General features: G+C 45.8%; 3 protein-coding genes, 1 non-coding gene and 2 pseudogenes across 12 annotated transcripts; 4 read left to right on the plus strand and 2 right to left on the minus strand.

Moving 5' to 3' along the window:
* The first annotated feature begins 3,183 nt into the window (after positions 1 to 3,183).
* Positions 3,184 to 9,769, plus strand: Serpina3f (serine (or cysteine) peptidase inhibitor, clade A, member 3F). Of its 3 annotated transcripts, none has more exons than NM_001168294.1 (6): positions 3,184 to 3,260; positions 3,775 to 3,986; positions 5,509 to 6,127; positions 6,846 to 7,119; positions 8,059 to 8,209; positions 8,849 to 9,769. In NM_001168294.1, the coding sequence occupies exons 3-6, from the start codon at positions 5,521 to 5,523 to the stop codon at positions 9,152 to 9,154; spliced, it is 1,338 nt and encodes a 445-aa protein (NP_001161766.1). In that variant the 5' UTR covers positions 3,184 to 3,260; positions 3,775 to 3,986; positions 5,509 to 5,520; the 3' UTR covers positions 9,155 to 9,769. The 3 variants fall into 3 exon arrangements, with proteins under 3 accessions (NP_001161766.1, NP_001161767.1, NP_001028507.2); NM_001033335.3 differs by lacking the exon at positions 3,184 to 3,260 and adding an exon at positions 3,273 to 3,308; NM_001168295.1 differs by lacking the exon at positions 3,775 to 3,986.
* Positions 9,770 to 17,354: 7,585 nt separating this feature from the next.
* On the minus strand, positions 17,355 to 18,723 carry Gm8918 (predicted gene 8918; annotated as a pseudogene).
* Serpina3g (serine (or cysteine) peptidase inhibitor, clade A, member 3G) lies at positions 24,787 to 30,579 on the plus strand. 2 transcript variants are annotated; one of them, NM_001353612.1, is made up of 5 exons: positions 24,787 to 24,958; positions 26,578 to 26,984; positions 27,675 to 27,948; positions 28,887 to 29,037; positions 29,676 to 30,579. In NM_001353612.1, exons 2-5 carry the CDS (start codon positions 26,954 to 26,956, stop codon positions 29,964 to 29,966), a joined length of 747 nt encoding a protein of 248 aa, NP_001340541.1. In that variant the 5' UTR covers positions 24,787 to 24,958; positions 26,578 to 26,953; the 3' UTR covers positions 29,967 to 30,579. The 2 variants fall into 2 exon arrangements, with proteins under 2 accessions (NP_001340541.1, NP_001340542.1); NM_001353613.1 differs by lacking the exon at positions 26,578 to 26,984.
* Positions 30,580 to 36,535: 5,956 nt separating this feature from the next.
* Serpina3h (serine (or cysteine) peptidase inhibitor, clade A, member 3H) lies at positions 36,536 to 43,045 on the plus strand (annotated as a pseudogene). The gene is made up of 5 exons (NR_033450.1): positions 36,536 to 36,612; positions 38,780 to 39,397; positions 40,112 to 40,385; positions 41,325 to 41,475; positions 42,115 to 43,045. The product of NR_033450.1 is annotated as a serine (or cysteine) peptidase inhibitor, clade A, member 3H (transcript).
* An 8,639-nt stretch (positions 43,046 to 51,684) lies between these two features.
* On the plus strand, positions 51,685 to 58,149 carry Serpina3i (serine (or cysteine) peptidase inhibitor, clade A, member 3I). Of its 5 annotated transcripts, NM_001199940.1 has the most exons (6): positions 51,762 to 51,854; positions 52,942 to 53,075; positions 53,734 to 54,352; positions 55,085 to 55,358; positions 56,296 to 56,446; positions 57,084 to 58,005. In NM_001199940.1, exons 3-6 carry the CDS (start codon positions 53,746 to 53,748, stop codon positions 57,276 to 57,278), a joined length of 1,227 nt encoding a protein of 408 aa, NP_001186869.1. In that variant the 5' UTR covers positions 51,762 to 51,854; positions 52,942 to 53,075; positions 53,734 to 53,745; the 3' UTR covers positions 57,279 to 58,005. The 5 variants fall into 5 exon arrangements, with proteins under 5 accessions (XP_017170641.1, XP_006516195.1, XP_017170642.1 ...); XM_017315152.1 differs by lacking the exon at positions 52,942 to 53,075 and having other exon boundaries at positions 51,685 to 51,854; positions 53,734 to 54,394; positions 57,084 to 58,149; XM_006516132.3 differs by lacking the exon at positions 52,942 to 53,075 and having other exon boundaries at positions 51,685 to 51,854; positions 53,734 to 54,394; positions 56,299 to 56,446; positions 57,084 to 58,149.
* Gm51267 (predicted gene, 51267) lies at positions 57,846 to 57,893 on the minus strand. The gene has a single exon (NR_162781.1). It is a non-coding gene; the product is annotated as a predicted gene, 51267 (primary transcript).
* Positions 58,150 to 70,323: the final 12,174 nt, after the last annotated feature.

The raw sequence follows: 70,323 nt of genomic DNA on the forward strand, positions 1-70,323 counted from the left end.
GGGCTCCTGGGAGCTGAAAGCAAGAGTCAAGGTCCTGAGGGAGGATATACTTGGGAAGTTACAGCAATGGGAAAGAAGAAACAGATGGTTCCAGAAGGTTGAGAGTAAGCAGATCATGCAATACAGAGTGAAGGATTCCTTCTGCATGATAGGGTTATGGCATGTGTGGAGAGCTTTTTGGGGCCCATTGGCAGGAATCTGACTTTGGGCCAGGACAAGAAAGTAAGCTCACACAGGAATCTAATTTTCGGCTAGAACAAAGAAGTAGGCTACAGGCAAGAATATGAGTTTGAGCTAGGATAGGGAAATAGGCTCAGATATCTTGGTCATCCTGATAAGCCCTTAGAAACAGTGATCACAGACAGACTTGATGTACTGCCTTGCTTGTTCCTTGACTATTTCTGTTTATTGTACTGCTTGACCTTATTGCTTACATGTAATTAATATGGAATAAGAGCAGATTGGGAAAAATAAACCCACCTGAGAGCCTCAGAAGTGGCTGGGGACATGCTAAAATGTTGTCTAATTTTCTTTTTTTCTTTTTAAACCTCACTCCTGCCCTGGAGTACCTATATACTGACTGAGCTGGCTTGGTCAGAACTGTCTCCGTGAGAGTGGAGGAATCACATGGATCTTTTTAAATGAGTACAGACTCAGGGAGTGGAGCCAAAGACAAGTTCAGGCTCCACTGTAGATTTTCTTGGGATGATTCAGAGGGAAAATAAAAGACTTGGTTAGTGCCCAGGGATGGGATGTGTCCTGTATATCAAAGCTGAGGAACCCACCAGACTTTGGTCCAATAGGCTCCAGGAGTCCAGAAAGACAGAGAAAGCAGGCTAAAGTGATCCAATGAGGAGACAGACACAGAGTATACAGCTACTAAATTAAATAGTAGGAGTGGACAGACATACAGACAGGGTATGAAGAGACATTAATTCATTTTTCTATCGCTATGATGAAACACCATGACCAATAAGCAAGTTGAGAAGGAAAGGGTTCTGACGCTTATACTTCTACAACAACATTCATCACTGAAGGAAATCGGGGAGGAAGCCAAGCAAGGCAGAATCCTGGAGGCAGGAGCCCGTGCAGGACCATGCAGAGCTGCTGCTTACTGCCTTGCTTCACATGGCTTCCTCTGCCTCCTTCCTTACAGACCCAGACTCATGAGTCCAGGGATGGCACCATGCACAATTGGCTGAGCACACTCCATCAATCAGTATGAAAATGCTCTGCAAACTGAGACACAGGTTCAAATGACAACTGAGATTCCTTCCTGTCAGATGACCACACTTTGTTTCAAGTTGACATGAATCTAGCCTGCACAGTGGAAAGGAAAGAGCTGGAATGACCAACTCTAAAATTTGATGTTGAATGTGGTGGATAACTGGAGCCAGCAGAATTCAGCAGAAACACCCAGGAGTCTCAAAAGTGACACTTAAGTTAGGGTGGATAGGACCGTGTGAAAAGTGCCCAGTGTTCTTTCCCTGGTTTCACAACCAAATGTAAGCAAAGAGGCAGTGAAGACATTAAACTAAAGTCTGTAGATAGGAAGAAGATCTTATTGGGAATAAAATTGGCAGGCCCTCTTACTCCCCCTCCCCCACCTTCCCCCCCTCCCCCTCTCCCTCCCCTCTCTCCCTCTACCTTCTCCCCTCTCCCTCTACCTTCTCCTCTCTCCCTCTACACTCTCCCCTCACCCCTTTCCCCTCTCCTCCACTCTCCCTTCTCCCTTCTGCTCTCCCTTTCTCCCTCCTCCTCTCCTCCCAGTCCCACCTCTCCCCCCACTCCTCCCTCCTCCCCCCACCCCCCCATTTCATGCCTGCAGGCACAGAGAAGAAGCAACATCTGAAAGAAGAAAAAAGATTTGATATGACAGCAGTATAGGGTGCTTTGAGATGATTCAGGCTGTCTGCATGGAATAGAAACTAGGTCCCTTGCCTGAAGTCGCTGATATTTATGGGAATATTAAGGTTCTTCCTGGCGAACAGGAATAAACCATAGACCATCTTCTTTCCTGGTGTGTGTAGAGCCAACTTGAGGCTTTCCTTAGGCATCAAGAATCCTCCCTGTTAGGACCTGCACTTCCATTTGGGGGACTGCAGCTATGAACCGAACACATGCTGCTGAGAACTCACCCTACTGTTGACACAAAATCCACAGCTATGATCCTAAAGAGAGTAAGGGATACTTCATTCTAAAGCCAGTTTGCATGACAATTGTCAGAGAACACAGATTTTCATCACTCAAATTCCTTGTTCCAATGAGGAATCATCTCTACAAAATCATTATAGCTTTACAAAAGAAAGAAAGTCACAAACCTGGGCAAGTTTAGGAGACATGGGCGGATACCTGAGAGAGGCAGCTGCATCAGCATCAGCATGGGGAAAGCTGCTCTCTAGACTCAAGGCATCATCTGCTGCCATGCTTAGCTCTTGGGGTGCAGCTAGCTGGTTGCTAAGTTAATAGATCCTATTGTCACAGATGGCAGTTCTGACACACAGGCAGGCAATGCATGGGTGTTCCATAGAGGTAGAACTTAGCACAAGATAAGGTGATAATGAGCCTCTGTCAGGACCTGCCATGCTCCAATCTCTCTAGAGAACTCAAATTCCCATTAGCCAGTCAGTCTCTGCAGACAAAGACTCTTTTCAGATTTCTTCCACTGTCAGACACAGGCAGCTGCCCTTCAGAAGTCAGTTAGCCAAGCAGTGCAAAGCACATCTCTGTTTATTATGTACCCATTCTAGCATGACAGGACACTTATATAGAAGCAGGCTAAAGCCTGTCAGCATTGCAGAATGTGTGCCTCCAGCATGGACATAGAATTGTTTTCTCTTACAAAGCCCAGGATAAGTGTTAGCTTTAACTCTCCTGGGGACTTGTGGTCTGTGCTTGTGCCCGGTCTTTTTGCCTTCATTACACATCCCTCTCCCACAGTCTCCTTTCAACATTAAAAAAGCAGAAACCACACCAGGACACCCTCTACCATGTTTATTTATAACAGTTAGGGGATTGCCCAGCAGGAAATGATTTTGCAAGCTAAAACCTATCAGTTCTATTTCCTAGAAATCACCCATTTCCCATCAGAACCCAGAGCACAGCTTGTATACATCACCATTTCCTAAGATGTGGGACCAGTCCTTGGTGGAAATAAATAGTTCAGCAAACAGTGGAGAGAACAGCAGACCAGGAAGGCAGCAGCCCTGCCCACCAGGAGCCAGCTACCACAGACACTGGCCTTTGCTCCAGCTCTGCAGGTAAGGCGTGATACTTTCTCTCTGGTGAACAGAAGGAGTCTTCACTGGGTTTGTGGTATTGTCTATGACCTAAGGTTTTGTTTTGGGGGGGGTGAGGATTTTTATCTGGGGCAGTAGATTGGACTCCAGGAACATTTCTGCAGTGCATGAAAATCTTCACTCTTATCTGGGTCTTTATGGCTATGGAAGCTGCAGGTGCCATGAGCGATGCTCCTGGAAAGCAAATGGAGCCTGCACCTTCTGACCCTCCACAGGTCCATACTGAGACCTTGCTAATTCAGGTGCTGATGTAGAAGCCAGGAGGGGACAGTATTGTTACAGAGTCCCTCAGCAGATTGAGAACCACTGCTATGCTCATATCAGACTGCAGAGGCCTTATGTTCAGGGACACCACTTCCCTTGGAAATTCCATGGAAAGGAAACCAGGGCCACACTCTCTCCTAGACAGGTATAATATAGTAAGAACCCGGAAATCCCACCTACTTGCCCAGTGATTGGTGTCTTTATTCATTAGAAGGTTTACAGCAGTCACCTGAGTCCTTCCAGAAGACCCCTCTTGGAAGAGAAGAATTAGCACTAAAATACAAACAGCACCAGGACCATCCACAACAGAACTGAGCTGTCAAAGCCATTGGCAAGATCTTAAAAACTAAAGAAGAGAAGGGAAGAACAAGCTCTAGGAAAATGAGAGTGGAGGAAAAGACAGCAGCTTCCAAACAATGAGCAGTAAGTGTCTGATATTTTCATTTTTCATTCTCAGCACTATAAACAGAGATGAACTAAAGGCCCTGGTTAGTTGATAATTCAGTGGTTTTTGTGGTTTCTTGATAAGACAGGTATAATATAGATAAGACAACTACTCAGCTGCTGACTCAATTCTACTGCTCCACCAACAGACTAGCCTGTGTTCTGTGGAGATAATCTTGAAATAAAGTACTATCCGATGCTTTTCCAAAGAAATGGTTGCCTCAGTTTGACAAACAGTAAAGGTGGCTGAAGACCCTGGCTCCTCTGCAGACATGTCAGTGCCCTGGGGACATGAGGCAAAGCTCCAACACCTTCCTCCCCTGCTCTCCTTTCTCCAACATCTCCCAGTCTCTTATCCCCTCCATCTTCTCTTAGCTCCTTCATCCTGTCCCCTCATCCTCCCATCATACAGCCCATCTACCTTCCACTTCCACATTCCTTCTTCTCCTGTCCCATTGTCCTCTCCGTTCCCCACTCCTCCCCCTCCCCATCCCACTCCTAAGGTATCTGCATTTCCTCTGATCTCTCCTACAGTCTGCAGAGGCTGAAAAGGGGCAGCTGTCTTCAGAAAGATCACAAACCATCACTTGTAGGGTTTCATGGTACCTGTGACTCCCAGGACAGGTGTGTATAGAGGAGATGGCCCTTTGGACATTTGTCACATCTACTCCCATGTTGAAGATATTATATATTACAGATATTATTGATAATTATGTAACATGGTCCTCTTGACAGATTGCCCACAGAAGTTTACCCATCTGCTTGCTACCACACAGACATCCAGAAAGCCAGAATAAAATATTGTCCAGGTTTGAGAGATTCAGGCTCCACTCACTTTTCTTCCCACCGTTTTTCAATGAGATATAAACTACCAGGTGGTACCTTGGCTTGAGTTAAAGAACCTTCCACTATTGGTCCTTTTAATAGGTACCTGTTCTCAGAGGTCCCAAGGCTCTGACACTGAGCCAGATAATTATAGTGTTTTTTCCAAATTGACATCCCCACTCCAAGAAACATGCTCTAGATCCACCTCACTGCCATGAGATTTCTTAAACAGGTCACCTGGAGGTTGGGCTGGGTCCTGTCCTGCCTAACTGGTCTAAGATTCTTTCCCTGAGTCCAGACTAAGGGGAGGTGATGAGGTGTTGGCACACAATTGCAAAGGAAGATGGTTCCTGCCTCCCAGTAAGTCCTTATGCCAATGTCAGAAAAGGAGAGGAGACAGAGGCTGGTGCACAATCCCGCATTCTTCACTTCCTTTCGTGGCAGTCACTTCATTTCTCTGGATAATGGTTCTCTATTAGGAAAGTGGCTACATTAACAACAGGTCCTCCATAGGTAAAGGAAGCAGGGCACAGGCTGATGTCATTACAGAGGCAAGAGCATCTCCTATGAAGGTTACAGAGGTAACCAAACATAAAACAGGCCAGATAAGAGAACTAGGAGATGGTCAGCACAACACTAACTAACATAAACTGAATGGATCTTTTCCTTCACACAGGAGAAGAGAGTAATGGCTGGTGTCTCCCCTGCTGTCTTTGGCTGCCCAGATGTCACCCTGGGAAGGAACACTGCAGTCCGTGAAGTCCAAGAAAATATCACATCAGTGGACAGTTTAACACTGGCCTCCAGCAACACTGACTTTGCCTTCAGCCTCTACAAGGAGCTGGTTTTGAAGAATCCAGATGAAAATGTTGTCTTCTCCCCATTCAGCATCTGCACTGCCTTGGCCCTGCTGTCCCTGGGAGCAAAGAGCAACACCCTGAAGGAAATCCTAGAAGGTCTCAAGTTCAACCTCACAGAGACCCCTGAACCAGACATCCACCAGGGCTTTAGGTACTTGCTAGACCTTCTCAGTCAGCCAGGGAACCAGGTACAGATCAGCACAGGCAGTGCCCTGTTTATTGAAAAGCACCTGCAGATCCTGGCAGAGTTCAAGGAGAAAGCAAGGGCTCTGTACCAGGCTGAGGCCTTCACAGCAGATTTCCAGCAGCCTCTCGAGGCCACAAAGCTCATCAATGACTATGTGAGCAATCACACCCAGGGGAAGATCAAGGAACTCATTTCAGACCTGGATAAAAGGACATTGATGGTGCTGGTGAATTACATCTACTTTAAAGGTGGGCATGGTCACTGCCTGGGAGTGGAGGGAGATGATCTTGTCAGGAACTTGTGTCCTTTATGCTGCCCATTTTAAAGTAGGTTTTAAAGCCTTGCAGGAATGGTTGTGTAATTTTTATTACACACAGGACTTACATCGCTAAGATTTCTAGATATAGTTATAATTCCTGGAACACACACATTACCCATGCCTTACTGACTGCAGTATCAATGGATTCCTGGTAAATCGAGTCTGTGTTACAGGACCCAGGGGCTTCACACTAAGCCCACGCTTGGCTTTCAGTCCGGCCTTCCAATAATGTGGTTCCCACCCAGGAGCACAGTTAACAGACCTCAGAGAGGGAGGACTCAACTCTTCACTTTTCTCCCAATACCTTCTAGACATGCTTCCCCTAAGGACAACAGGATCCCAGTCTCCCTCCAGGCTCCAGGCTCACCATTTGCACTCTCATCCCTTGCTTACACACCTGTTACTCAGAACCTCAATTCTCAAGGCTGAGGGTTAGAGGTTGTTCTTTGCAAACTAAGCCTGTGGATCCCTTCTCATTCAGATTTCTGTTTCTCTCAAGGATTTTCTAATTATTATAAAACTACTAAGGGACACTGTGCTGTTGAAGGTATATTGACAGCTGTCATGACTCAGCAGTTGGTACAATATGGGGTGGAGATGCAGTCTTTGTGCTACTGTTACTATCTGATGATTTACTTCACATTTAGGCAAATGGGAGATGCCCTTTGATCCGGATGATACATGTAAGTCTGAGTTCTACTTGGATGAGAATAGGTCTGTGAAGGTGCCCATGATGAAAATTAATAACCTGACGACACCCTACTTCCGGGATGAGGAGCTGTCCTGCACTGTGGTGGAGCTGAAGTACACAGGAAATGCCAGTGCCATGTTCATCCTCCCGGACCAGGGCAAGATGCAGCAGGTGGAAGCCAGCTTGCAACCAGAGACCCTGAGGAATTGGAAGGACTCTCTGAAGCCCAGGTACATAGACAAAGGACCCAGAACTGACAAGGATCCCCGTAGTGCTGTTGTTCTGATGTCTAGTAGCCCATTAACTCAAGAGTCTCACTTACAGCCTGTGTAAAGGTTAAAGTGTCAGCAGGGGACAGGTGGAGTTGAATTGAGTCCCCTCCACTACCTCAGGTGTTTCAGGCCTGATTTTACTGTGTTTTTTTCCTTCACAATATGAGACCAGCTCACAGAGGGAGCTGAGGTTTCTCTCTAACAGCCTTTGTAGACATGGTGTCTTGAGTGAGTGGAGAGCTGTGAGCCAGGGGGGATTGTGATTGACAGGAGATGAGCTCTGAGACACAGCTGTGCCCCATGGAGTCCTCTCATCCCCTCGTCCATCGTTCACTCAACATTCATGGTATGGTGACTTGAAGACCCACTACATGCCAAGCTGGACATAGACCCTCAGAGTCTATCAGAGATTAAAGTCCAAAAAATTTTCTTAACCTCTGGGCTTTGTTGCAATTGAGGAAGGGAAAGTGTGGGAATGCTAATACAGTGAATCTTTATTTCATTCCTCACTGGTGAGAAGTAGAGAGGTGATAGGGGGAGTGTCAGAGGATAAGGACAGCTGGAGTCTGATGCAGGATCCTATGTTAAACAGAAGGCTCCTTAGGTGATGTCAGAGGGCCTCATGACAGGGAAGGGCTGCATTTGTGGATCTAGGAGGAAAGCAATCTCAGTCAAAGAACACCCAGCATCAAGTCAGGATGCCTGTTTACTGTTCACACTTTCATGCACTGACGGGTAATTAATGTATTAGGGAGAACAAAGTCAAGTTGTGTTGGCATGGCTGGGAAGAGGACTTCCCTGTAATTAGAGGACTCTCTGTGTAGAGGAGCCCCAGTGGCACAGTGGACTGAAGGAGCCACAGAGTACAGGAACTCTTCCTCTCTCTTTCATTCTCAGGTTGATAAATGAGCTCTGCCTGCCCAAGTTCTCCATCTCCACCGACTACAGCCTGGAGCACATCCTTCCTGAGCTGGGCATCAGGGAGCTCTTCTCCACCCAGGCTGACCTGTCTGCAATCACAGGAACCAAGGATCTGAGAACTTCTCAGGTAAAGCAAGAAATGTGGGGTAGGTCAGCTTGGTAGTGAATGTGGATGGTTAAGGGTATGTCGGTATGTGGCATTGGCAAATGTGTGAGAACACCTGTACTTCTGTTTGCCTCATGCCGGGGAGAGCTTAATCCCACCCTAGATAATCTTGCTGAGGGCATGCAGCCAGTCCCTACATTGCCCTTTGGACTAGACCTCACCAAGGACCCCATGGTGATGAAGTGCCTATGCTTGGTGTTAGATCACATGGTTACCAACCTGTGCTACACTGCAGGTGCCACTCACAATCCACTGCAGGCACAAAGCATGCCCAGCCTCAACTTCACTGCAGCAGCCTGGACTTCTTCTCTAGCACATAGAATAGCAGCACTAAACATAAGAGACATAATAAAAAATGCTGGCATTGCCTACTCCTGTCCTCCTGTTGTAGTGGTTTCAGGGCATCCCTGTTTCAGACACTGAGCTGACCAGGGCCTGCCTCATCTCACAGCTTGAACAGAGACTTGGGAATCCAGGGTTAGAGCTCAGGGAAGGAACAAAACTCTTCATGAGCAGGTGAAGCCAGCACTCACTGCTTGCTCAATACCCTTCTCCTGCCCTCCCTGGTCTTCAGTTTGTGATGTGTTTCTCTCCCCACAGGTGGTCCACAAGGCTGTGCTGGATGTGGCTGAGACAGGCACAGAAGCAGCTGCTGGCACAGGATATCAAAATCTCCAATGTTGTCAAGGTGTAATCTACTCTATGAAAATATATTTCGACAGGCCATTCCTGATGATTATCTCTGACACAAACACTCATATTGCCCTCTTTATGGCAAAAGTTTCAAATCCAGAGAGTGATGAGAACTTCCTAAATGTGGAGTATGCTTTTCCCCAAGTGCTGGAAATTATGCCTGAATATAGGTCTGTCTGCACATGTTGCCTTCCATGTCTGACTAGACAGTGACACTGACCAATTCTGTCACGTCCTCATGCAGAGAAACAAGCCTATGACTGGTTATTGTCAGACTCCCTGTCATAATGGTAGCACTAAATCAAGTTCCTGACCTGAAATTTTTGTTATTCCCCGTCCCTGCTGTCTCCACTGTATCTGCTTCAACTCAAAAGACTGGGACCGTCAGTGAGGCTCTCTCCTAACTTAGGCTCTGCTTATGTCTGCCTTCAGCTTTTCAGTAATGATGGGACTATACAAGTTTACAGGCCAACCCATAAGGTTTAAGAAGGGAACCTGCAACTGTGGTCCTATCTGCAGCATCTGAAATGTTTGGTGCCCAGTTCTACCTTACTCTTGCCTTCCTCTGGGCAGAGCTATTCTCAGTCCCTGCATAGTCTCCTGGCCCCACCCAGATCTGATACAGGTGGAGCCCTCACCCCTGCAGCTGCATGGGGCTGTGGGTCAGGGTAGTTCTTCTACCCCTAGCACTCCTAATCAGGACAGAGAAGTCGCCTAACCCTAAGTGTCTAGTTGACCAACCACACAAGACAGATGGACACCTCCACCTTCATCACACAAATTGAAAGGGCAGGAGCTAAGGATCAATAAACATGTAACTGCATTGAATGTGACAGTGTTCACAGAGTTTCTGTTTAGCGATTATACCCTCTGGTGACAACAGGAACATAGAGATTGTCACTCACACTCTGTGACTCCTGTGATGGCCCTCTGTCCTACATGCTATTGTGAGTCCGGTTATGGATAAAATAACTGAGGCACAGAGAAGCTTAGCCATTTTCCCATGACACACAGCTAGGTATTATAGTATTTCAAGTTTACTGGTAACAAGGCACAACCTGCATCCAACAGTGAGTCTGCGCCTGAGACTTCACAGTGGTGGTGGGCGGGTGAATGATAAAGTCAAGACTCTGGATGCTTCACACAGAGCACCCAAAAAGACCTGGGTAGAGGAGGTGAGCTCTGTGATGAGGACGGAGGATGGGGATGATGGTGATGATGGTGGTGGTGGTGGTGGTGGTGGTGGTTATGATGGTGGTGAGGAGGAGGAAGAAGAGAAGGAGGAGGAGGAAGAGGAGGCAGTGTTAGTAGTCAGATGACCAAAAAAAGAATTTAGTCCAGTGCAAAGAACAATGGAGCCATTTCCTGGAACCTAAGAAGTAGCAAACTTTGGAAAAGTGCAGAACATACACTAGATGGTCAATACCGTAGCCCCATGTGATCCTCTCATGTGTCAGAGCCACAGGGGGCTGTGCAGGGTCAACCACTGCTCCTGTTACACCACTGCAACTTGTGTGGCCACAATGCAGGGAACTTGGTGGAGCAGGGTCATGGGGATCATCATTGATGGAATCTTCAGGGAACAGCAGGTCAAACCTAGAGAGAGGAGTGGGTGATAGAGAACAAGGACTGAGCCAGGTTAGTAACTAGTTAGAGGAGGAGAGGAGGCCAAGGTGCATCTGGGTCAGGTGCTGGGTGACCATGGAGAATCCTGTGAGACTGCAAACACAGCCAGAGGCCTGCAGACAGAAGGAAAGCTGTCCATCCAGGTGGAGACACACCTGTGCCTCAAGGCTCCTGAGAAGACACAGTGGCAGGTGGACCTGTGGTCAGCAGAGCATCACACACACAGGATTCCCTTCCCAGTGAGCACCAAGATACCACACATAGAAACCATGGTGTGAGAGAAGAAGGGACCATCTATTGACAGCAGCCAAGGGTCCCCACAATGACAATAAGCCTAACTGTCAGTCAAGTACATGAGATGGACACCAAATGCACTCTATGAGTAGTGATATGAACCAGATCTGTCCCTCCATCCACTTGGCTTCTACCAGGTGTCTAAGGAGCCTAGGGTTTAATAAATCTCATGCTGCCCTTTTGGAGGCCAAAATATGAGTCTGTCTCTTAAAGGAGTCTAGAACCTAGGTATCAGCAATTTCTTCTCATCATTCCTTCAGGGCTGACCTTTTCCATGCCTCTTGAAACCAAAATTTTGTCATGGTGAAGAAGCCTCTAAAGGTAGAGGCCCAATGTGCAATAGAGGTGACAGAGTGTGGAGGGGAAAAGATAGGACACATTATAGTTCCCTAAGGCTGACACCTGGGATCTTCCTGTGAGACTCAGTTCCTTCTACATGCTAAGCATCCATTTCTTAAAATGTAACAAGGGGGAGTAAATGAAAGGTCGAACCTCAAAACACAATGTGTCCTTCCCACTGGATCTAATGAAACTCTGACATATCACCTTGAGGTTTGAACTCAACTACCTAACAGAGATCATGGACAAGGTCTCATGTCTACACAGGAAAGATTAGCATGCAGGACTATGGGATAGGGAGTAATAGCGCTGGCAATAGTTATAATGACCATCAACATCCTGGATGCCACCTCTGCCCTCACACTAGTCCAACGCCTGCAGCTACATCTCAGAAACTGATTCAAAATGCAGGCAAAGGCCAAGAACTTGTTTCTCTCCATGATATATGGTTGCAGGGCTAGAATTCCAAGCCTTCCTGTGCAGCTGTAGGAGTGGAGAATGGTGCAGCATCTTTGGAGAGGTTGATACTGCAATCACACTGTAGGCAGGTACTCAGAGGAACAGGAAGCAAGGACATGACAGGTACTGCAGCCATCGTCCACCACGCTTTTCATAGTTGGCAAAGGGAATGTGACTCAGGTCCCAACAGATGCATGGAAGAGAAGAGCTTGCTCAGGCCATAAGTTATTACTACATTAGACAAATGATGGAGGTGACATTTCCTGTTTCCTTGTGTGTGAGACTGCCAATATGCTCACAGGTAAAGAAGTCAGACCCAGTAGGGCCGGTGTCATGTGACCCATAGATGTGTGATTGTTCAGAACAGGGGAATTCATTAATTGAAAGGGTGTTGTAATGGTTATATGGATCTTTGGGGAGCAGAGAGTGGGGGGTGACTCATCAATGGGTATGAAATCTGTACAGCAATGACTAACATGGCTTGAAATGAGACACTGGAAATCCATCCAGACAGGAATGAAATGTGGGTCCTAAAGGGAGGTTCTCTGAAATTTAAGTGTGTTAAAGGGCTGGGCAGCAGAGGAAAGCCCAGCTGCTGGTTGTGAAGTTTGTGTGTGGTGCTGGGACATGGGGACAATAATACAACATGATATGGGGACCAAACACCAAGCTTCACCAGATCCTCTATGTCACCATCAGTCCAGCTGCACTCCCTCCTTTCCACTTCATTGGTTTTCTCTTTCACTGTGAGCACAAGTAGAAGTTGCTTTACTAACATGTCATCCACTCCTCCTTTTGAGTCAAGGAGGAAATGAAATATCTGAGAGTGAGTTTAAGGTCAGTAGGGCAAGATAGTGAGGCACTGAGTCAAAAGGAAATGTAAGAAGAGGGCTGTGCACATGGATGCACACTTACACGTTCACAAACACACAGACACACATTATACACCTGCTCAGGAATGACTCAGTGGTAGGCTGTTTTCTGAGTATATGTCAGGCCCTGAGTACAAGCATATATATATTTGTGTGTGTGTGAGTGTGTGTAGGTATGGATTTTTATATAGACACACATATACATATGTTTGGGTAAATATGTATACATGAGTTTGTATATACATAGACACACATATATGTATGATATACATGTGTATATACATATGTTGAAAATGGACAAGTATGTTGATGTGTAAGGATGTTCAGGATCTTCTAGCTTTGCACAGATGTAATTTGCACATGGGGCACTTGGCCTTGAACTTGGGCTATTCGATTTGCTACAACCAGAACATAAAAGAAGAAACAAATATAGGATTGTCAAAGCAAACCCATCTGTTTCTCAGTTAAACAAATGAGGCTGCTGGGACTCAGGTAGACTGCGTAGGGCTGCTGGCAAGAATAGCAGGAAGAACAGGACACCTGACTCACACACTTCTCTCTGCCCTTAGTCAGCCAGGTCACTTTTATTGCATACCTAACCTGAACAGGCTGAGGAAGGACCAGGGATGAAATTGCTAAGGTTTATTCTCTTCTTTAAAGTACAAACTCATTTTTCTGCATCCAAGTGTCAGGTCCTACTGACTGGTATTCTTCATCATTACATTGATCTGTAACCCGCCATCATAGTGCTAAAAACACCAGAGCCCACGGGATGAGCCATCATAGTGTTAAAAACACCAGAGCCCACGGGATGAGCATGTAGGACATGTTTTAACAGCCATGGAGCTCCCTAGACATAAGGCATATCAGTCCCAGAAATGAGCAGCAGGCGTCTACCATGGGCTGTGCAGAAAGGTTTCGAACATCAGCTTTGCAAATGCCTTAAAGAGACAGACCGACTACTGCTCTGGTGGCAAGGTACAAAGGTTTACTGATTTCTTCAGCTTATAAGCATGGGTAGGATTTGCAATTTTTACTCAAACAATAACATCTTTGCTTAATTAAAATTAACACACAATATTTTCACTCTTGGTTTCAGTTTCTCATAATAAGAACTTCTTCAAAATAAGGAACTGTTTATCAACAGACCCAAGACATCCTCCTCAACGGATACATATTGACTCTTGGCTAGGAGCAGGAAATAACTTTGGCCCACAGAAAGTCATGTTTGGACATCCCTCCCTTCCAGGAGGGACAGCCCCTGAACTTTCCCCCAGTTAACTGCTGTGACCCTTTCAGGCCAGAACCAAAGGGAAGCCATTGTTCTCCTCATTCCACCCTTTTTTCTTTAACTAAATGAACATGGGAGGCAGATGACCCTTTTCCTCAGCAAGTTTTAACTTCTTCAATTCAATCAAGCTTTTATGAGTCTGTTGCATTGCCCCACGAATTAAATAGGGAAATAAACTATATCCAGTTATTAATAATCCTGCAATAATTATAACACCAATTACCCAATTTTTTAAAAGATGTAAAGAATGGAAAAGCAGATTTAAGAGCATCAACAAAGGTTTTAGTCTGTTCCATAATGTGAATATCAATTTTTGGAATGTTCATAATATCTTAAATATGTTCTTTTAATTCATTTAAATCAAGGGACGTATAAGAATTATCCCATACTCATTGTAAATGGTTTTGTATCTTATCCCATGAGCACTTACTATCATCATATGGAACTGGGGTAACACAAATAGTCTTAAATTCAGCATGACAAATTCTCTTATAGCCATAATCTGCAATCGACGACCCAATAAATCAATGAGAGAATTCACTCTCATTTCAATTTTTATCCCATTCTTTTTGAACATATAAGGCTTTAACCAAGCCATTAACATATGCTGCAGTGTGTATACTTTGCACTAAGGACACAGAAGCAGTTGCCATTACCGTCCTAGCAACTATCAAGGCAGCTATTCCTGCTATAATTATGCCTATGACCCTTTTAGATCGTAACAACAATTCTGTGGTTGCATGCTCAAGAATTGCTAGGGCTTTTTCATCATACCAATCCTTAGTCAAATTAACTGGTAAATAAACATAACCAGGTTGCTTAACAATCAAAAAATTACTTAAAGTAGAATTAACACAATTAGTTATTTGACAATTAGTACAATTAACAGTATTAATATCTATCAATAAATTCCCACTCAAAAAGGCCAATGGTTCTGGAACACACACACGTACAAAAACTTCAGTCTTATTTTGTTCGTCCTGAAATGCCGTGATGTTCCCGATAGGAATCCAGGTGCTGTTAATTCTTTTAACTCTTATCATCCCAAGGACTGCAATGGCTTTCCATAATGAAGAAAAATAAGTTTCATTATTTTTTGTACAAATCCCATAAACCAAATTAATAGGACAATGATTAATATAATCCAAAATATTCCAATCACACAAGGTGGTATTAGAGCAAACAGTCTCATTAGCATAGCAATATCTCCAAAAGGGAGAAAAACCCAATTTCGGGGGCAAAACAGTCCTGCATACAGGAATCCGTTGTGGAGGACGTCTGGGGCCTCTTCTAGGATCATTTAATATCGGATAATAAAGTCCAGGGCCCAATGTATGCCTGCATTAACATTATTGTCCCAATCATCTTGTATGTTAACTTGTTCACAATTTTCAGTCAAGTTCTCGCCAAAACACAACAAAGACCCTTCATATTTACCAGAAGAATTTAATAAGGCATGAAATTGTAATATATGACCATCAGAGTACTCTCCTAAATACTTGGTTTGATTGACATAAACAGGAATATCTACAGTTTCATCCCAAGTGACGGGATGAATTGTAGGTGGATTTGGAACATCCGCCCAATAAACTTATGCAGAGCAGCCTCAATGTAACATCCAGATAATGCTAATCAACAGGGCAATCTGCTGCATTCGATCCTGTGCTGTCATGGAAGTTATCATTCGAGGTTCCTGGCAGTGGCGTTGAAAGGAAAGAGAGACATCTGTCTTCTTAATTATCCATCTTGGTTTTCAGCATGGTGTACACACCGGGATGTCAACCCACAAGGGGAAGGTGCGTCTGTTGGGAAAACACAAACATACCCACAGCTCCATAAAAGTACAGGATCTGGGTCGTGTAATGAGCCGTCCATCTGATCTTTCCAATAGACTAAAGGTTTTGCTTTATCTTCGTGATGCCAATGCCTGTCAGCTGCAGACAACCCATCAGCATCCAAATTTTAAAAATGTAAAGTAAACAAGGTATGAGAAAGAAGAGATTTCGGGGTATCCTTAAATCCCCATGTCACCCTTTTTAATTTCTTCAAATGAGCCTTTAAAAGGCCATTCGCCTTCTCAACTATTCCCAGTCCCTGAGGATTATAAGGAATTCCTGTTTTCAAAACAATGGCAAATTTCATGCAAAACCTTTGGAAAGCTTTACTGGTATAGGCTGGTCCATTACCAGTCTTAATTACCTTTGGTATACCCAAAATAGAGAAACATGGCAATAAATATGTACAAACATGAGAAGCTGTTTCTCCTGTTAATGCATTAGCAACACAAAAATGAGAATAAGTACCAATAACTACATGAGCATAAGATAATTTACCCAATTGTGGAACATGTGTAACATCCATTTGCCACAAATCATTAGGCTGTAAACCTCTGGGATTTACACCATAATGAGATACAGGCAAGAATGGAGCGCAAGAAGAACATGGCTTCAAAATCGTTCTAGTTTGCTCCTTAGCAATCTTATGTAGGAGCCTTAAGGTATGAGTAGAAAGATGAATTTTATAGTGACCACATTTAGCCAAAACAATAGGATCCAAAACTAAAGCTTCTCCTACCAGAGCTTTGTCAGTACAATCATTGCCTGCAGTTAAAGGTATCAAAGCTTTATCAATACAATCATTGCCTGCAGTTAAAGGTATCAAAGCTTTATCAATACAATCATTGCCTACAGTTAAAGGTATCAAAGCTTTATCAATACAATCATTGCCTACAGTTAAAGGTCCGGGAAGATCAGAATGAGCTTTTATATGACCAATATAAATAGAATGTTTTCCAAGCAAGAATAGTGTTTGTGCCATACCACCTCCAGTAGGATCTGTGTGACAAGTTCCACAGACTGAGGCAATTGACCTCAAAAGGCCCTGTAGGTGTATGAGTCATATTAAAAATCAACAAATGTAAAGGCAAAGAATCATCTATATAAGTAACAAACTGTTTTTCAGTAGCTCTTTTCTACTTGTTGTAAGGCCAACAAGTTAAAACTCAAAGAGAGGTAGGATCAGCACTCCTACTAAGAATATCAAATAAGAGTTTCAATTCTCCTGTAGTAAGCTTTAAATAAGGATGAAGCCAATTAATATCACTTAATAGCTTTCGACAATTATTTAATTTTTTTTCCTGGTCTGGGAAGGAACCACTTCCCTTTTTTAAAAAAATTTTATTTCAGAAAGGAGGACAGACATAAGAGCTTAGAAGGAAATGGAGCCAGACTCAGAGGTTCCACCCAGGCAGAAGGAGGCTGCTCTTGGGAGGGGCTCCAAGGGGGAGGCACTTTAGGACACTTTGGCTGGGCCCTGGCTTCCATGAGGGACAGTCCTGTGTTGGGAGGACCTGTGGGAGGCATCATCCTTAGGCCACTATCTGATAGAGCTGCTGTCAGGAGCCTCAGGGACCCTACTTGAGCCAGGGTCAGCTTAGGTCTGGCTGGAAGAATGTGGGTAACTAAGCTCCTTGAGTGCCCGGAAGGGGCACAGGGCATGGACAAAGGCTGTAGGCTGCTGAGTAAGCCTGCCACAGGTTCAGACTTTATAGGGAATGTCCTCAGCAAAGCCCTGGTCCCCAGCTTTGCCTAGCCCAACACTGCTCCTGAAGGAGCTCATGAATCAGCCACTCAAGAATCGCTTCCTGGGGTATATGTTTGTACTTTTCCCATTTGTGTGTTCCAGGGGGGGGCGAGTTCCCGGGAGCCAAGCTGCAGGAAGGTGGTGTGACTACTTTTTCACAATCTGGATGACATCCTCATGCTCTATAGTGTGCGTCAGGCCTACCCACTGCAGGCTGTACTTGGTGCTTGTACCCCACACCAAGGCATACTTAAACTGGCTGACCAGTGACCGATGGATGCAGTGGCACACATGTTCAACAAAGGCCCCTTTCTGGAGAATGATGGGGTCTGTGAAGTCTGGTCTCTGCCCTCTCTTCTTGGTGTAAATGCAGGTGAGGGCCAGGTACTCCAACAGCATCTCCAGCAGGTAGTCCAGGTTAAGCTTCATACTGCAACTGATAACTACACTGTTGGGCTTTCGAGCTAACCCGTCTACTTCTTCCATGGAGATCTGGTCAATTTTGTTATACACATAGAGGCAGGGCATATACACCCGGTTGCCTACAATCACATCGATGAAGTCATCTGGAGAGCAGTCTTCTCAGAAGAGTACCTCGGCATTGAAGATCTTGTATTCATGTAAGATGAGCTGCACCAGCTTCTCAGAGCATTGTTTCAGAATGACTGTTGAGTTAAAGGAGATACCACCACCTTTCTTGAGCTTGAAATAGATATTGGGCTTATGCTTGTTCAGGTGAATACCCACAGACCCCAGCTCCTTCTCCAGCAGGGACCTCTACACATCTTCCTTGGTGGCATCCAGCATCATGACGACGACATCAGCTGTGTGTGCTACAGCAATCACCTGCCGGCCACGGCCTCACCCTTGTGCTGCTCCTTCAATGATTCCAGGAAGGTCCAAGAGCTGGATGTTGGCACCTTTGTATTCAATGACCCCAGGGATGCACGTCAGTGAGGTGAACTCATAGGATGCAACTTTGCTGGCTGTAGAGGTCATCAGACTCAATAAGGTGGACTTACCCACAGAGGGAAAGCCAATCAGTGCCACACGGGCATCACCTGACTTCATGATATCAAAGGCCTCTCCTTTGGATGAGGCAGATTTGGATGGTTCCAGGAGCTGGGCCCAATACTTGGCAAGTTTTGCTTTCAGCAGGCCCAGGTGGTACTTGGTGGCCTTGTTCTTCGCGTCTGAGTGATCTCCTTCTCGATCTCCGAGATTTTCTCCAAGATCCCCATAGTTGTAGCTTTGGCAGAGATTCACACTGCCTATAGCTTACAGTGCTGAGAGCTCATGTCTGATGCAGGAGGCAAAGCCTATTTAATGTTTTTAAATTGTACCTATGAATAAGTATTTTCTGTGGGAAAACAGCTTGATCTGTAAGCCTAAAACCTAAATAATTATAAGCATCTTGAGTTTGCACTTTTTTCTGGAGCTATTTGTAATCCTTTATCAGATAATGCCTGTTGTAAATTTCTATAACATAGAAGCAAGTTCTGTGGATCGTTCCCTGCTAATAAGATATCATCCATGCAATGTATAATGTACATTATTGGTTATTGCTATCTATTAGGCTGAATGGCTTGTGACACAAATTTTGACATAATGTAGGACTGTTAGCCATGCCTTAAGAAAGAACTATCTATTGATACCTTTTTATTGGCTCTTTAAAATTAATAGAAAGAACACTGAAAGCAAATCTTTCACAATTCTGAGAATGCAAAGGAATAGTAAAGAAACGATCTTACAAATCTACTGCTATTTTATAATATCCTTTATGAATGTCTCTAACTGCTTACTTTTTTTTAAGATTTCAAAACACTGACTACAGCACATAATTCAATTATCTGTGCCGAAGCAGGAGGAAACTCCAAAGAATAAATGTGATCCAGTCACATATACTTCTTTCCCATAGAAGGGCTGTTTATAAATACAGTAGAGGTGTTCTTTATGGGATGCATGTGTAAAATTACAGAAAATATAAAAGCATGCTTTACTGATTTCTTCAGCTTATATGCATGGGATACGACTTTGCAATTTTTACTCCAACAATAACATCTTTGCTTAGTTAAACTTAACACACAATATTATCATTCTTGGATTCATTTTCTCATAATAAGAACTTCTTCAGAATAAGGAACTGTTTATCAGCAGACCCAAGACATCCTCCTCAACGGATACATTGACTAGGAATAAGGAAATAACATTGGCCCACAGAAAGCCATGTTAGGACATCCCTCCCTTCCAGTTAACTTCTCTGACCCTTTCAGGCCAGAACCAAAGGGAAGCCATTGTTCTCCTCAGAAAGGGAAACCAAAAGCAGATGACTTTCTGCATTTTCTACTTACTCAGGTTGTGTGTGTCACTAAATGTGACCTTCATGTCATCCTGGAGCAGAGGGGCGGCAGGAGGGGAAACTGAGACTGGAGAGTGTATTAAACAGCAGATGAGAGGCTGTTTTGACCCTCACCCTGAACACTAACCCTGTTCCAAAGTGCCCTGCTACCCAGCTCTCCTCTGAAAAAACAGGCCAGGGCTACTGACCTCTGCATATTTGTGCTGGGGACTCTCAGCCTTGTACAGCCCACACTCAACTTCAGTACATACAGAATTCCAGCTTCCCATTGCTTCCCTGTGGACAAACCTCAGTGTCAGGGCCACGCTGGCCTGGTGAGTCTTTTTAGCTCCTTGGAAGGTTCAACGAAAACACTCACTACAAGGGAATGTGCATCCATAGATGGCAAGCTAGCTGAATAGGACACAGTCCAACACAGCTCACACTCCTATACACACACACACACACACACACACACACACACACAAACACGTACACGCACACGCACACGCATATACACCATACCAAAACTACACATGCTCTCCAGCAGCACACCAAAGGGAATAGAAGGAGGAAACAGTGATGCAGGCTTCCCCACTGCTGAGAACCTTCAGCATGAGCCCACACTTGCTGAAGCACCTCTCTTTCATTTCCTTTACACTTCTCAGCAGAGAGGATTCTCCTCAGGGCAGCCTGCCTGTTGGAGGTCCTGCCTGCCTCTGGTCTCTTCTCTCAAGTTACCTGCATTTGCATTAACCTCTCAGAGCTCTGATCATCTCTCTGCCACCTCCAATATTAGAATAGATACAGGCAGCTGTCTGTTAAGATGCTGCCAGGAAGATGCAGGCTACCATGGCTCCTGCCCTGACTGTTGATGTTCTGTTTAAGGAGGGGCACTTTAGGGAGCTGGGCAGCTTTTCATTAGTCTTAAGTGCACAATGTAGGTTCATCACAGGTTTAGAGATTTGGGGACCATGAAGTATGCATTGTCCACAACCAGAACCCTTAACAACAAATCACAGTGAAACAAGAGAACTAAGGACTGAATATGAATCTAGACTTCAGATGGTCTGTCATCAACGTGACAATACAGCAGATACCACACCATCACAATCTCCATGTGTCTGTCCCCACCTCTGAAACCTAAGACTCAAGGCCAGCAGCTGTGGCGCATTTCATATCCTCTGCCTAAAGGTCAGAGCTGGATGCAGAGCAGCAGTGAATGAATGAATGAATGCATGAATGTGTGAATGAATTCATAAACGTGTGTATGAAGAGATTATGAATGTTAATGTAGTGAGAATGAAGCCTATATCTTATCAGCAAGTAAGGACATCCACTGAGATAGATGGCCATGGAGAGATGGGAACAGACCAGTCCTTTTGATGAAGGAGACTGGGATAACATAAGGCTCCCAGCAACCTCAGCTTTGTGGACATGAGCTTCTCTCTGCTCCTCCTACACTGATATAAATTGAAGTCCAGAAAGTGACAGACTGCCCAAGGTCACATGGAAGAATGATATCAGGGAACATGTTGGCATGACAGCAAATTCTGGCAATAAATAAGCCAATCAGAGATAAAACACTAATACAGGGGAATTACTTTATGATAGTGGGAGATGGAGATGGGTCAGGGAAGTGACTGTCATCTGAGGCAAGGGCATGGATTCCTAGAATAAGATACCCAAAGGTTGATGGATGAACCAGCTTGGACATCTGCAACCACTCAATGTCAATCATGGGACACAAGATGTGCATGAGGCAGGAGAGTACCTCCCTGTGGACTTATCTTCTCCCTGGGAAAGCTTGACCGTCACAACAAAACATTTCAGAAGCATGTAGGAAAACAACCAGGGAGACAGCAGGAGCAGAAGTGAGGCAGCTCCACATGAGCTGAGAATTCAAGGGAACGAGCAACTGAGCTGTGCAAATGGACAGAGAACCTGGGCTCTAAGGAGCTGACAGCAAGAGCCAAGGTCTTGAGGGAGGATATCCTTGGTACATTAGAGCAATGGAAATAAGGGGACAGATGGTTCAGAAGGTTGACAAGAAGCAGATCATGCAATAGAGAGTGTCAGATTCCTCTTGCACATAATAGGGTTACAGTATGTGTGGAGAGCTTTTGGGGCCCCTTGGCAAGAATCTGACATTGTCCCCCCAAAAAGAAATGGGTTTCTGGCAGTAATATAACATTAGGCCAGGACAAGGAAGTAAGCTCAGGCAGGAATCTAATTTTAGGCTAAGAATAGGGAAGTAAGATCAGGCAAAAATCTACTTTTAGGCCAGAACAAAGAAGTAGGCTACAGGCAAGAATATAAGTTTGGGCTAGGATAGGGAAGTAGGCTCAGATATCTTGGTCATCCTGTTAAGCCCTTAAAACAGTGATCACCAGACAGACTTTGTGTATTGCTTTGCTTGTTCCTTGACTATTTGTATTTATGGTACAGCTTGACCTTATTTCTTGGATATAATTAAAATAGTGTAAGAGCAGATTGGGAAAAAATGAACCCACTTTTACCTCAGAAGTGGCTGGGCTCATGCTACTTTGTTGTCTAATTTTCTTTTTTCTTCTTAATCCTTGCAGCTGCCCTGGAGAACCTGTTGACTGACTGAGCTGGCTTGGTCATACCTGTCTCAGTGAGAGTGGAGGAATCACATAGATCTTTCTAAAAGTGTACAGACTCAGGGAGTGGAGCCAAAAACAAGTTCAGGCTTTAATAAAACAGACCCCCCAGGCTGCAATGTAGATTTTCTTGGGGTGATTCAGAGGGAAAGTTAAAGACTTGGTTAGTGCCCAGGGATGGGATGTGTCCTGTAAATCAAAGCTGAGGAATCCAACAGACTTTTCTTCAGTAGGCTCCAGGGGTCCAGACAGAGAGAAAGCTGGCCATAGTGAACAAATGAGGGACACAGACAAAGAGGATGCAGTTACTAAATTAAATTGTAGGAGTGGACAGACATATGGACAGGGTATGAGGAGACATTAATTCATTTTTCTATCGCTATGATGAATCACCATGGCCAATAAGCAAGTTGGGAAGGAAAGGGTTGCTGATGCTTATACTTCTACAACAACATTCATCACTGAAGGAAATCGGGGAGGAAGCCAAACAAGGCAGAATCCTGGAGGAAGGAGCCCATGCAGGGTCCATGCAGAGAAGCTGCTTAGTGGCTTACTTCACATGGCTTCCTCTGCCTCCTTCCTTACAGGACCTATGCTCATTAGTCCAGGGAATCCACCATGCACAATGGGCTGGGCACACTATAAATCACTAAAAAATTGCAGACTGAGACACAGGTTCAAATGTCAACTGAGATTCCTTCCTGTCAGATGACCACACTTTGTTTCAAGTTGAAATGAATATAGCCTGCACAGTGGAAGGGAAAAGCTGGAGCAACCAACTCTAAAATTTGATGTTGGATGTGGTGGGTAACTGGAGCCAGCAGAATCCAGAAGAAATACCCAGGAGTCTCAAAAGTGAAACATAAGGTAGGGGGGACAGGACCCTGCGAAAAGTTCCCAGTGTTCTTTACCTGATTTCAGAATCAAATGTAAGCAAAGAAGAAGTGAAAACATTAAACTAAATTCTGTGGGTAGGAAGAAGATGCTATTGGGAATCAAATTGCCAAGTGTCTCTCTCTCTCTCTCTCTCCCTCTCTCTCTCTCTCTCTCTCTCTCTCTCTCTCTCTCTCTCTCTCTCTCTCTCTCTCTCTCTCTCTCTCTCTCTCTCTTAGTTCCAGGCAGAGAGAAGAAGCAACATCAGAAAGAAGACAAAAGATTTGAAATGACAGCAGTGTAGAGTACTTTGAGCTGATTCAGGCTGAGTACACGAAAAGGGAACTAGGTCCCTTGCCTGAAGTAGCTGATATTTGTGAGAATGTTAAGGTTCCTCCTGGTGAACAGGAAAGTACCATAGACCATCTTCTTTCCTGGTATGTGTAGACTCAACTTGAGGCCTTCTTCAGGCATCAAGAATCCTTCCTGTTAGGACCTGTACTTCCATTTGGGGGACTGCAGCTTTGGACCAAACACATGCTGGTGAATCTCTCACCTTACTGTTGACACAAAATTCACAGCTCTCATCCTAAAGAGAGTAAGGGATACTTCATTCTAGAGCCAGTTTGCATGACAATTGTCAGAGAACACAGATTTCCATCACCCAAATTCCATGTTCAATGGGGAATCACTTCTACAAAATCATTATGGCTTTACAAAAGAAAGCAAGCCATAAATCAAGGCAAGTTTAAGAGGCATGGGTGGATACCTGAGAGTCAATTGCATCAGCATGGGGAAAGCTCATCTCTAGACTCAAGACATCATCTGCTTCCTTGCTTAGCTCTTGGGGTGCAGCTAGCTGGTTGCTAAGTTAATAGATCCTATTGTCACAGGTGTCAGTTCTGACACACAGGCAGGCAATGCATGGGTGTTCCATAGAGGTAGAACTTAGCAGAAGATAAGGTGATAATGAGCCTCTGTCAGGACCTGCCATGCTCCAGTCTCTCTACAGAACTGAAGTTCCTATCAGCTAAGTCATTCTCTGCAGGCAAAGCCTCCTTTCAGATTTCCTCCACTGCCAGTCACAGGCAGCTTCCCTTCAGATGTCAGATAGCCAAACAATACAAAGCATATCTCTGTTTTTTTATGTACCGATTGTAGCATTTCAGGACACTTATACAGAAGCAAGCTAAAGCCTGTCAACATTGAGGAATGTGTTTATTAATGTGCAATCTTCCCTATAGAAATGTGCCAGCATGGACATAGAATTGTTTTCCTTTTGAAGTGACTTAGAAAGCCCAGCACAAGTGTCACCTTTACCCCTCCTGGGGACTTGTGGTCTGTGCTTGTGCCCGGTCTTTTTTCCTTCACTACACATCCCTGTCCCACAGTCTCCTTTCAACCACTAGAAAAGCAGTAGCCATAACAAGACATCCCCGTGGTATGTTATTTAGAACTGTTAGGGGGTTTCCGAACAGGAAATGGTTTTGAAAGTTAAAACCTATAAGTTATAGTTCCCAGAAATCACCCGGTCTGTCCATTTCTCATTAGAGTCCAGAGCACAGCTTATCTGCATCAACATTTCCTAAGATGTGGGAGGAGTTTGGTTCGGATAAATAATTCAGCATGCAGTGGAGAGAACAGCAGACCAGGAAGGCAGCAGCCCTGACCACCAGGAGCCAGATATCACAGACACTGGCAGCTGGCTCAGCTCTGCAGGTAAGGCCGTGATACTTTCTCTCTGGGGACAGAGGAGTTCATAGGCTGTGTGGTCTATGACCTAAGGTTTTGGTTTGGGGAGGGGGAGGGTTTTTATCTGGGGCACTAATTTGGACCCCAGGAACATTTCTGCAGTGCATGAAAATCTTCACTGTTATCTGGGTCTTCATGGCTATGGAAGTTGCTGGTGCCATGAGCTATGCTCCTGGAAAGCAAACGGAACCTGCTCCTTTTGACCCTCCACAGGTCCGTACTGAGACCTTGCTAATTCAGGTGCTGATGTAGAAGCCAGGAAGGAACAGGATTGTTACAGAATCCCTCAGCAGAGTGAGAACCACTGCCATGCTCCCATCAGACTGCAGAGGCCTTAGGTTCAGGGACCCCACTTCCCTTGTAAATTCCATGGATTGGAAAGCAGGGCCACACTCTCTCCTAGGCAGGAGGATAAGACAACTGCTCAGCTACTGACTCATTTCACTGCTCCACCAACAGACTAGCCTGTGTTCTGTGGAAATAAACTTGTAATAAATTATTATCTGATGCTTTTCCAAAGAAATGGTTGTCTCAGACTGACACAGTGAAGGTTGCTGAAGCTCCTGGCTTCTCTGCAGGCATGTCAGTGCCCTGGGGACATGAGGCAAAGCTCCAACACCTTCCTCCCCTGCTCTCCTTTCTCCTACATCTCCCAGTCTCTTATCCCCTCCATCTTCCCCTTAGCTCCTTCATCCTGTCCCCTCATCCTCCCATCATCCAGCCCATCTCCCTTCAACTTCCACATTCCTTCTTCTCCTTTCCCATTGTCCTCTCCGTTCCCCACTCCTCCCCCTCCCCATCCCACACCTATGGACTCTGTGTTTCCTCTGATCTCTCCTATAGTCCGCACAGAGGCTGAAAAGGAGCAGCTGTCTTCAGAAAGATCACAAGCCATCACTTGTAGGGTTTCATGGTACCTGTGACTCCCAGGACAGGTGTGTATAGAGGAGATGGCCCTTTGGATATTTGTCACATCCACCCCACGTTGAATATACTATATATTACAAATAATATCGATAATTATGTAACATGGGCCTCTTGACACATTGTCCAGAGAAGTTTACCCATCTGCTTGCTACCACACAGACATCCTGAGAGCCAGAATAAAATATGGTCCAGGAATGAAAAATTGAGGCTCCACTAAGTTTTCTTCCCATCAGAAAAAAAAAATTTTTTGCAATGAGGTATAAACTACCAGGTGGTACTCAGCATGCTTTGAGTTAAAGAACCTTCCACTCTTTATCCTTCTAATTGTACCTGTTCTCAGAGGTCCCAAGGCCCTGACACTGAGCCAGATAATTATATTGTTTCTTCCAAATTGACATCCCCACTCCAAGAAACATGCTCTAGATCCACCTCACTGCCATGAGATTTCTTAAACAGGTCACCGGGAGGTTGGTCTGGGTCCTGTCCTACCTTACTGGCCTAAGATTCTTTCCCTGAGCTGCAGTCCGTGAAGTACAAGAAAATGTCACATCAGTGGACAGTTTAACACTGGTCTCCAGCAACACTGACTTTGCCTTCAGCCTCTACAGGAAGCTGGTTTTGAAGAATCCAGATGAAAATGTTGTCTTCTCCCCATTCAGCATCTGCACTGCCTTGGCCCTCCTGTCCCTGGGAGCAAAGAGCAACACCCTGAAGGAAATCCTAGAAGGTCTCAAGTTCAACCTCACAGAGACCCCTGAACCAGACATCCACCAGGGCTTTAGGTACTTGCTAGACCTTCTAAGTCAGCCAGGGAACCAGGTACAGATCAGCACAGGCAGTGCCCTGTTTATTGAAAAGCACCTACAGATCCTGGCAGAGTTCAAGGAGAAGGCAAGGGCTCTGTACCAGGCTGAGGCCTTCACAGCAGATTTCCAGCAACCTCTCAAGGCCACAAAGCTCATCAATGACTATGTGAGCAATCACACCCAGGGGAAGATCAAGGAACTCATCTCAGGCCTGAAAGAGAGCACATTGATGGTGCTGGTGAACTACATCTACTTTAAAGGTGGGCGTGGTCACTGCCTGGGAGTGGAGGGAGAGGATCTTGTCAGGGGACTTGTGTCCTTTATGCTGCCCATTTTGAAGTAGGTTTTGAAGCCTTGCAGGAACTGTTGTGCAATTTTTATTACACACAGTCCCTATCTCTCTATGATTTTTAGATATAGTTATAATTCGTGGAACACACACATTACCCATGCCTTACTAACTGCACTATCAATGGGTTCCTGGAAAACTGAGTCTGTGTTACAGGACCCAGGGTCTTCACTCTACCTTCCAACAATGTGGATCCCACCCTGCACAGTTAACAGACCTCAGAGAGGGAGGACTCAACTCTTCTCTTCTCTCCCAATACCTTCTAGACATGCTTCCCCTAAGAATCCCCATCTCCCCCCAGGATCCAGGCTCACCATTTGCACTCTCATCCCTTGCTTATACACCTGTTACTCAGAACCTCAATTCTCCAGGCTGAGGGTTAGACGTTAAACATTGTTCTTTGCAAACAAAGCCTGTGGATCCCTTCTCATTCAGAGTTCTGTATCTCTCAAGGATTTTCTAATCATTATAAAACTACTAAGGGACACTGTGCTGTTGAAGGTATATTGACAGCTGTCATGACTCAGCAGTGGGTGCCATATGGGGTGGAGTTGCAGTCTCTGTGCCAGTGTTACAATCTGATGATTTGCTCCACATTTAGGCAAATGGAAGAACCCCTTTGACCCGAATGATACATTTAAGTCCGAGTTCTACTTGGATGAGAAGAGGTCTGTGATTGTGTCCATGATGAAAACTGGTTACCTGACAACTCCCTACTTCCGGGATGAGGAGCTGTCCTGCACTGTGGTGGAGCTGAAATACACAGGAAATGCCAGTGCCATGTTCATCCTCCCTGACCAGGGCAGGATGCAGCAGGTGGAAGCAAGCTTACAACCAGAGACCCTGAGGAAGTGGAAGAACTCTCTGAAGCCCAGGTACATAGACAAAGGACCCAGAACTGGCAAGGATCCCCGTAGTGCTGTTGTTCTGATGTCTAGTAGCCCAGTAACTCAAGAGTCTCACTTACAGCCTGTGTAAAGGTTAAAGTGTCAGCAGGGGACAGGTGGAGTTGAATTGAGTTCCCTCCACTACCTCAGGTGTTTCAGGCCTGATTTTACTGTGGTTTTTTTCCTTCACAATATGAGACCAGCTCACAGAGGGAGCTGAGGTTTCTCTCTAACAGCCTTTGTAGACATGGTGTCTTGAGTGAGTGGAGAGCTGTGAGCCAGGGGGGATTGTGATTGACAGGAGATGAGCTCTGAGACACAGCTGTGCCCCATGGAGTCCTCTCATCCCCTTGTCCATCATTCACTCAACATTCATGGTATGGTGACTTGAACACCCACTACATGACAAGCTGGACATAGACCCTCAGAGTCTATCAGAGATTAAAGTCCAAAATATTTTCTTAGCCTCTGGGCTTTGTTGCAATTGAGGAAGGGAAAGTGTGGGAATGCTAATACAGTGAATCTTTATTTCATTCCTCACTGGTGAAAAGTGGAGAGGTGATAGGGAGAGTGTCATAGGATAAGGACAGCTAGAGTCTGATGCAGGATCCTATGTTAAACAGAAGGCTCCTTAGGTGATGTCAGAGGGCCTCATGACAGGGAAGGGCTGCATTTGTGGATCTTGGAGGAAAGCAATCTCAGTCAAAGAACACCCAGCACCAAGTCAGGATGCCTGTTTACTGTTCACACTCTCAGGAACTGAGGATAATTAATGCATTAGGGAGAGCAAAGTCACATTGTGTAGGCATGGATGGGAAGAGGACTTCCCTGTAATTAGAGGACTCTCTGTGTAGAGGAGCCAAGCAGCACAGTGGACTGAAGGAGTCACAGAGTACAGGAACTCTATGTTTCTCTTTCATTCTCAGGATGATACATGAGCTCCGCCTGCCCAAGTTCTCCATCTCCACCGACTACAGCCTGGAGCACATCCTTCCTGAGTTGGGCATCAGGGAAGTCTTCTCCACACAGGCTGACCTGTCTGCAATCACAGGAACCAAGGATCTGAGAGTCTCTCAGGTAAAGCAAGAACTGCGGGGTAGGTCAGCTTGGTCATGAATGTGTATGGTTAAGGCCATCTGGGCATGTGGGATTGGGACATCTGTGAGAACACCTGTACTTCTGTTTCCCTCATGCCGGGGAGAACTTAATCCCACCCTAGATAATCTTGCTGAGAGCATGCAGCCAGTCCCTACATTGCCCTTTGGACTAGACCTCACCAAGGAACCTATGGGGGGGATTGCCTACACTTGGTGTTAGATCACATGGTTACCAACCTGTGCTGCACTGCAGGTGCCACTCACAATCCACTGCAGGCACAAAGCATGCCCAGCCTCAACTTCACTGCAACAGCCAGGACTTCCTCTCTAGCACATAGAATAGCAGCACTAAACATAAGAAACATAATAAAAAATGCTGGCATTGCCTACTCCTGTCCGCCTGTTGAAGTGGTTTCAGGGCATCACTGTTTCAGACACTGAGCTGACCAGGGCCTGCCTCATCTCACAGCTTGAACAGAGACTTGGGAATCCAGGGTTAGAGCTCAGGGAAGGAACAAAAAACTTCATGAGCAAATGAAGCCAGCACTCACTGTTTGCTCAAGACACTGTTCCTGCCCTCCCTGGTCTCCAGTTTGTGATGTGTTTCTCTCCCCACAGGTGGTCCACAAGGCTGTGCTGGATGTGGCTGAGACAGGCACAGAGGCTGCTGCTGCCACAGGAATGGCAGGTGTCGGATGTTGTGCAGTTTTTGACTTTCTGGAAATATTTTTCAACAGGCCATTCCTGATGATTATCTCTGACACAAAAGCTCACATTGCCCTCTTTATGGCAAAAGTTACAAATCCAGAGAGATCTATGAACTTCCCAAATGGTGAGGGTGCTTCTTCCCAACGGCTGGAATCTAAGCGTTTATGTTTTGGTGATCCGCTATGCCTGATTGGACAGTGACACTTACCAACTCTGTCACGTCCTCATGCAGAGAAAGAAGCCTATGGCTGGTTATTGTCAGACTCTCTGTCATGATGGTATCACGAAATCAGGTTCCTGACCTGAAATTTGTGTTATTCCCTTTCCCTGCTGTCTCCATTGTATCTGCCTCAACCCAAAAGCCTGGGCCCAGCAGTGAGGCTCTCTCCTAACTTAGGCTCTGCTTATGTCTGCCTTCATCCTTTCAGTCATGATGGGACTGTGCAAGTTTACAGGCCAACCCATAAGGACTAAGAAAGGAACCTGGTGCCCTGGGTCTATCTGCAGCATCTGAAATGCTTGGTGCCCAGATCTGCCTTATGCTTGCCTTCCTCTGGGCAGAATTATCCTCAGCCCCTGCATAGTCTCCTGGCCCCACCCAGATCTGGCACAGGTGGAGATCTCAGCCCTGCAGCTGCATGGGGCCTGTGGGTCAGAGCAGCTCCTCCCCCTGTAGCACTCCTACTCAGAACAGAGTAGTCTTTCTCAATGTCTCTTGTTGACCAACTACGTAGGACTGGTGGACACCTCTGCATTCATCACACAAATTGAAAGGGCAGGAGCTAAGGATCAATAAACATGTAACTGCATTGAATGTGACAGTGTTCACAGAGCTTCCATTTGACGATTATACCCTCTGGTGACAACAGGGACGTAGAGATTGTCACTCAAATTCTGTAACTTCTGTGATGGCTATCTGACCTAATGCTATTGTGAGTCCCTTTACGGATAAGGAAACTGAGGCACAGAGAAGCGTAGTCATTTTCCCATGACACACAGCTAGGTAGTATAGTATTTCAAGTTTGCTGGTGACAAGGCACAACCTGCATCCAACAGTGAGTCTGTGCCTGAGACTTCACAGTGGTGGTGGGCGGGTGAATGATAAAGCAAGACTCTGGATGCTTCACACAGAGCACCCAAAAAGACCTGGGTAGAGGAGGTGAGCTCTGTGATGAGGACAGAGGATGGGGATGATGGTGATGATGGTGATGATGGTGGTGATGGTTATGTTGGTGGTGAGGAGGAGGAAGAAGAGAAGGAGGAAGAGGAGGAAGAGGAGGCAGTGTTTGTAGTCCGGTAACCAAAAAGTGTATTTTGCCCAGTGAAAAGAACAATGGAGGCATTTCTTAGACTCCGAGATGAAGCATATTTTAGAAAAGTGCAGAACATACACTAGATGGTAAATCCATTTCTTAAAATGTAACAAGGGGAAGAAAGTGAGGGGTGAAAGCTCAAAAATCACAATGTGTCTTTCCCACTGGATATAATGAAACTCAGACATATAGTCACTTTGACATTTTAACCCAACTACCTGAGAGAGATCACTGACAAGGTCCCAGGTTTACTCATGAAAGATTAGCAAACAGCATTATGGGATAGGGAATAATAGTGCTGGCAATAGTTATAATGACCATCAACATCCTGGATGCCACTTCCACCCTCACACTATCCCAACCCCTGCAGCTACATCTCAGAAACTGATGCAAAATGCAGGCATAGGATGAGAACTTGTTTCATGTCATGTGTGGTTGCAGGGCTTGAATTCCAAGCCTTCCTTTGCAGCAGTAGGAATGGAGAATGGTGCAGCATCTTTGAAGAGGTTGATACAGCAATCACACTGTAGGCAGGTGCTCAGAGGAACAGGAAGCAAGGACCTGACAGGCACAGCAGCCAGCGTCCACCATGCTTCTCATAGTTGGCAAAGGGCTTGTGAATTAAGGGTCCCCCAACAGACGCAAGAAAGAGCAGAGCTCACTCAGGCCACACACTATTACTGAATTAGACAAACATGGGAGGTGCCACTTCCTGCTGCCCTGTATGTGAGCTTGACAGTATTTTCACAGGGAAACAAACCCATAAGTAGGGCCTGTGTCCTGTGAGCTACAGACAGGTGGTATTCAGAAGAGGGAAATATATGAATATAAAGGGTGCTCTAATGGTTGTGTAGAGCTATGGGGACCTGGGGGCATGACACATCAATGTTTATGAAGTCTGTAAAACAGTGACTAACATGGCTTGAAATGAGATACTGAAAATTCTGGCCAAGCAGAAATGGAATGTGAGTCCTCAGGGAAGGTTCTCTGAGCTTTAAGGTTGTGAAATGGATGGGCAGCAGACAGAAGGCCCAGCTGCTGGATGTGAAGTTTGTATGGTGTTGCAACATGGGGACAATAATTCAACATGCTATGGGGTTCAAATACTATGTTCCACCAGAATTTTGGGAGTAGGGACATGAGATCCTCTATGTCACCATCAGGCCTGCTGAGGAGGACTGGTCCATCTGCAGTCCCTCCTTTCCACTTCACTGGCTTTGCCCTTTTACTGTGAGCACAAATAGAAGTTGCTTTACTAACATGTCATTTACTCCTCCTTTTGAACCGAGGAGAAAAATGAAATATCTGAGAGTGAATTTAAGGTCAGTCGGGCAAGATAGTGAGGCACTTAGTGAAAACAAAACTGTAAGAAGAGGGCTGTGCCCTCCTTAGAATTGGGAACAAAACACCCATGGAAGGAATTACAAAGACAAAGTTTGGAGCTGAGATGAAAGGATGGACCATGTAGAGACTGCCATATCCAGGGATCCACCCCATAATCAGCCTCCAAACGCTGACACCATTGCATACACTAGCAAGATTTTATCGAAAGGACCCAGATGTAGCTGTCTCTTGTGAGACTATGCCGGGGCCTAGCAAACACAGAAGTGGATGCTCACAGTCAGCTAATGGATGGATCACAGGGCTCCCAATGGAGGAGCTAGAGAAAGTACCCAAGGAGCTAAAGGGATCTGCAACCCTATAGGTGGAACAACATTATGAACTAACCAGTACCCCGGAGCTCTTGACTCTAGCTGCATATGTATCAAAAGATGGCCTAATCGGCCATCACTGGAAAGAGAGGCCCATTGGACACGCAAACTTTATATGCCCCAGTACAGGGGAACGCCAGGGCCAAAAAGGGGGAGTGGGTGGGTAGGGGAGTGGGGGTGGGTGGGTATGGGGGACTTTTGGTATAGCATTGGAAATGTAAATGAGCTAAATACCTAATAAAAAATGGAAAAAAAGAGAAAAAAAACAAAACAAAAAAAAACAAAAAAAAAGAAGAGGGCTGTGCACATGGATGCACACATGCACGTTCACTAACACACAGACACGTAGGCTGTTTTCTGAGTATATGTCAGGCTCTGAGTTCAAAAATATGTATACGTGTGTGTGTGTGTGTGTGTGTGTGTGTGTGTGTGTGTGTGTGTGTGTTTGTGTGTGTGTAGGTGAGTAGGTATGTGTTTACATATAGCCATACACTACATATACTTCTGTGAATGTGTGTATATGAGTGTGTTTATATATAGACACACATATATGTATGATAGAAACGTATATACATAAGTAGAAAATGGACAAATATGTCGATGGGTGTAAGGACGGTCAGATTCTTCCAGTTTGTGCAGGTGTAATTTAAAAATGGAGCATTTGGCCTTGAACTTGAGTCATTCAAATTGCTACAACCAGAATATAAAAGAAGAAATAAATATAGGATTGTCATAGCAAACCCACATGTTTCCCAGGGAAATGACTGAGGCTGCTGGGACTCAGGTAGACTGCCTAGGGCTGCTGGCAGGAAGAGAAGGAAGAACAGGACACCTGTCTCACACACTTCTCTCTACACTTAGTCAGCCAGGTCACTTTTATTCCATCCCTGACCTGAGCAGGATGAGGAAGGACCAGGGATGCAGTTGCTAAGGTTTATCCTCTTCCTTAAAGTACAAACTCATTTTTCTGCATCCCAATGTCAGATCCTAATGACTGGTATTCTCTGTAATTACATTGAAATGTAATCCACCATCATAGCGGTAAAAGCACAAGAGCCCATGGGATGAGCAGGTAAGACATGCTTTAACAGCCATGCAGCTCCCTAGACACAAGGCATGTCAGTTCCAGGGATGTGCAGCAGGGGTCCACAATGTGCTGTGCAGAAAGAGAAACCAGAAGAAAGTAGCATTCTGCATTTTCTACTGGCTCAGGATGCATGTTTCACTAACTGTGACTTTCATGTCATCCTGGAGCACAGAGAAGGCAGGAGGGGAAACTGGGGCTCAAGAGTGTATTAAACAGCAGATGAGTTGTTGTTTTGACCCTCACCCTGAACAGTAACCCTGTCCAAAAGTGCCCTGTTCCAAAGCTGTCACCTGAAAGGGCAGCTTTCTCTGCTGTTCTCTGCTGAAAGGGCTGCTGTTCTCTGAATACTTGTGCTGGGGACTCTGAGCCATGTGCAGCCTCCACTCAACCCCTGTACAAGCAGAAGTCCAGCTTCCCATGGCCTCCCGGTGGACAAACCTCTGGGTCAGGGCCATGCTGGCCAATTGAGTCTTTTTAGCTCCTTGGAACGTTCATCAAATACACTCACTTTGAGGGAATGTGGGTCCACAGATGGCCAGCTAGCTGATTAGGACACAGTCCAACACAACGCAAACTCCTGTACACACACCCACACACCCACACACACACACACACAAACACACCATACCAAAACTACACATGCTCTCCAGCAGCAGACCAAAGGGAATAGAAGGAGGGAACAATGATGCAGGCTTCCCCACTGCTGAGAACCTCCAGCATGAGCCCACACTTGCTGAAGCACCTCTCTTTCATTTCCTTTACACTTCTCAGTAGAGAGGATTCTCCTCAGGTCAACCTGCCTGCTGGAGCTCCTGCCTGCCTCTGGTCTCTTCTCTCAAGTTACCTGCATTTGCATTAACCTCTCAGAGCTCTGATCATCCCTCTGCCACCTCCAATACTAGTTGGGCAGTGTCTGTCAAGATGTTACCAGGAAGATGCAGGCTACCATGCCTCCTGCCCTGACTGTTGATGCTCCATTTAAGGAGGGGCTCAGTGGGGGTGCTGAGCAGCTTTTCATTAGTTCAGTGCACAGGGCAGGTTCAGCTCAAGTTTAGAGATTTGGGGACCATGAAGTATGTATTATCCACAACCAAATCCCTTACCAAAAAGTCACAGTGAATAAAAAGAACTAAGGACTGGATATGAATCTAGACTTCAGATTGTCTGTCATGAACGTGACAATGCAGCAGGTACCACACCATGACAATCTCCATGTATCTGCCTTTACCTCTGAGACTCAAGTCTCAAGGCCAGCAGCAATGGCCCATTGCCTATCCTGTCCATACAAGACAGACCTTTATGCAGAAAGGCATAAATGAATAAATGCATGAATGTGTGAATGAATTCATAAACATGTATATGAGGAGATTATGAAAGTTAATGTAGTGAAAATGAAGCGTATGCCTTAAAAGCAAGTCAGGACAACCACTGAGGCAGATGGTCATGCACAGATGGGAACAGACCTGTCCTTTTGATGGAGGAAACTGAGATAACATGAGGCTTCCAAGTAACCTCAGCTTTTAGGACCTGAGCTTCTCTTTGCTCCTCCTACACCGAAATAAACTGAAGTTCAGAAAGTGACAGACTGCCCAAGGTCACATGGAAGAATGATATCAGGGAACATGTTGGTATGACAGCAAATTCTGGCAATAAATAAGCCAATCGCATATGAACCACTACTGCAGGGGAATTACATTATGAGAGTGGGAGATGGATATGGGTAAAGGAAGTGACCGTCATCTGAGGCAAGGGCATGGATATCTAGAATAAGATACACAAAGTTGGGTGCATGAACCAGCTGGGACATCTGCAACCACTCAGTGCCAATCATGGGACACAAGATGTCCATGAAGCAGGAGAGTACCTCCCTGTGGACTTACCTTCCCCCAGGGAAAGCATGACCAACACAATACAGCATTCCAGAAGCATATAGGAAAACAACCAGGGAGACAGCAGGAGCAGAAGAATGCATGGGTGTTCCATAGAGGTAGAACTTAGCACAAGATAAGGTGATAATGAGCCTCTGTCAGGACCTGCCATGCTCCAATCTCTCTACAGAACTGAAATTGCCAACAGCCAGTCAGTCTCTGCAGACAAAGACTCCTCCACTGCCAGTCACAGGCAGCTTCCCTTCAGAAGTCAGATAGACAACAGTGCAAAGCATGTCTCTATTATTTTATGTACCAATTTTATCATTACAGGCCACTTATATAGAAGCAGGCTAAAGCCTGTCAGCATTTTGGAATGTGTTTATTAATGTACAAGCTTCCCTATAGAAATGTGCCAGCATGGGTATAGAATTGTTTTCTCTTTGAAGTGACTTAGACAGTCCAAGACAAATGTTAGCTTTATCCCTCCTGGGGACATGTGGTCTGTGCAGGCAAGCTATAAATCCCCATCCCACAGTCTCCTTTGAACAATTAGAGACACAGAAGTCACACCACTTCATCCTATTGGTATGCTATTTAGGACAGTTAGGGGCTTTCCCAGCAGGGAATAGTTCTGCCAGATAAAAGCTGTCAGTTCTTGTTCTCAGGAAACACCCAGTCTGTTCCTTTCCCATCAGAATCCAGAGCACATCTTGTCTGGATCAGCATTTCTTAGAACTGGGAGGAGTCATTGGTGGGGATAAATAATTCAGCATGCAGTGGAGAGAACAACAGACCAGGAAGGCAGCAGCCCTGCCCACCAGGAGCCAGCTATCACAGACACTGGCAGCTGGCTCAGCTCTGCAGGTAAGGCCCTGATACCTTCTCTCTGGGGACAGAAGGAGGCTTCACAGGCTGTGTGGTACTGTCTGTGACCTAAGATTTTGGCTTGGGGAGTGTGAGGATTTCTATCTGGGGCCCTGATTTGGATCCTGTGGACATTTCTGCACTGCATAACACTCTCTTCTCTTGTCTGGGTCTTCATGGCTATGGAAGCTGCAGAAGTCATGAGCTACGCTCCTGGAAAGCAAATGGAACCTGCTCCTTCTGACCCTCCACAGGTCCATCCTGAGACCTTGTTAATGCAGGTGTTGATGTAGGAGCCAGGAAGGGACGGGGCTGTTACAGAGATCCTCTGCAGAGTCAGCACGGCTGCCATGCTCCCATCAGACTGCAGAGCCATTAGTTTCAGGGACCCCACTTCCCTTGTAAATTCCATGGATTGGAAAGCAGGGCCACACTGTCTCCTACGCAGGAGGATGAGACACCTGCTCAGACACTGACTCATTTCACTGCTCCACCAACAGACTAGCCTATGTTCTGGGGAAATAATCTTAAAATAAAGTATTATCTGGGGCTTTTCCTAAGAAATGGTTGCCTCAGTTTGACAAATGGTGAAGCTGGATGAAGACCCTGTACATCTGCAGACATGTCAGTGCCCTGGGGACATGAGGCAAAGCTTCAACACCTCCCTCCCCTGCTCTCTATGGAGAGCCAGGAGCAATCGCCATTACAAGATGGCGCTGGCTTCCGTAGTGCCTAACTGCTAAACAAGTAATGTGTGCAGGTGCAAGAGTAAATTCGTGCAAGCCGGGGCATAGCAATGGGGTGATGGGCAAGCAACCAATCAGATGCTGACACGCCACACGGAGGGGTATATAAGCAGCACCATTTTCCGGGTTCGGGGTCTTCCTGAGATTAAGCAATAAAAAGCTTTGCTGTAGAAGGATCCGGTTGTCCGAGTGTGTTTTGCTGGCGAGACGTTACAAGGACAGCTCTCCTTTCTCCTACATCTCCCAGTCTCTTCTTTCCATCTTCCCCTTGGCTCCCTCATCTTATCCTCTCAGCCTCCCCTCCTCCAACCCATCTCCCTTCCAATCCCACATTCCTTTTTCTCCTTTCCCATTGTCCTCTCCCCTCTCCACTCCTCTCCCTTCCAATCTCACTCCTATGGAATCTGAATTTCCTCTGATCTCTCCTACAGTCTGTACAGGGGCTGAAAAGAAGTGCCTCTTTAGAAAGATCACAAGCCATCAGTTTTAGTGTTTCATGGCGCCTGTGGCTCCCAGGACAGGTGTGTATAGAGGAGATGCCCCTTGGACATTTGTCACATCCACCCCCATGTTGAAGTTTCTATATAATACATATATTATTACTAATTATATAACCTGGGTCTCTTGATATGTTTCCCAGAGAAGTCTACTCATCTGCTTGCTACCACACAGAAATCCTCAAAGCCAGAATAAAATATGGTCCAGGAATGAGATATTTAGGCTCCACTCAGTTTTCTTCCCACCAGAAAACCTTTTAGATCTGAGGTAAAAACTACAAGGTGGTACCTTGGCAGGAGTGAAAGAACCTTCCACTATTTGTCTTTCTAATTGGTACCTGTTCTCAGAGGTCTCAAGGCTCTGACACTGAGCCAGATACCTACAATGCTCCTGTCCTTTGAAATCCCAACTCCAAGAAATATGCTCTTGGTCCAGCTCAGTGCCATGAGATTTCATAGACAGGTTAAGTGTAGGTTGGGTAGGTCCTGTTCTGCCCAACGGGCTCAAGATTCTTTCCCTGAGTCCAGACTAAAGGGAGGTGATAAAGTATTGACACACAATTGCAACAGAAGACAGATCCTGCCTCCTAGTAAGTCCTTATGCCAATCTAAGAAAAGGGGAGGAGACATTAAGATAACTTAGGCTTATTCACAGCCCCACATTTTTCTCTTCCTTTCAAGGTGACCCTGGCAGTCTCTTCATTTCTCTGAATAATGGTTCTCTATTAGGAAAGTGGATATAGTAATAAAGTTCCTACACTGGTAAAGGAAGCAGGACACATGCTACTGCCATTAAAGAGGCCAGAGCATCTCCTATGAAGGTTGCAGAGGCAACCAAGTATAAAACAGGACAGATAAGAGAACTAGGTGATGGTCAGGACAACACTGGTTCTCATCTACAAAAGGATCATTTCTTTCACACAGGAGAAGAGAGTAATGGCTGGTATCTCCCCTGCTGTCCTTGGCTGCCCATGTGTCACCTTGGATAGGGACACTGCAGTCCATGAAGTGCAAGAAAATATCACATCAGGGGACAGTTTCACACTGGCCTCCAGCAACACTGACTTTGCCTTCAGCCTCTACAGGAAGCTGGTTTTGAAGAATCCAGATGAAAATGTTGTCTTCTCCCCATTCAGCATCTCAGCGGCCTTGGCCCTGCTGTCCCTGGGAGCAAAGAGCAACACCCTGAAGGAAATCCTAGAAGGTCTCAAGTTCAACCTCACAGAGACCCCTGAACCAGACATCCACCAGGGCTTTAGGTACTTGCTAGACTTCTCAGTCAGCCAGGGGACCAGGTACAGATCAGCACAGGCAGTGCCCTGTTTATTGAAAAGCACCTACAGATCCTGGCAGAGTTCAAGGAGAAGGCAAGGGCTCTGTACCAGGCTGAGGCCTTCACAGCAGATTTCCTGCAGCCTCGCCAGGCCACAAAGCTCATCAATGACTATGTGAGCAATCAGACCCAGGGGAAGATCAAGGAACTCATCTCAGACCTGGATAAGAGCACGTTGATGGTGCTGGTGAATTACATCTACTTTAAAGGTGGGCGTGGTCACTGCCTGGGAGTGGAGGGAGAGGAACTTGGTGGGGTAACTTGTGTCCTTTATGCTGCCTGTTGTAAAGTAGGTTTGGGAAGCCTTGCAGAAATGGGTGTGTAATTTTTATTACACACAGTCCTTACCTCTCTAAGATATTTAGATATAGTTATAATTCCTGGAACACACACATTACCCATGCCTTACTAAGCCCACTGTCAATGGATTCCTGGTTATCCAAGTCTTGGTTACAGGACCCAGGTGTTTTATAGCCACCACGGTTCGACCTTCTAATAAACTCGTTCCCACTGAGGAGCACATTAACAGACCTCAGAGAGGGAGGACTCAACTCTTTTCTTTTCTCCCAAACCTTCTAGACATGTTTCCCTCTAAGAACAACATGACCCCAATCTCTCTCCAGGCTCCAGGCTCACCATTTGCACTCTCATCCCTTGCTTACACACCTGGTTCTCAGTAGCTCAATTCTCCAGGCTGAGGGGTAGACATTAGATGTTGTTCTTTGCAAACTAAGCCTGTGGATCCCTTCTCATTCATAGTTCTGTATCTCTCAAGGATCTTCTAATTATTATAAAACTACTAAAGGATACTGTGCTGTTGAAGGTATATTGACAGCTGTCATAACTCAGCAGTTGGTGCCATATAGACTGGAGGTGTGGTCTCTGTGCTACTGTTACAATCTGATGATTAGCTCCACATTTAGGCAAATGGAAGATGCCCTTTGACCCCCATGACACATTTAATTCCGTGTTCTACTTGGATGAGAAGAGGTCTGTGAATGTGTCCATGATGAAAATTGAGGAATTGACCACACCCTACTTCCGGGATGATGAGCTGTCCTGCACTGTGGTGGAGCTGAAGTACACCGGAAATGCAAGTGCTATGTTCATCCTCCCTGACCAGGGCAGGATGCAGCAGGTCGAAGCCAGCTTACAACCAGAGACCCTGAGGAAGTGGAAGAACTCTCTGAAGCCCAGGTGAATACCCACAGGACCCAGAACTGGCAAGGATTCCCTTAGTGCTATTGTTCTAATATCTAGTATCCCAGTACCTCAGAGTCTCACTTACAGCCTGTGTAATTGTTAAAGTGTCAGCAGGGGACAGGTGGAGTTGAATTGAGTCCCCTCCACTGTCTCAGGTGTTTCAGGCCTTATTTTACTGTGGTTTTTGTTATCACAATATGAGGCCAGCTCACAGAGGGAGCTGAGGTTCTCCCCTCTCTAACAGGCTATAAATACTTGGAGTCTTGAGTGAATGGAGAGTTGTAAGCCACGGGGGATTGTGATTGACAGGACATGAGCTCTGACGCTCAGCTGTGCCTGTTGGAGCCTTCGCATACCCTCATCAGTCATTCATTCAACATCCATAGAATGGTGACCTGAAGACCTACTACATGCCAAGCTGGACATAGACCCTCAGAGTCTATCAGAGTTTGAAGTCCAAGATAATCTTCTCTTCTGGACTTCATTGTAATTGAGAAAGGGACAGTGTGGGAATGCCAATACAGTGAATGTTTATTTAATTCCTACTGGTGAGAAGTGGTGAGGTGAGAGGGGCAGTGTCAGAGGATAAGGACAGCTGGAGTCTGATCCAGGGTCCTATGTTAAACAGAAGGCTCCTTAGGTGATGTCAGAGGGCCCCATGACAGTGAAGGGCTGCATTTGTGGATCTAGGAGGAAAGCATTCTCAGTCAAAGAACAGCCAGCATCAAGTCAGGATACCTGTTTACTTGTCACACTCTCAGGCACTGATGGATAATTAATGCATTATGGAGAGAAAATTCAAGTCATGTAGGCATACATGGGAAGAGGGCTTCACTATAGGAAGAGGGCTGTCCAGGGAGAGGAGTCCAGGCAATACAGTGGACTGAAGGAGACACAGGGTCCATGAACTGTTTGGTTCTCTTTCATTCTCAGGAGGATAGATGAGCTCCACCTGCCCAAGTTCTCCATCTCCATGGACAACAGCCTGGAGCACATCCTTCCTGAGCTGGGCATCAGGGAGCTCTTCTCCACACAGGCTGACCTGTCTGCAATCACAGGAACCAAGGACCTGAGAGTCTCTCAGGTAAAGCAAGAAATGTGGGATGGTTCATCTTGGTCATGAATGTGGATGTTTAAGGGCATGTGGGCATGTGGGATTGGCACATGTGTGACAAGACCTGTATTTCTGTTTGCCTCATGGTGGGGAGAGCTTAATCCCACCCTAGATACACCTACAGAGATGATGCAGCCAGTCCCTATTTTGATCCTTGCACTAAACCTCACCAAGGAACCCATGGTGAGGAAGTGCCTATGCTTGGTGTTAGATCACATGGGTACCAACCTGTGCTACACTGTAGGTGCCACTCACAATCCACTGCAGGCACAAAGCATGCCCAGCCTCAACTTCACTGCAGCAGCCTGGACTTCCTCTCTAGCACATAGAATAGCAGCATTAAACATAAGAAACATAATAAAAAACGGTGGCATTGCCTACTCCTGTCCTCCTGTTGTAGTGGTTTCAGGGCATCACTGTTTCAGACACTGAGCTGACCAGGGCCTACCTCATCTCACAACCTGAACAGAGACTTGGGAATCCAGGGTTAGAGCTCAGGGAAGGAACAAAAAACTTCATGAGCATGTAAGGCCAGCACTCATTGCTAGCTCAAGACACTGTTCCTGCCCTCCCTGGTCTCCAGTTTGTGATGTGTTTCTCTCCCCACAGGTGGTCCACAAGGCTGTGCTGGATGTGGCTGAGACAGGCACAGAGGCAGCTGCTGCCACAGGGGTCAAATTAATTCTATGTTGTGAAAAAATCTATTCTATGACAATATATTTCAACAGGCCGTTCCTGATGATTATCTCTGACATAAACGCTCACATTGCCCTCTTTATGGCCAAAGTTACAAATCCCAAGTGAGACCAGAACTTCTCAAATGGGGAAAGGGCCCCTTCCCAAGAGCTGAGAATTGAGCCTGTATGTCTGTCTGTCTGCACATTTTGGCTTCCATGCTCTGCTTGGCTGAGGCATGCCTGACTAGACAGTGACACTGACTAACTCTGTGACTCCCTCATGCAGAGAAACAAGCCTATGGCTGGTCAGTGTCAGACTCTCTGTCATCTTGGCAGCCCTAGCTCAGGATCCTGACCTGAAATTTGTGTTATTCCCTATCCCTGCTCTCTCCCCTGTATCTGCCTCAACTCAAAAGCGTGGGCCCAGCAGTGAGGCTCTCTCCTAACTTAGGCTCTGCTTATGTCTGCTGTCAGCTTTTCAGTCATGATGGGACTTTGAAAGTTTAAAGCCAACTCATAAGGTCTAAGAAGGGAACCTGCTGCCCTGGGTCTATCTGCAGCATCTGAAACACTTGACGCCCAGTTCTGCCTTAGTCTTGCCTTCCTTTGGGCAGAGCTATCCATAGCCCCTGCAGAATCTCTTGGCCCTGCCCACCTCTGGCACAGGTGGAGCACTCAACCCTGCAAATGCATGGGGCCTGTGGGTCAAAGCAGCTCCCCCTAGCACTCCTACTCAGAACAGAGAAGTAGCCTAACCCTAAGTCTCTAATTGACCAACCTCATAGGACAGGTGGACACCTCCACCTTCATCACCCAAATTGAAAGGGCAGGAGCTAATGATCAATAAACATATAACTGCATTGAATGTGAGAGTGTTCACAGAGCTTCTGCTTGACGATTATAACCTACAGTGAAAACAGGGACATAGAGATTATCACTCACACTCTGTGACTCCTTTGATGGCCCTCTGACCTACATGCTATTGTGAGTCCCTTTATGGATAAGGAAACTGAGGCACAGAGAATTGTAGTCATTTCCCCATGACACACAGCTAGGTATTATGGTATTCCAAGTTTGCTGATAACAAGGGAAAACCTTCATCCAGCAGTGAGTCTGCTCCTGAGACTTTTGAGTGGAAGTGGGGAGGTGAATAATAAAGCAAGGCTCTGGATGGTTACAGGGAGCACCCGAAAAGACCTGGGTATAGGGCGTGACCTCTGTGATGAAGACAGAAGTTGAGGATGATGGTGATCATGATGATGGTGGTGGTGGTGGTAGTGTATGTGAGGAAGAGGAGACGGAGGGGGAGGGTGAAGAGGAGGCAGTTTTGGTAGTCAGATGACCAAAAAGAGAATTCTGTTCACGGCAAAGTTCAATGGAGCTATTTCTTAGAATCAGAAATGAAGTAGATTTTGGAAAAGTACAGGCCATAAACTAGATAGTATATAACCTAGCCCCATGTGGTCCTCTAATGTCTTAGAGACACAGGGAGCTGTGCAGGAGTAAACCACTGTTCCTATCACACCACTACAACATGTGTGGCTATAATGCAGAGAACTGTGTGGAGCAGGGTTCAGGGGGATCATCACTGAACATCATCAAGGAACAGCAGGTCAAATCTGGAGAGAGCAGTGGGTGATAGAGCTCAAGGGCTGAGCCAGGTAAGTAACTAGTCAGAGGAGGAGAGGAGGTCAAGGTGCATCTGGGTCAGGTGCTGGGTGACCATGGAGAATCCTGTGAGCCTGGAAACACAGCCAGAGGCCTGCAGACAGAAGGAAAGCTGTCCATCCAGGTGGAGACACACCTGAGCTTCAAGAATCCTGAGACCACACAATGGCAGGTGGACCTGTGGTCAGCAGAGAACCACACACATACAGAATTCTTTTCCTAGTGAACACCGAGATACCACACATAGAACCATGATGTGAGAGAAGAACAGACCATCCGTTGAGTGCAGCCAATTGTCCCCACAATGACAATGTGCCTAACAGTCAAGGACCTGATCTAGAAACCACATACACTCCATTAGTAGTGACAGGACCCAGCTGTGTCCCTCCATCCAATTTCACCTCTAATAAGGTGTCTAAGAAGCCTAGGTTTGAATAAATCTCATGTGGCCCTTCGGTAGGTATGCAACCTGTGGCCAAAGTCTGAGTCCATCTCTTTAAGGAGTCTAGAACCTAGGTATCTGCCTTTACTTTTCATCATCCCTTCAGGGCTGACATTTACCATGCCTCTTGAAACCAAAATTTTGTCATGGTGAAGAAGCCTCTAAAGGTAGAGGCCCAATGTGCAATAGAGGTGACAGAGTGTGGAGGGGAAAAGATAGGACACATTATAGTTCCCTAAGGCTGACACCTGGGATCTTCCTGTGAGACTCAGTTCCTTCTACATGCTAAGCATCCACTTCTTAAAATGTAACAAGGGGAAGTAACTGAGGGATGGAACCTCAAAAACACAGTCCTTCCCACTGGATCTAATGAAACTCTCACATATCACCTTGAGGTTTTAACTCAACTACCTGACAGAGATCACTGACAAGGTCTCAGGTCTACACAGGAAAGATTAGCATGCAGGACTATGGAATAGGGATTAATAGTGCCGGCAATAGTTATAATGACCATCAACATCCTGGATGCCACTTCTGCTCTCACACTATCCCAACCCCTCCAGCTACATCTCAGAAAATGATGCAAAATGCAGACATAAGATAAGAACTTGTTTCTCCCCATGATATATGGTTGCAGGGCTAGAATTCCAGGCCTTCTTGTGCAGTTGTAGGAATGGAGAATGTTGCAGCATCTTTGGAGAGGTTGATACAGCAATCACACTGTAGACAGGTACTCAGAGGAACAGGAAGCAAGGACATGACAGGCATTGCTACCACCATCCACCATGCTTCTCATAGTTGGCAAAGGGCATGTGACTCAAGTCCCAACAGATGCATGGAAGAGCAGAGCTTGCTCAGGCCATAAGTTATTACTACATTAGACAAATGATGGAGGTGACATTTCCTGTTTCCTTGTGTGTGAGCCTGTCAATATGCTCACAGGGAAAGAAGTCAGACCCAGTAGGGCCTGTGTCACGTAACCCATAGACATGTGATATTCAGAACAGGGGAATTCATTAATAGAAAGGGTGTTGTAATGGTTATATGGAGTTTTGGGGAGCAGAGCGTGGGGGGGTGACTCATCAATGGGTATGAAATCTGTACAGCAATGACTAACATGGCTTGAAATGAGACACTGGAAATCCATCCAGGCAAGAATGAAATGTGGGCCCTGTGGGGAGGGAGGTTCTCTGAGAATTAAGGATATAAAAGGGATGGGCAGTAGAGGAAAGACCCAGCTGCTGCATGTGAAGTTTGAGTGTGATGCTGGGCAATGGGAACAATAATACAACATGATATGTGGACCAAACACCAAGCTCGACCAGAGCCTTGAGAGAGGGGACCCGAGATCCTCTATGTCACCATCAGTCCAGCTGCACTCCCTTCTTTCCACTTCATTGGTTTTCCCTTTCACTGTGAGCACAAGTAGAAGTTGCTTTACTAACATGTCATCTACTCCTCCTTTTGAGTCAAGGAGGAAATGAAATATCTGAGAGTGAGTTTAAGATCAGTAGGGCAAGATAGTGAGGCACTGAATCAAAAGGAAATGTAAGAAGAGGGCTGTGCACATGGATGCACACATGCACTTTCACAAACACACAGACACACGTTACGCACCTGCTCAAGAATGACTCAGTAGCTGTGCTTGGTGGGGCACTCCTTTAATCCTAGTACTCAGGAGGCAGAGGCAGGCAGATTTCTGAGTTCGAGGCCAGCCTGGTCTACAGAGTGAGTTCCAGGACAGCCAGGGCTACACAGAGAAACCAAAAAAAAAAAGGAATGACTCCGTGGTAGGCTGTTTTCTGAGTATATTTCAGGCCCAGAATTCAAGCATATATATATGTGTGTGTGTGTGTGTGTGTGTGTGTGTGTGTGTGTGTGTGTGTATACATATATATGTGTGTGTATATATGTATATATGTGTATATACACATACACACACATTATACATATATACATATATATACATACATATATGTTTGTGTGTGTGTGCGTGTGTGTGTGTGTGTGTGTGTGTGTGTGTGTGTGTGTGTGTAGGGCTGCTGGCAAGAATAGCAGGAAGAACAGGACACCTGGCTCACACACTCCTCTCTACACTTAGTCCGCCAGGTCACTTTTATTACATCCCTAACCCGAATAGGCTGAGGAAGGACCAGGGATGAAATGGTTAAGGTTTATCCTCTTCCCTAAAATACAAACTCCTTTTTCTGCATCCAAGTGTCAGGTCATACTGACTGATATTCTCCATCACTAGATTGATATACAACCTGCAATCATAGTGTTAAAAGCACCAGAGCCCACAGGATGCACAGGTAGGACATGACTTAACAGCCATGGAGCTCCCTAGACACAAGGCATGTCAGTCCCAGGAATGAGCAGCAGGCGTCCACAATGTGCTGTGCAGAAAGGGAAACCAGAAGAGGGTGGCTGTCTCAATTTTCTACTTACTCAGTATGTGTGTGTGTCACTAAATGTGACCTACATGTCATGCTGGAGCAGAGAGGAGGCAGGAAGGGAAACTGAGGCTGGAGAGTGTATTAAACAGCAGATGAGAGGTTGTTTTGACCCTCACCCTGAACACTAACCCTGTCTACCTAGCTAAGCCCTGCTACCCAGCTCTCCTCTGAAAAAGCAGGTCAGGTCTACTGTCCTCTGCATATTTGTGCTGGGGACTCTCAGCCATGTACAGCCCACACTCAACTTCAGTACATACAGAATTCCAGCTTCCCATTGCCTCTCTGTGGACAAACATCAGTGTCAGGGCCATGCTGGCCTGTTGAGTCTTTTTAGCTCCTTCGAAGCTTCAACGAAAACACTTGCTACAAGGGAATGTGCATCCGCAGATGGCCAGCTAGCTGAATAGGACACAGTCCAACACAACTCACACTCCTGTACACACCCATACACACATACACACCATACCAAAACTACACGTGCTCTCCAGCAGCACACCAAAGGGAATAGAAGGAGGGAACAGTGATTCAGGCTTCCCCACTGCTGAGAACCTCCAGCATGAGCCCACACTTGCTGAAGCACCTCTCTTTCATTTCCTTTACACTTCTCAGCAGAGAGGATTCTCCTCAGGGCAGCCTGCCTTTGGAGCTCCTGCCTGCCTCTGGTCTTTTCTCTCAAGTGACCTGCATTTGCATTAACCTCTCAGGGCTCTGATCATCCCTCTGCCACCTCCAATAATTGAACAGATACAGGCAGCTGTCCGTTAAGATGCTGCCAGGAAGATGCAGGCTACCATGGCTCCTGCCCTGACTCTTGATGCTCCATTTAAAAAGGGGCTCAGTGGGGGAGCTGAGCAGCTTTTCATTAGTTCAGTGCACAGGCAGGTTCAGCTCAGTTTAGAAATTTAGGGACCATGAAGTATGCATTGTCCACAACCAGAAGCCTTAACAAAACTCACAGTGAAACAAAAGAAATAATAACTGTATATGAATCTAGACTTCAGATTGTCTGTCATCAGCCTGACAATGGAGCAGGTATCACACCATCACAATTTCTATGTGTCTGTCCCCACCTCTGGAACCTAAGACTCAAGGCCAGCAACTGTGGCCCATTTCATATCCTCTGCATACATGTCATAGCTAGATGCAGAGCAGCAGTGAATTAATGAATGCAGAAATGTGTAAATGAATTCATAAACATGTGTATGAAGAGCTTTTGAATGTTAATGTAGTGAGAATGAAGTCTATATCTTATCAGCAAGTAAGGACATCCCCTGAGGAAGATGGTCACACACAAATGGGAACAGACCAGGCCTTTTGATGGAGGAGACTGGGAAAACATAAGGCTCCCAGCAACCTCAGCTTTTAGGACTTGAGCTTCTCTCTGCTCCTCCTACACTGATATAAACTTAAGTCCAGAAAGTGACAAACTGCCCAGGGTCACATGGAAGAATATCAGGGAACATGTTGGCATGACAGCAACTTCTGGCAATAAATAAGCCAATCACAGATGAACCACTACAACAGGGGAATTACTTTATGATAGTGGGAGATGGAAATAGGTCAGGGAAGTGACTGTCATCTGAGGCAAGGGCATGGATACCTAGAATAAGATATCCAAAGGTTGGTGGATGAACCAGCTTGGACATCTGCAACCACTCAATGCCAATCATGGGAAACATGTGCATGAAGAGTACCTCCATGTGGACTTACCTTCTCCCTTGGATCGCTTGACCAACACAACACAGCATTCAAGAAGCATGTAGGAAAACAACCAGGGAGACAGCAAGAGCAGAAGTGAGGCAGCTCCATATGACCTGAGAGTTCAAGGGAATGAGCAACTGACACAGAATGGCAATGGACTCAGAACCTGGGTTCTCAGGAACTGACAGCAAGAGCCACGGTCCTGAGACAGGATATACTTGGTACATTAGAGCAATGGGAATGAGGGGACAGATGGTTCCAGAAGATTGACAAGAAGCAAATGATACAATACATAGTGTCAAATTCCTCTTGCACATGATAGGGTTACAGAATGTGTGGAGAGATTTTGGGGCCCCATTGTAAGAATTTGACATTGTCCCCAAAAAAAATGGGTTTCTGGAAGGAATATAACATTAGGCCAGGACAAGGAAGTAAGCTCAGGCAAGAATCTAATTTTTAGGCTAGAACAAAGAAGTAGGCTACAGGCAAGAATATAAGTTTAGGCTAGGATAGGGAAGTAGGTTCAGATATCTTGGTCATCCTGTTAAGCCCTTAGAAGCAGTGATCACCAGACAGACTTTGTGTATTGCTTTGCTTGTTCCTTGACTATTTGTGTTTATGGTACAGCTTGACCTTATTGCTTACATGTAATTAAAATGGTATAAGAACAGATTGGGAAAAAAATAAAGCCACCGCAGACTCAGAAGTGGCTGGGATGATGTTTCTATGTTGTCTAATTTTCTCTTCTCTTCTTTTCTTTTTTTTTTTTTTTTTTTTTGAATCCTCTTTCCTGCCCTGGAGAACCTGTAGGCTGACTGAGCTGGCTTGGTCAGACATATCTCAGTGACAGTGAAGGAATCACATGGATCTTTTTAAAAGTGTACAGACTCAGGGAGTAGAGCCAAAGACAAGTTCAGGCTTTAATAAAACAGACCCCAGGCTGCAAAGTAGACTTGCTTGGGGTGTTTCAGAGGGAAAGTTAAAGATTTGGTTAGTGCCAGGGATGGGATGTGTCCTGTATAACAAAGCTGAGGAAACCACCGGACTTTTCTTCAATAGGATCCAGGAGTCCAGACAGAGAGAAAGCAGGCCCTAGTGATCCAATGAGGGAGACATACAAAGAGGATGCAGCTACTAAATTAAATCGTAGGAGTGGACAGACATATAGACAGGGTATGAGGAGACATTAATTCATTTTTCTATCGCTATGATGAAACACCATGACCAATAAGCAAGTTGGGAAGGAAAGGGTTGCTGATGCTTATACTTCTACAACAACGTTCATCACTGAAGGAAATCAGGGAGGAAGGCAAACAAGGCAGAATCCTGGAGGCAGGAGCCTGTGCAGGACCATGCAGAGCTGCTGCTTACTGCCTTGCTTCACATGGCTTCCTCTGCCTCCTTCCTTACAGGACCCCGGCTCATTAGTCCAGGGAATCCACCACGCACAATGGGCTGGGCACACTCTATAAATCACTAAAAAAAATGCTCTGCAGACTGAGACACAGGTTCAAATGTCAACTGAGATACCTTCCTGTCAGATGACCACACTTTGTTTCAAGTTAATGTGAACCTAGCCAGCACTGTGGAAGGGAAAGAGCTGGAACAACCAACTCTAAAATTTGATGTTGAATGTTGTAGATAACTGGAGCCAGCAGAATTCAGCAGAAACACCCAGGAGTCTCAAAAGTGACACTTCAGTTAGGGTGGATAGGACCCTGTGAAAGTGCCCAGTGTTCTTTCCCTGGTTTCAGAACAAAATGTAAGCAAAGAATGTGAAGAAATTAAAGTCTGTGGGTAGGAAGGAGATCTTATTGGGAATCACATTGGCAAGGTTCTCTCTCTCTCTCTCCCTCTCCCTCTCTCTCTCTCTCTCTCTCTCTGTCTCTCTCTCCCTCTCTCCCTCCCTCTCTCTCTCTCTCTCTCTCTCTCTCTCTCATGCCTGCAGGCAGAGAGAAGAAGCAACATCTGAAAGAAGAAAAAAGATTTGAAATGACAGCAGTGTAGGGTGCTTTGAGATGATTCAGGCTATCTGCGTGGAATAGGAACTAGGTCCCTTGCCTGAAGTAGCTGATATTTATGGCAATGTTAACGTTCCTCCTGGTGAACAAGAATACACCATTGGCCATCTTCTTTCCTGGTGTGTGTAGAGCCAACTTGAGGCTTTCCTTAGGCATCAGGAATCCTCCCTGTTAGGACCTGCACTTCCATTTTGGGGACTGCAGCTTTGGACCAAACACATGCTGGTGAATCCCTCACCCCACTGTTAACAAAAAATCCACAGCTCTCATCCTAAAAAGAGTAAGGGATACTTCATTCTAGAGCCAGTTTGCATGACAGTTGTCAGAGAACACAGATTTCCATCACCCAAATTCCATGTTCAATGAGGAATCACTTCTACAAAATCATTATGACTTTACAAAAGAAAGAAAGCCACAAACCTGGGCAAGTTTAAGAGGCATGGGTGGATACCTGAGAGTCAATTGCATCAGCATGGGGAAAGCTTCTCTCTAGACTCAAGTCATCATCTGCTTCCATGCTGCTCCTGGGTTGCAGCTAGCTGGTTGCTAAGTTAATAGATCCTATTGTCACAGGTGTCATTTCTGACACACAGGCAGGTAATGCATGGGTGTTCCATAGAGGTAGAACTTATCACAAGATAAGGTGATAATGAGCCTCTGTCAGGACCTGCCATGCTCCAATCTCTCTACAGAACTGAAACTGTCAACAGCCAGTCAGTCTCTGCAGACAAAGACACCTTTCAGATTTCCTCCACTGCCAGACACAGGCAGCTTCCCTTCAGATGTCAGATAGCCAAACAGTGCAAAGCATGTCTCTGTTTTTTATGTACCCATTCTAGCATGACAGGACACTTATATAGAAGCAGGCTAAAGCCTGTCAACATTGAGGAATGTGTTTATTAATGTGCAAGCTTCCCTATAAAAATGTGCTAGCATGGACACAGAATGGTTTTCTTTTTGAAGTGAATTAGAAACACCAGACAAGTGTTAGCTTTATATCTCCTGGGGAAATGTGGTCTGTGTTTGTGCTCTGTCTTTTTGCCTTCACTACACATCCTTATTCCACAGTCTCCTTTGAACAGTTATAGGCATGGTAGCCACACTAGTTCACCCATTGGTTTGTATTTAGAACAGTAAGGGGTTTTCCCAGCAGGGAATGGCTCTGCAAGATAAAACCTGTAAGTGCTTGTTCCCAGAAATCACCCAGTCTGTCCTTTTCCCATCAGAGCCCAGAGCACAGCTTGTATTCATCAGCATTTCCTAAGAAGTGGGAGGAGTCCTTGGTGGGGGCATGCAGTGGAGAGAACAACAGACCAGGAAGGCAGCAACTCTGACCACCAGGAGCCAGCTATCACAGACACTGGCAGCTGGCTCAGCTCTGCAGGTAAGGCCCTGATACCTTCTCTCTGGGGACAGAAGAAGGCTTCACAGGCTGTGTGGTATTGTCTATGACCAAGGGTTTTGGTTTGGGGAGGGTGAGGATTTTTATCTGGGGCATGAGTTTGGACTCCAGGAACATTTCTGCAGTGCCTGAACATCTTCACTCTTATCTGGGTCTTCATGGCTATGGAAGTTGCTGGTGCCATGAGCTATGCCCTGGAAAGCAAATGGAGCCTGCTCCTTCTGACCCTCCACAGGTCCATACTGAGACCTTGCTAATGCAGGTGCTGATGTAGAAGCCAGGAGGGGACAGGATTGTTAGAGTCCATTTGCAGAGTCAGCACCACTGCCATGCTCCCACCAGACTGCAGAGGCCTTAGGTTCAGGGACCCCACTCCCCTTGTAAATTCCATGGAGCAGAAAGTAGGGCCACACTCTGTCCTAGACAGGGGGATAAGACAACTGCTCAGCTACTGACTCATTTCACTGCTCCACCAACAGAGTAGCCTGTGTTCTGTGGAAATAACCTTGAAATCAAGTATTATCTGATGCTTTTCCAAAGAAATGGTTGCCTCAGTCTGACACAGTGAAGGTGGCTGAAAACCCTGGCTCCTCAGCAGGCATGCCAGTGCCTGGGGACATGAGGAAAAGCCCAAACACCTTTCTCCCCTACTGTCCATTTTCCTAACTCTCCCAGTCTCTTCTCCACCCCATCTTCCCCTTGGCTCCTTCATCCTATCCCCTCAGCCTCCCATCCACCAGCCCATCTGTCTTCCACTTCCACATTCTTTCTTTTCCTTTCCCATTGTCCTCTTTCCTGTCCACTCCTCTCTCTCCCCCTCCCCCTTCCACCCTATGGCATCTGCATTTCCTCTGACCTCTCCTACAATCTGTGCAGAAGCTGAAAAGGAGCCCTGTCTTTAAAAAGATCACAAGCCATCAGTTGTAGTCTTTCATGGTGCCTGCAACTCCCAGGACATGTGTGTATGGAGGAGATGGCCCTTTGGACATTTATCACATTCACTCCCATGTTGAAGATACTATATAATATAGATATTATTACTAATTATGTAACCTGTGCCTTTTGACAGGTTGCCCAGAGATGTCTACTCATCGGATTGCTACTACACAGAAATCCTCAAAGCAAGAATAAAATATGATCCCGGAGGGATAGATTTAGGCTCTACTCAGTTTTCGTCCCATCAGAAAGCCTTTTTGAGCTAAGGTATAAACTACCAGGTGGTACCTTGGTAGGAGTAAAAGAACCTTCCACGATTGGTCCTTCTAATTGGCACCTGTTCTCAGAGGTTCCAAGGCTCTGACACTGAGGCAGAAATCTTCAGTCCTTCCTGTCAATTGACATCCGAATTCCCAGAAACACGCACTGGATCCAGCTCAGTGCAATGACATTTTTTGGACAGGTTGCCTATAGGTTGGGGTGGGTCCTGTCCTACCTAACTGGCCTGAGATTCCTTCCCTGAGTCCAGACTAAAGGGGGGTGCTGAGGTGTTGGCACACAATTGCAATGGAAGATGGTTTCTGCCTCCCAGTGAATCCTTATGCCAATCTAAAAACGTGAGAGGAGACTTTAATATAACACAGGCTGGTGCACAGCCCCACATTTTTCTCTTCCTTTCATGGTGACCCTGGCAGTCTCTTCATTTCTCTGGATAATGGTTCTCTATTAGGAACGTGTTTACAGTAACAGAGTTCCTACACTGGTAAAGGAAGCAGGGCACATGCTACTGCCATTAGAGAGGCCAGAGCATCTTCTATGAAGGTTACAGAGGCAACCAAGTATAAAACAGGCCAGATAAGAGAACTAGGTGATGGTCAGTACAACACTGGTTCTCATCTATAAAAGGATCATTTCTTTCACACAGGAGAAGAGAGTAATGGCTGGTGTCTCCCCTGCTGTCCTTGGATGCCCAGATGTCACCTTGGAAAGGAACACGGCAGTCCATGAAGTCCAAGAAAATATCACATCAGGGGACAGTTTAACAGTGGCCTCCAGCAACACTGACTTTGCCTTCAGCCTCTACAGGAAGCTGGTTTTGAAGAATCCAGATGAAAATGTTGTCTTCTCCCCATTCAGCATCTTCACTGCCTTGGCCCTCCTGTCCCTGGGAGCAAAGAGCAACACCCTGAAGGAAATCCTAGAAGGTCTCAAGTTCAACCTCACAGAGACCCCTGAACCAGACATCCACCAGGGCTTTAGGTACTTGCTAGACCTTCTCAGTCAGCCAGGGGACCAGGTACAGATCAGCACAGGCAGTGCCCTGTTTGTTGAAAAGCACCTGCAGATCCTGGCAGAGTTCAAGGAGAAGGCAAGGGCTCTGTACCAGGCTGAGGCCTTCACAGCAGATTTCCTGCAGCCTTGCCAGGCCAAAAAGCTCATCAATGACTATGTGAGCAATCAGACCCAGGGGAAGATCAAGGAACTCATCTCAGACCTGGATAAGAGCACGTTGATGGTGCTGGTGAATTATATCTACTTTAAAGGTGGGCGTGGTCACTGCCTGGGAGTGGAGCGAGAGGAACTTGGTGAGGTAACTTGTGTCCTTAATGCTGCCCGTTGTAAAGTAGGTTTGGGAAGCCTTGCAGAAATGGCTGTGTAATTTTTATTACACACAGTCCTTACCTCTCTAAGATTTTTAGATATAGTTATAATTCGTGGAAAACACACATTACCCATGCCTTACTAACTGCACTATCAATGGATTCCTGGAAAACCGAGTCTGTGTTACAGGACCCAGGGGCTTCACACTAAGCCCACGCTTGGCTCTCAGTCCGGCCTTCCAACAATGTGGTTCCCACCCTGCACAGTTAAGAGACCTCAGAGAGGGAGAACTCAACTCTTCTCTTCTCTCCCAATACCTTCTAGACATGCTTCCCCTAAGGACAACAGGATCCCAATCTCGCTCCAGGCTCCAGGCTCCAGGCTCCAGGCTCACCATTTGCACTCTCATCCCTTGCTTATACACCTGGTTCTCAGAACCTCAATTCTCCAGGCTGAGGGTTAGAGGTTGTTCTTTGCAAACTAATCTTGTGAATCCTTTCTCATTCAGAGTTCTGTGTCTTCCAAGGGGTTTCTAATCATTATAAAACTACTAAGGGACACTGTGCTGTTGAAGGTATATTGACAGCTGTCAGGACTCAGCAGTGGGTGCCATATAGCATGGAGGTGCGCTCTCTGTGCTAGTGTTACAATCTGATGATTTGCTCCACATTTAGGCAAATGGAAGATGCCCTTTGACCCCCGTGATACATTTAATTCCAAGTTTTACTTGGATGAGAAGAGGTCTGTGAAGGTGCCAATGATGAAAATAGAGGAACTAACTACACCCTACTTCCGGGATGATGAGCTGTCCTGCTCTGTGGTAGAGCTGAAGTACACAGGAAATGCCAGTGCCCTGTTCATTCTCCCTGACCAGGGCAAGATGCAGCAGGTGGAAACCAGCTTGCATCCAGAGACCCTGAGGAAGTGGAAGAACTCTCTGAAACCCAGGTGCATACCCACAGGACCCAGACCTGGTTAGGATTCCCTTAGTGCTGTTGTCCTGATATCTAGTATCCCAGTACCTCAGAGTCTCACTTACAGCCTGTGTAATTGTTAAAGTGTCAGCAGGGGACAGGTGAAGTTGAATTGAGTTCCCTCCACTGTCTCAGGTGTTTCAGGCCTGATTTTACTGTGGTTTTTGTTCTTCACAATATGTGACAATCTCACACAGTGAGATGAGGTTTTTCCCCCTCTCTAATAGCCTGTAAATTATATGGAAATGATTGAGAGTTGTAAGCCACAGGGATTGTGATTAACAGGAGATGAGCTCTGAGACTCAGCTGTGCCCCATGGAGTCCTCTCATCCTCTCATCCATCATTCACTCAACATTCATTGAATGGTGACTTGAAGACCTACTACATGCTAAGCTAAACATAGACCCTCAGAGTCTATCAGAGATTAAATTCCAAAAAAAAAAATCTTATCCTTCTGGGCTTTGTTGCAATTGAGGAAGGGACAGTGTGGGAATGCTAATACAGCGAATCTTTATTTCATTCCTCACTGGTGAGAAGTGTTTTGTTAGGGGGAGTGTCAGAGGATAAGGACAGCTGGAGTCTGATGCAGGGTCCTATGTTAAACAGAAGGCTCCTTAGGTGATGTCAGAGGGCTTCATGTCAGGGAAGGGCTGCATTTGTGGATCTTGGAGGAAAGCAATCTCAGTCAAAGAACACCCAGCACCAAGTCAGGACGCCTGTTTACTGTTCACACTATCAGGCACTGACGGGTAATTAATGCATTAGGGAGAGCAAAGTTAAGTCATGTAGTCATGAGTGGGAAGAGGGCTTCACTCTAGGGAGAGGGCTGTCTGTGGAGAGCAGACCAGCTATGCAGTAGACTGAAGGCGCCACAGGATCCATGGACTATTTGGTTCTCTTTCATTCTCAGTAGGATAAGTGAGCTCCACCTGCCTAAGTTCTCCATCTCCAATGACTACAGCCTTGAGCACGTCCTTCCCGTGCTGGGCATCAGGGAAGTCTTCTCCATGCAGGCTGACCTGTCTGCAATTACAGGAACCATGGATCTGAGAGTCTCTCAGGTAAGACAAGAAACATGGAATGGTTCAGCTTGGTCATCAATGTGTATGGTTAAGGGCATGTAGGCATGTGGGATTGGCACATGTGTGACAAGACCTGTATTTCTGTTTCCCTCATTCTCGGGAGAGCTTAATCCCAAGCTAGATATTCATGCTTAGAGCACACACCCAGTCCCTACTTTGACCCTTGGACTAAACCTCACCAAGGAACCCAAGGTGAGGAAGTGCCTATGCTGGGTGTTAGATCACATGGGGACCAACCTGTGCAGCACTGCAGGTGCCACCCACAATCCACTGCAGGCACAAAGCATGCCCAGCCTCAACTTCACTGCAGCAGCCAGGACTTCTTCTCAGGCACATAGAATAGCAGCACTAAACATAAGGAACATAATAAAAACGCTGGCATTGCCTACTCCTGTCCTGCTGTTGTAGTGGTTTGAGGGCATCCCTGTTTCAGACACTGAGCCAGCCAGGGCCTGCCTCATCTCACAGCCTGAGCAGAGACTTGGGAATCTCTGTTTAGAGCTCAGGGAAGGAACAAAAACTTCATGAGCAGGTGAGGCCAACACTCATTGCTAGCTCAAGATCCTTCTCCTGCCCTCCCTGGTCTTCAGTTTGTGATGTGTTTCTCTCCCCACAGGTGGTCCACAAGGCTGTGCTGGATGTGACTGAGACAGGCACAGAAGCAGCTGCTGCCACAGGAGTCAAAGTTAATCTACGTTGTGGAAAAATCTATTCTATGACAATATATTTCAAGAGGCCATTCCTGATAATTATCTCTGACATAAATACTCACATTGCCCTCTTCATGGCCAAAGTTACAAATCCCAAGTGAGACCAGAACTTCTCAAATGGGGAAAGGGCCCCTTTCCAAGAGCTGGGAATTGAGCCTGTATGTCTGTCTGCACATTTTGGCTTCCATGCTCTGCTTGGCTGAGGCATGCCTGACTAGACAGTGACACTGACTAAATCTGTGACTGCCTCATGCAGAGAAGCCTATGGCTGGTCAGTGTCAGACTCCCTGTCATCTTGGCAGCTCTAGCTCAGGTTCCTGACCTGAAATTTGTGTTAATCCCTGTGCCTGCTCTCTCCCCTGTATCTGTCAACCCAAAAGCCTGGGCCCAGCAGTGAGGCTCTAACTTAGGCTCTGCTTATGTCTACCTTCAGCCTTTCAGTCATGATGATACTATGCAAGTTTACAGGCCAACCCTTAAGGACTAAGAAGTGAACCTGCTGCCCTGGGTCTATCTGCAGCATCTGAAATGTTTGGTTCCCAGTTCTGCCTTACTCTTGCCTTCCTCTGGGCAGAGCTATCCACAGCCCCTGCAGAGTCTCCTGACCCCATACAGATCTGGCACAGGTGGAGACCTCAGCCCTGCAGCTGCATGGGGCCTGTGGGTCAGAGCAGCTCCTCTCCCGCTAACACTCCTACTCAGGACAGAGAAGAAGCCTTACCCTAAGTCTCTATTTGACCAACTACAAAGGACAGGTGGACACCTCCACCTTCATCACACAAATTGAAAGGGCAGGAGCTAAGGATCGATAAATAATTAACTGCATTGAATGTGACAGTGTTCACAGAACTTCCATTTGGTGCTTATTCCCTCCAGTGACAACAAGGACATAGAGATTGTCACTCATACTCTGTGACTCCTGTGATGGTTCTCTGACCTACTTTCTATTAAATGTCCCTTATGGACAAGATACATGAGGCACAGAGAAGCTTAGCCATTTCCCCATGACACACAGCTAGGTATTATGGTATTTCAACTTTGCTGATGACAAGGAACAACCTTCATCCAGAAATGAGTCTGCTCCTGAAGCTTTATCGTGGTTGTGGACAGGTGAATGATAAAGCAAGTCTCTGGATGCTTCACAGAGTTTGTCAAAATAGACCTGCATTTAAGAGGTGAGCTCCGTGATGAGGAGAGAGGATGAGGATGAGGATGATGGTGATGATAATGGTGGTGGTGGTTGTGGTGGTGGTGGTAGGGAGGAGGAGGAGGAAGAGGAAGAGAATGAAGAGGAGGCAGTGTTGGTAGTCAGATGACCAAAAAGAGAATTTGTATAAGGCAAAGAACAATGGAGCCATTTCTTAGAATCCGAAATGAAGTATAGTTTGGAAAAGGACAGAACATACACTAGATGGTAAATACCGTAGCCCCATGATATCTCTAATGTCTCAGAGCCACAGGGAGCTGTGCAGGGTCAACCACTGCTCCTGTTAGACCACTGCAACTTGTGTGGCCACAATGCAGGGAACTTCATGGAGCAGGGGTCATGGGGATCATCATTGAAGGAAGCTTCAGGGAACAAGAGGTCAAACCTAGAGAGAGCAGTGGGTGATTCAGTTCAAGGGCTGAGCCAGGCTAGAGTCTAGATAGAGGAGGAGAGGGGGCCAAGGTGCATCTGGGTCAGGGGCTGGGCATCCATGGAGAATCCTGTGAGCCTGGAAACACAGCCAGAGGCCTGCAGACAGAAGGAAAGCTGTCCATCCAGGTGGAGACACACCTGAGCCTCAAGGCTTGTGAGAAGACACAGTGTCAGGTGGACCTGTGGTCAGCAGTGAATCACACACACAGGATTCCCTTCCCAGTGAGTTCTGAGATACCACACCTTGGTGTGAGAGAAGAAGGGACCATCTATTGACTGCAGCTAAGTGTGTCCACAATGACACTATGCCTAACTGCCAGTTAGGCATAACTGAACTGGACACCATATGCACTCCATGAGTAGTGACATGGCCCAGGTCTATCTCTCCATCCATTTGGCCTCTAACCAGGTGTCTAAGGAGCATAGAGTAGAATAAATCTCATGCTTCCCTTGCAGTGGGTATGCAACCTGTGGACAAAGTCGAGTCCATCTCTTAAAGGAGTCTAGAACCTAGGTATCTGCATTTACTTCTCATCATTCCTTCAGGGCTGACCTTTTCCATTCCTCTTGAAACCAAAATTTTGTCATGGTGAAGAAGTCTCTAAAGGGAGAGGCCCAGTGTCCAATAGAGGTAACAGTCTGTGGAGGGGAAAGATAGGAAACATTACAGTTCCCTAAGGCTGACACCTGGGAACTTTCTGCGAGACTCAATGGCTTCTACATGCTGAGCATCCATTTCTTAAAATGTAACAAGGGGAAGAAACTGAGGGGTAGATCCTCAAAAACATAATTTGTCCTTCCCACTGGATCTAATGAAACTCAGACATATAGTCAATTTGACATTTCAACCCAACTACCTGAGAGAGATCACTGAACGGTCCCAGGTTTACTCATGAAAGATTAGCAAACAGCATTATGGGATAGGGAATAATAGTGCTGGCAATAGTTATAATGACCATCAACATCCTGGCTGCCACTTCCACCCTCACACTATCCCAACTGCTACAGCTACATCTGATTTAAAATGCAGGCATAGGACAAGAACTTGTTTCTCTAGGTGAGGTATGGTTGGAGGACTAGAATTCCAGGCCTTCCTGTGGAGCAGTAGGAATGGAGAATGGTGCAGCATTTGGAGGGGTTGATACAGCAATCACACTGTAGGCAGGTACTCAGAGGAACAGGAAGTGAGGACATGGCAAGCACTGCAGCCTGAGTCCACCATACTTCTCCTAGTTGGTAAAGGGCTTGTGACTCAAGTCCCAACAGATGCATGGAGAAGCAGAGCTTGCTCAGGCCACACACTATTACTGCATTAGACAAATGAGAGAGGTGCCATTTCTTGCTGCCCTGTGTGTGAGCCTACCAATATGCTCCCAGGGAAAGAATCCACAGTAGGGCCTGTGTCCTGTGAGCTACAAACATATGATATTCAGAACAGGGGAATTCATTAACATAAAGGTTGTTCTAATGGTTGTGTGGAGCTATGGGGAGCTAAAGGGGTGACTCATCAATGGGTATGAAATCTGTACAGCAGTGACTAACATGGCTTGAAATGAGATACTGGAAATTCTGCCCAAGCAGGAATGAAATGTGAGTCTTCAGGGGAGGTTCTCTGAGCTTTAAGGATGTGAACTGGTTGGGCAGCAGATGGAAGACCTAGCTGCTGGATGTGAAGTTTGTACGGTGTTGCAGCATGAGGACAATAATACAACATGCTATGGGGACAAAATACTAGGCTTCACCAGAATTTTAGGAGTGGGGACATGAGATCCTCTATGTCACCATCAGGTCTGCTGAGGAGGACTGGTCCAGCTGTCTTGCATGCGCTCAACTGGCCAGGAAGAACGACGCTGCAACAGGATCCTTCTGCACACGTTTATTGGGAGAGCATTGATTGCATAGGCAAAAGAAGAACAACAACAACGAACAAGGAAAATGATGCTGCTTATATACCCCTCCATGTGACGTGTCAGCTCCTGATTAGCTGCTCACTCATCACCCCACTACTACGCCCCGGGATGAGCAGTGACTTGGCATGAATTTACTCTTGCACCTGCGCACATTACTTGTTTACCAGTTAGGCACAGCGGAGGCTCATGATGGCAATTGCTCATGGCTCTCCACACAGCTGCAGTCCCTCCTTTCCACTTCACTGGCTTTGTCCTTTTACTGTGAGCACAAATAGAAGTTGCTTTACTAATATGTGATCTACTCCTCCTTTTGAACCAAGGAGAAAATGAAATATCTGAGAGTGAGTTTAAGGTCAGTTGGGCACGATAGTGAGGCACTTAGTGAAAACAAAACTGTAAGAAGAGGGCTGTGCACACGTGTGAACACATGCACATTCACAAACACACAGACACACTACACACCTGCTCAGGAATGACTCAGGGCTAGGCTGTTTTCTGAGTATATGTCAGGCTCTGAGTTCAAACATATATGTGTGTGTGTGTGTGTGTGTGTGTGTGTGTGTGTGTGTGTGTGTGTGTGTGTGTTGATTATTTATGTGTTTATATATAGACTGACACATACACTTGTGTGAATACTGTATATACATGTGCATATCACACATATATGTTTATATAAGTGTTTATATACATAGATACACATATATGTATGATATACACATGTATCTACAGATGTTGAAAATTGAAAATATATGTCAATGTGTGTAAGGATGTCCAGGATCTTCTAGTTTTGTACAGATGTAATTAGAACATGGAGCAATTGGCCTTGTTCAAGTTGCTATAACCAGAACATAATAGAAGAAATAAATATTTGACTATCATAGCAAGACTGCCTCTTTCCCAGAGAAACGACTGAGGCTGCTGGGACTCAGGTAGACTGCCTAGGGCTGCTGGCAGGAAGAGCAGGAAGAACAGGACACCTGGCTCTCACACTCCTCTCTGCACTTAGTCAGCCAGGTCACTTTTACTCCATCCCTGGCTCCAAACCAGTTGAAGAGGGGCCAGGAATGCAGCTGCTAAGGTTTGTCCCCTTCCCTAAAGTACAAACTCATTTTCTCCATGTGTTTCATTTGCTACTGACTGGTACTCTCCACCATTAGATTGATATGTAACCCACCATCATAGTGTAAAAAGTATCAAAGCACACGGGATGAGCAGGTTGGATATTTTAACAGCCATGGAGCTCCCTAGATACAAGGCATGTCAGTTCCAGTTCCAGGAATGAGCAGCAGTCATTCACAATGTGCTGTGCAGAAAGAGAAACCAGAAGAGGCTGGCTTTCTGCATTTCCTACTGGCTCTTGATGTGTGTGCCACTAAATGTAACCTTCATGTCATCCTGGCACAGAGAGGAAGCAGGAGGAGAAACTGAGGCTGGAGAGTGTATTAAACAGCAGATAAGAGGTTGTTTTGACCCTAACCCTGAACACTAACCCTGTTCCAAAAGTGTCCTGTTCTCCAGCTGTCATCTGAAAAAGCAGAACAGGGTTGCTGTCCTCTGCATATTTATGCTGCAGACCCCGAGCCATGTGCAGCCTCCACTCAACCTCTGTAAATGCTGAAGTCCAGCTTCCCATGGCCTCCTTGTGGACAAACCTCTGTGTCAGGACCATGCCGGCCTGTTGACTCTTTTTAGCTCCTTAGAACGTTTATTGAAAACACTCACTACAAGGAAATGTGGATCCACAGATGGTCAGCTAGCTGATTAGGACACAGCCACACACAACTCACACTCCTACACACACACACACACACACACACACACACACACACACACACACACACTGTTCCAAAACTACACATGCTCTCCTGTAGCACACCAAAGGTATTAGAAGGAGGGAACAGTGCAGCAGGGACACCCCCAGCTGCAAACTGCCAGCATAAGCCTACATTCTCTGAAGCCCCTCCCCCCTTCCCTTACACTTCTCAGCAGAGAGAATTCTCCTCAGGGCAGCCTGCTGGAGCTCTTCATTCTCCACACCTCTGGTCTCTTCTCTCAAGTTACCCATATTTGCATTAAACTCTCAAAGCTCTGATCATCCCTCTACCACCTCCAATACTAGAACAGATACAAGGCAGCTATCTGTCAAGATGCTGCCAGGAAGATGCAGGCTACCATGCCTCCTACTTTGACTGTTGATGCTCCATTTAAGAAAGGGCTCAGTGGGGAGATGAGCAGATTTTCACTAGTCTTCAGAACACAGGGCAGGCTCAGCTCAAGTTTAGAGATTTGGGGACCATGAAGTATGTATTGTCCACAAACACAAAAAGTCAAAGTGAAACAAGAGAAATATAGGACTGGATATGAATCTAGACTTCAGATGGTCTGTCATCAACCTGACAATGCATCAGGTACCACACCATCACAATTTCCATGTGTCTGTCACCAACTCTGAAACCCAAGACTCAAGGCCAGCAGCTGTGGCCCATTTCATATTTTCTGCATACAGGTCAGAGCTGGATGCAGAGCAGCAGTGAATGAATGAATGAATGAATGAATGAATGCATGCATGCATGTGTGAATGAATTCATAAACATGTGTATGAAGAGCTTATGAATGTTAATGTAGTGAGAATGAAGTCTATGTCTTATTAGCAAGTCAGGACATCCACTGAGGCAGGTGAAGTGATCCCTCTATTACCAGTGTTTATCATAGTTACCCATTCGCACAGGAGAATCATCCACAGAAGAGTTCCCCATTCTCCAATTATCTTCATCTTTTCTGAAAGAAAAAGGAGAAATAGAAGTTCTCAGGGAAGCACTGGTTCCCTGGATTCTTTTTCATTATTAAGTGCTTTTCTCAATCATTTTGGCAACCATCTGGCAGCTTCTGCCTTGGTATCATAAATGCAGGCTGAGCCTCTACCCCATATGAGGACAGGGTCAGGCCCATTCCATCTGAATGTGAGAGGATCTTTCCAAAAGACCTTAGCATATAATCCTTTGTCATTTCAGGGTGCCAAAAGTGATCAGTGGCGGACTTGCCATGGGCATCAAAATTCAGAAAATTGAGGACAAACAAGGCATGATGGAGGAGATACTTGGGGTATCCCTTCTGTGGGTACAATTCCCCCCTCTTTAGTTTATGTAGGGTATTTTTGATGGTCTGATGGGCACACTCAACAATGCCCTGTCCCTGAGGATTATAAGGGATGCCTGTAGTATGTTTGATCTGTAGCTGGCAACAGAATTCTTGAAAAATTTTTCCAGTATATCCTGGACCATTATCAGTTTTAATAATTTTAGGTTTTCACATAACGGAGAGGCAAGTCAAAACATGGGCAATGACATTTTTAGAGGCCTCCCCAGTATGTAAAGAAGCAAAGATAAATCCACTAAAGGTATCTAAGGTAACCTGAAGGTATTTAAGTTTACCAAATTCAGGGATGTGTGTAACATCCATCTGCCAGACCTCATTTGGAACTAATCCTCTGGGGTTAATGCCCAGGTATGGCATGCGCAGATGTGTCACACAGGCGGGACACTGTTAAACAATCTGGCAAGCCTGTTCTCGAGGGAATCTTAAAAAGTAGGCAGAGGGTCTGAGCATTTAAATGATGCAGAGCATGGCCCTTTTTGGCTTGTTCCACAGAACCTATTAATACAGGAAAAGCCAAATGAGTGGCAGCATCTGCACAGGAATTTCCTTTAGAAAGGGGGCCAGGTATAACAGAGTGGGCACACAGATGTCCAATATAAAAAGAATGACGCCTGGCAACAATTAATCCTTGAAACTGAGCAAAAAGGGGGCAGCATTTGTGGAAACTTTGACAAATGGAACTGTTTCAAGAATAGGGACAGGATGAGCAATGTAAGCACTATCAGTATACAAATTAAAAGGACGATCCATCAACAGCTGAAATACTTCAATAATAGCAAAAAACTCAACTAGCTGGGCTGATAAAAGGGGGGAATGAACAGAGGTGACCTGTCCATCAACAACATAGACCGCCAAGCCATTAGAGGAGCCATCAGTAAACACCAAACAGGCATTGGGTATAGACTGAGAAGATGTACGTTTAGGAAAGATAGCAAATTGCAGCAATTTATCAGCAGGATAGTGATTATTAATTTCTCCCAAAAAGGGGAAACAAATTATGGGCCACTCATCAGTATTTTGCATGAGCCAATCTAATTGTTCTTTGGAGTAAGGTAATATTATCTTATCAGGATCCTTGCCAAAAAAATTTGTGGTTTCGTTCTCATCCTAGAATAATGAGTTTTGCAAACAAGGAAATATAGGGGTGAGTACTCTGGCAGGGGATGCAGAAAGGTGTACCCAGAGAAGGGGGCTGTGCTGCCAAAACACTCCAGTGGGTGTATGAGAGGTGACACAAATAACAAACAGAAGTAGAGATTTGTAGGAAACAAAGGAGACCCCCTGCTCCTGTATGCCACTCTCCACTAGCTCAAGAGCTTGTCTAGCTGAAGGGGGTTAAAAAATTGGGGGAGGAAGAATCAGGATCTCCTTTAAGGATATGAAAAAGGAGTTTAAGTTCTCCAGTGGTAAGTTTAAGATAGGGTCTAATCCACTTTATGTCTCCCAGCAACCTTTGGAAACCATTTAGCGTTTTCAAATGAACTATACCTGGAGCTGAAGCTTTTGGGTGCCAATTTTTGGATGACAAAGCTCAAAACCCAGGTGAAAATAGGGATTTTGTAGCTGAATCTTATCAAGAGTGATCTGGAGTCCCTTGTCTGCCAGTTTTTGAGACAGTTCTTGGCAGCCCTAAGTAATTGGGTACCATCAGGGCCAGCCAAAAGGATATCGTCCATATAATGAATGAGATAAACGGAGGGCCATAACTCATGAAAAGGATCAACCACCTGAGCTACAAATTTCTGATACAGGTTAGGACTGTTAGCCATTCCTTGAGGTAGAACTCTCTACTGAAAGCATGGCATGGGCCCTTTAAAATTGGTGACTGGCAAGCTAATGGCAAAATGCTGTCTATCCTCAGGGTGTAGGGGTATGGTAAAAAAGCAATCTTTAAGGTCTACTATTATCTTAAAATACCAGCAGGGATGGTTACAGGAGTGGGCAACCCAGGCTGTAAGGCCCCCATAAGGAGCATAGTTTTACTGATTGCTCTCAAATCTTGCAACAATTGCCATTTACCAGATTTTTTTTTAATTACAAAATAGACGTGTCCCAGGGGAGGTGGTTGGCTCAGTGTGGCCTGCAGCAAGTTGTTCCTATACTAACACTGTTGCTACAGCCAGTTTTTCAGAAGTCAGTGGCCATTGACCAACCCACACAGCCTCATTGGATTTTCATGTAATTTTAGCAGTGTGGGGTACAGGAATGTCAATGACCACTAGGGTAAACCTTCAGTGCCAATTCCCAAACGATCAAACTCTTCAATCACAGAAAAGGGTTCCCTCATTCCCTGTGAATATTTTCCTAATCCTTGGCCGGGTAAAAAACCCTGTTTTAACATTTTATGGGTAACAACCTCGTTTGGACTGCGCATAATGAGATTTAATTGAGCAAGTGTGTCTCAGCCCCAAAGGTTAACAGGTAGGCTGAACACAACATAGGGTTGTACAGTACCAGAATTGCCTGCTTCATCTGTCCATGTGAGGACCTTAGAACGTTGTTGAGGGTTGTAGGACTGTCCAATACCTTTTAAATGTGTCAAGAATGGTGTGAGGGGCCAAGAAGGGGGCCAATCTTTATCTGACATCACTGAGGCATCAGCTCCAGTGTCCACCAATCCCTCAAATCCTTTTCCTTCTAATTTTAATTTGAGTAGGGGTCTATCTTGGGTAATCTGCTGGGTCCAATAAACATCAGACGAGCCAAGCCCACTAGAGTCCCTGGACTCTCAGATGAATTTTTGATTGGAACATTTAAGGGGAATGAGAAGCAACTGAGCAATTCTCTATCCTGCCTTTATGGTCAGGGGATAGATGTGAAAGAAGCCAAAATCATTGTCACACATGTATAATCAGTATCAACAACACCGGAAAGATGTTCAGGCCCTTGAGTGTTAGACTGGCACATCCAAGGAGGAGCCCAAAAGTATTAGGAGGCAAAGGGCCAAACACCCTGGAGGGTAATACTTGTGTCCCCATTTCAGGGATTAATATTGTGTTGGTGGAGGAAGAGAAGTCTAATCCTGTGCTTCTGGAAGTTGCTCGGTAGAGGGAGGCGATGGAGGAGCCGGGGGCACGGTGTCTGAGTGACAAATCCAACAGCCCCAGGGGTTTGACTCTGGTCTGGGCCAGGGACTGGCCCCTCTGAAACTTTCCCTTTTTGGAAACAGAGAGTTTCGTTATGAATCAATTTTTGAATGGCACTCGGAGGCCCAGTGCCTTCCTTGCTTACAGCAAGGGCGTAATGAGTTAGGGGGTGCACGCATGGCTCTTGGCACTGTGCAGTTTCTGGAATAATGACCTGACTGTTTGCCATTAAAGCAGGTCCCAGATTGGCTATTTTGGGTAACGTCTTTAAGAGCAGCACCAATGGCGAGTTCCATAGTATGGGCAGAACCAATGCCCGAGCACAATTTAATATAATCAGAAATTTCGGCACCACAACTGTGGGGGCTTATGGCAGCCTGGCAGGCAGGGTTAGCGTTTTCAAATGTGAGATGTCTTTAAAAATGCTTTCACCTTCATCTCAGCCAACGATCCTCCCAGCCGCATCAGTTAAACTAGCAACGAAATGGCTGTACAGCTCATCGAGACACTGATGGATCTTGGCAAGGGAGTGTGGCCAACCCTTTAGGGGGAATCACTTCCAAGCTTTTAGGGCTGCATTTTGGATCTGTGCCAGGAGGGTAGGAGGGAACTGAGCCTGCTTTCCTTAAGTATCATAAGGGCTTCATCCCAAGAGTTTATCCTTGGTCCATCCTTTTGAAGTTTTACTTTCAGAATTACGGAGTGCAGTCTCTCTGTAATTTTCAACAAAATCAATTTTCCAAAGAACATAATTGCCCCACCACCACCACCATAAGGTGGCACAGGCCATAGAGAACCAGTCATAAGGAGTAAGCCACCGATCACTGAGGCTCTCAATAAGGGACAGCATGAAAGGAGCCATGGCACTGTAATTTGACACTGCCATTTTAAGATCTTTAACATGTTTAAAACCCAAGCGGCTGTACCTCTTTCATCTCTCTCAGCCTCAGAATCTCCCGAGGCCTCATTATCAGAGGCCTCATTATGTGACTGTGCTGCCCCTCCACTCTCCCCCTCCCCCTCAGAGAGACCCTCTTCACCTGATAGGGTAGACTTTATATTGGTAGTATCAGGGCTTTCCTTAGCTTTACTTCTAGTGACTGGAAAGGCTAAGACAGGCTTCAGCGGTTTTTTGTTTGTTTATTTGTTTGTTTGTTTGTTTGTTTTTGTTTTGTTTTGTTTGTTTGTTTGTTTGTTTCGATTTACTTTTAGGAGTGACTGGGGAGTCCTGGGAAGGCAAGGAGAGGGAGGTTAATTACAGACCAAGGGCTCTGAATTCTTTTATAAGTTGGAGATGTTTCCTTTACTCTTGAAACAGTTTTCTAAGGGAGGCTGATTTTTTGGGAAAGCTGAGCTTTGGCCTTGATGGTATAATTATCATCAATTGAATCAAGAACCTTGGCACAAGATGGAGGGGCAGAAACACAAGAAGGCTGCCCATTAGGATTGTGATATCTAGCTACCTTGTCCTCTAGGGAAGACTCATCCTCAGAGGAGAGTACATTATCAGGTCCATCCTTCTTTAGGGAGGATGTGTGAGGGAAGGATAAATCTTAATAGGAACTGGAGGGGGAGAGGAGGCCTCAGCTGGGAGCTCTCTGGATGTTCTGTCAGCCTCTAAGGCCTCAGGTGGTCCTGGCTCAGGCATAGGGATGCAAATGGACTCACAAACAGAGAAAGGTCTGGATATACTTTCTCTCCTTCCCTAACTACTTCTTGAATATCTGGCCAATGTTTACAAACTTTCAGTTTCATTAACAAGATTCCAATAAGAAAAAGCTTGCACAGGAACCTTTTCTGGGCCAAAAGTCTTATAAAAATCTTTTAAACAGTCACTGACTCTAGCCCATTTCTTCTCATCTATTGCTCCCTCTAGGGGAAACTAAGGACGCACTTCCCCAACAAAATCAAAAAAATTTCTTAACATCTTTTCTCTTAACCCATTTTCCTCCCTTGTGTCTTGAAGGACTCCTTGAGACCCCTTAAAAACAATTCATGTTTACTTAATGCTTGTCCCATAGTCTAGCCACTCGTTTTACCTTTCTCGGATCAATCTCAGTGTGGGTGACACACTGCAAATTCTGTGGGGGTCTTCACTCAACCTCTTGACAGAAGCAGCGATAAAATGCGAAGAGTGGTCTCTCTCAGACCCCAAACCCAGAGACCCTAAGTTGGGCACCAGTTTGTCCCGACCTACAGGGATAATCAGAGGGGACCCAGGGCAGAGGAGAGAGAGTGGGAAGGACAAGAGACACAAAGAATGAGAACAAGACAGTTGCCTGATCAAACTCTGAAAAACTTTATTCAGGAGTGGCAATATAAGAAAGAAAGGAGGAGGCTCCAAGGGAGGGGGGAAGAGTTTGGGGACTCTCTGAAGGTCAGGTGGCAATCTTCAGCTCCTGGAACCAATGGTTACAGAGTCCTCTTTACCACAAACATACTTTCTGTTATGACCACGAATGATCTCTCAGGATTGTTTATGTAAGCTAGAAATTTTCCACAAGGCCATGGCTGAGGCCATGGCTCCCTGCAGGAGGTGGCTTTGTGAATTGATAGAAAGCATTTGCTCTCCAGTAGGCGTGGAAACTACACTCCAAGTTCTAAGTCACTTTCCACATTCTCCATGTTCTCTGTCCCATGAGGTCTAAAAGCTTGAAGCAAGGCAGCTAGTCCAACCTGGGCCACAAGCAAGTAAAGGTGGGTCAAGAACATATGTCCAATACAACATTCCTGTCACCATTGTCAGGACACTCAGCAAGCTCACAGGTAGCATCATTCTTTTTCTCAGCATCAGCATTGTCGCGCCCACCTCGGCCGGCAAGGAAGACACAACACGGTCGGATTCTTCTCAACAACCTTTATTGCAGGAACGCCTCGATGCTGCTATGGGGACCCTGGGCACCCAGGGAGGACTCTTTATATACACCCCAGCACTGGGAAGGGCTATGTGTCCTCCTGGGATTGGTCAGCCTGTCGACACTTCATTAGCATGCACCCGCTCAGGAGGGGTTGGTGCCAAATGGTGACTAGCGCAGGTGCAGTAAGGTTGTTTATGGCCACAATGTACCGGAAACCGGTGCCATCTTTTAGGCATCGGCTGCCTACATCTCCCCCTTTTTTGTTTAATAATATGATGCTGGACTAGGTCTGGGCAAGTCTGTCCATCGGCCACAGCTCCTGTCTTAGGTCGATCCTTTCATGTCACAGCCTTACCCGTCATAGGGTTACCCTATCGCCTCCAGGCCCTGTGTCTTAGGTTGGTCTGTGCATAAGGAAAGTTGCCTGTCACTGGATACCGTGGATCTGTGTGACTACAACTGCCAGACAACCTAGGGAGAACTCTTAATTTTTTAAA

The sequence above is a fragment of the Mus musculus genome, chromosome 12 (genome assembly GCF_000001635.26).
Source record: "Mus musculus strain C57BL/6J chromosome 12, GRCm38.p6 C57BL/6J".
In the NCBI taxonomy this organism is placed as follows: domain Eukaryota; kingdom Metazoa; phylum Chordata; class Mammalia; order Rodentia; family Muridae; genus Mus; species Mus musculus.

Bases quoted from the DNA above. Each gene is read 5' to 3' on its own strand.
- Serpina3f (NM_001168294.1), top strand. From the start codon at position 5,521: ATGGCTGGTGTCTCCCCTGCTGTCTTTGGCTGCCCAGATGTCACCCTG. The intron at 7,120-8,058 runs GTACATAGACAA...TTTCATTCTCAG, and splicing joins AAGGACTCTCTGAAGCCCAG to GTTGATAAATGAGCTCTGCC. The intron at 8,210-8,848 runs GTAAAGCAAGAA...CTCTCCCCACAG, and splicing joins AGGATCTGAGAACTTCTCAG to GTGGTCCACAAGGCTGTGCT.
- Serpina3g (NM_001353612.1), top strand. From the start codon at position 26,954: ATGGTGCTGGTGAACTACATCTACTTTAAAG. The intron at 27,949-28,886 runs GTACATAGACAA...TTTCATTCTCAG, and splicing joins AAGAACTCTCTGAAGCCCAG to GATGATACATGAGCTCCGCC. The intron at 29,038-29,675 runs GTAAAGCAAGAA...CTCTCCCCACAG, and splicing joins AGGATCTGAGAGTCTCTCAG to GTGGTCCACAAGGCTGTGCT.
- Serpina3i (XM_017315152.1), top strand. From the start codon at position 51,762: ATGCAGTGGAGAGAACAACAGACCAGGAAGGCAGCAACTCTGACCACC. The intron at 51,855-53,733 runs GTAAGGCCCTGA...TCTTTCACACAG, and splicing joins CAGCTGGCTCAGCTCTGCAG to GAGAAGAGAGTAATGGCTGG. The intron at 56,447-57,083 runs GTAAGACAAGAA...CTCTCCCCACAG, and splicing joins TGGATCTGAGAGTCTCTCAG to GTGGTCCACAAGGCTGTGCT.